At 44.2% G+C, this 53,912-nt stretch overlaps 1 protein-coding gene across 4 annotated transcripts; it reads right to left on the bottom strand.

Moving 5' to 3' along the window:
- Positions 1-5,884: 5,884 nt before the first annotated feature.
- Positions 5,885-50,186, bottom strand: AP3D1 (adaptor related protein complex 3 subunit delta 1). Of its 4 annotated transcripts, XM_075723890.1 has the most exons (32): positions 50,079-50,186; positions 36,075-36,170; positions 35,282-35,362; positions 34,404-34,484; positions 32,345-32,452; positions 31,293-31,422; positions 29,776-29,915; positions 29,425-29,498; positions 27,510-27,559; positions 25,673-25,722; positions 25,200-25,248; positions 24,290-24,435; positions 22,579-22,727; positions 22,256-22,486; positions 20,652-20,883; positions 20,019-20,164; positions 19,737-19,878; positions 18,723-18,794; positions 17,700-17,775; positions 16,679-16,878; positions 15,920-15,993; positions 13,328-13,532; positions 12,533-12,595; positions 11,806-11,904; positions 11,131-11,280; positions 10,948-10,995; positions 10,372-10,561; positions 9,161-9,249; positions 8,038-8,123; positions 7,475-7,596; positions 6,631-6,710; positions 5,885-6,252 (listed from the first exon to the last, which is right to left on the bottom strand). In XM_075723890.1, the coding sequence occupies exons 1-32, from the start codon at positions 50,172-50,174 to the stop codon at positions 6,157-6,159; spliced, it is 3,651 nt and encodes a 1,216-aa protein (XP_075580005.1). In that variant the 5' UTR covers positions 50,175-50,186; the 3' UTR covers positions 5,885-6,156. The 4 variants fall into 4 exon arrangements, 3 of the variants coding, with proteins under 3 accessions (XP_075580005.1, XP_075580006.1, XP_075580007.1); XM_075723891.1 differs by lacking the exons at positions 11,806-11,904; positions 12,533-12,595 and having other exon boundaries at positions 13,355-13,532; XR_012831781.1 differs by lacking the exons at positions 5,885-6,252; positions 6,631-6,710; positions 7,475-7,596 and adding an exon at positions 8,743-8,941 and having other exon boundaries at positions 8,095-8,123.
- Between the last annotated feature and the right edge of the window lie 3,726 nt (positions 50,187-53,912).

The raw sequence follows: 53,912 nt of genomic DNA on the forward strand, positions 1-53,912 counted from the left end.
CTGTTTGCCTTTGCTCTTTTCTTCATTTTAGTCTTTTATTTTCTTTTACTCTACTTTCTTTTACTCTATTCTACTTTTTTTTTACTCTTTTACTTTTATTATCTTTTAGTCTGTGTAATTAATTTTATTTTCTTTAACTCCTTTATTTTACTCTTATTTTCTTTTATTCTACTTTATTTTCTTTTCTGTAATTGATTTTCTTTTATGTAATGTCTTTATTTTCTTTTATTCTCATTCATGTAATTTCTTTCATTTTATTTGTTCTTTTCAGTTTTCTAGGGCTACGGAGGAGAGGCGGCCCAGGTGCCATGGCCCTAGCCCAGCTGAGGGGCCCTAGCCCGGCCGAGGGTCCATAGCCCAGCCCAGGGGCCCTAGCCCAGCCCAGGGGCCCTAGCCCAGCCGAGGGTCCATAGCCCAGCCCAGGGGCCCTAGCCCAGCTGAGGGTCCATAGCCCAGCCCAGGGGCCCTAGCCCAGCCGAGGGGCCATAGCCCAGCCCAGGGGCCCTAGCCCGGCCGAGGGTCCATAGCCCAGCCCAGGGGCCCTAGCCCAGCCCAGGGGCCCTAGCCCAGCTGAGGGGCCCTAGCCCAGCCCAGGGGCCCTAGCCCAGCCCAGGGGCCCTAGCCCAGCTGAGGGGCCCTAGCCCGGCCAAGGGTCCATAGCCCAGCCCAGGGGCCCTAGCCAGCCCAGGGGCCCTAGCCTGGCCAAGGGGCCCTAGCCCGGCCGAGGGTCCATAGCCCAGCCCAGGGGCCCTAGCCCAGCCGAGGGGCCCTAGCCCAGCCCAGGGGCCCTAGCCCAGCCGAGGGTCCATAGCCCAGCTGAGGGGCCCTAGCCCAGCTGAGGGGCCCTAGCCCAGCCCAGGGGCCCTAGCCCAGCTGAGGGGCCCTAGCCCAGCTGAGGGGCCCTAGCCCAGCCCAGGGGCCATAGCCCAGCCCAGGGGCCATAGCCCAGCTGAGGGTCCATAGCCCGGCCGAGGGTCCATAGCCCAGCTGAGGGTCCATAGCCCAGCCCAGGGGCCCTAGCCCAGCCCAGGGGCCCTAGCCCAGCTGAGGGGCCATATCCCGGCTGAGGGGCCCTAGCCCAGCCCAGGGGCCGTAGCCCAGCCAAGGGTCCATAGCCCAGCCCAGGGGCCCTAGCCCAGCCCAGGGGCCATAGCCCAGCCCAGGGGCCATAGCCCAGCTGAGGGTCCATAGCCCAGCTGAGGGCCCCTAGCCTGGCCAAGGGTCCATAGCCCAGCCCAGGGGCCCTAGCCCGGCCAAGGGTCCATAGCCCAGCCGAGGGGCCCTAGCCCAGCCCAGGGGCCCTAGCCCGGCTGAGGGTCCATAGCCCAGCCGAGGGGCCCTAGCCCAGCCCAGGGGCCCTAGCCCGGCCGCACACGCTGCTGGGCCCCACGCCGTTATTCATTTGTCCATTAACACCGGCGGAGCCCGGCCGCAGAGCGCCGCACGCCGTGGCAGAAACCACAGAGTCAGGGGAAGGTTTGCCTTTGTTAACGTGGTGGGGCAGAAGAGCATGACGAGGCGATCTGGAAAGGGCAGAAACGCTCAGAAAGCAGAAGCAAAAATTAAATTCAGGTGGGGAAAGCCCCGGGCCTGGTTTCATGGAGCAGTGGCTCCGGCGTGAGGCCAGGGAAGGCCCCGCTCCGGCCCCTCGGCCCCCGGGAGCGTTTCGAGAGCAGTGCTGCCCACGAAACGCCGCTTGCTCCGAGCACCCTTCCACCCCAGCTGCCTGCGGCCCGTCCTCCTCACCGCCCGCACCTCTGGCAATTTTGCCCTCTGGCAAGCCCGTAACGTTCTTATTTTTCTGCTTTCCAGCCCAGCAGCGCTCGCCTGGAGCCTATGGCGGGGGGAGCTGGAGAGGGGCTCTGGCACCAGGCAGAAGCGGCCGCGGTCCGGCCCGGAGAGGGGGACGCCGGCAGCCAGGCCAGGCTGGCGGTCGGATCCAGCTCCGAGCCTGGCCAGGGGTTCGGGGCAGTTTCAGCTGGCTTGGTTTGAGAGGGGTGTGCACATAGTTGAAGTTTAAAGTCATAAAAAGGAGAAGTAGCAGGAAACACAGCTGCTGGTTCAAAGGGAAATTTTCACAAACATCAGAAGGAGGGAAGTCCAATGCAGGTGGTAAGTCCCTGGGAAGCCTAAAAATCCCTGCCAAAAGCACAGCCGTTCCTCACACCCTGCAGAGCTCCCTCCCGTCTCCCTCGGCTCCTGCACTCGGAGCGTTTTTCCTAGGCTCCCGCCCCTCCGCTAGCACCCCAGGGAGCTCGGGGCGCTCCCTGCCAGGTGCCCCCATGACTGCCCCAAATTGGCAGTCCCGGACCCCCAGCTCATCCCCTCTCCTCCCGCAGTGCTCGCAGCCCAGCCCGGGGAGCACGCGGCAGCACCCGGGGGTGAAGGCTTCGGCTCCTTGATCCGGGCCTCCTGCTGCTCCTCTTCCCAGCAGCTTGGATGTTCTGCAGAGCAGCCGGTCCCACTCTGCTCCCAGGGGCCCGGCCGCTGCCCAAGGGAGGAGCGGGGCAGCGGCTCCAGCAGCGTCAGTGCCTCTCCAGAGAGCGCAGCTGCCCGCGGTCGGGCACCTCCACAGACCAGACACTGCTTCTGCCCGAGACTTGGCATGAAACGGTCACGAGCACAAGCCTCGGGGCTGGCGCTCTCCTCTCCCTGCAAGGACGGTGCAGAGTACCGTTTCTTTTATGCACTTGCTCATTACATACCGTGTGTAAAAGTACACTTAGGTAAGGACCGATTTTCTTTGTCCAGTTGCTCAGTGAATTTTGACACGACGTAAACGCAGGCAAGAGCCTGTCTCACTGTTCGAAGCCAAAGTGCACGGTGCTGGGTTGACCGTAAATCCTGCATTGTCCACTCAAGGTCCTGGAGCTCATTACATACTCGATGTTCGCTCCAAGTGCTTCCTCGGTTTGTTTTTTTTTTTTCCATGCATTTGGAAAGAGATGGGTGTTTGTTGTTTTCATCCTGTTTCAATCAGATTTGCACAGTCCCACGACACGGCAGAGCAAGCAGGCATCCTCCCCGCAGGCCGATATGGGATTGCGATACTGGACTCGCGCTGCACGTGGAAAACAAAATGACCGGGTCCTTCCTTCGCAGCAGGAGCTCACCTACCAATAATGGGGCCGGCGAGTTCGTGCAAACCGTGGGTTTGCCTCAGTGCAGAGCTGGCAGCTCCTGACTGTGCAGCCCCAGATATTTTCTGTCCTAAGAGATGATTTTCACAGGTTCTGGTCTTGCTAGGAACCACTGTGAGTATCAGCAAAACCAACATCTTGGTTCCTGTTGTGATGGTACCAGACCTTAATCCTGCTACTAACGCTACCATGTTTCCGTCACAAATTTTACTGGATGCCAGGCCGAGAGGAAGAGATGGAAGGGGCTGATTTCTGTCCTTCAGTTTCTAGGTATCTCATCAAGACCAGAGCTCTGAGTTTCGCAAGTGCTTAGATTTTAGCTGCAATTGCAATCAAAAAAAAAAACCCAACCCAACACCAACTTAATGCAGCTTTAACTGAGGTTGTCCGAATTACTTTTTTTTTTTCTCTCCCCTGTAATTTTTGTGTTAGTGACAACTGTTGCTTGCGATGCTGCCTTCCAAAGGAGTTAAAACCTGACAGCCTGACCAGTGCGTAGGAATCAAAGCTTTGGTGCCTGTAAAAATCGGGTCAGTTTAAAATACAAGAGATGAAGAACAGCATCATTCCAGCCTCCCTCACTACAGACTCCTTCTCTGCTCACGTACTGCACGCCTTCGAGCTGTTGCCGCTGACGGAGCGGGTACACGATGCGCACGGTAGGGACAGGGGACCGGCAGGACCACCCTTGCTGACGCACAGCAGTCCCCAGCCGATGAAACCCACCCGCCCCGCGGTGTTAGGAATGACTTCTTACCTCCTCCGGAGCTTTTGGAATGCCATGCCTCTTACCCCCCCCAAAGACACAAGCCTTCAGAGCTGGGGTACGTCCACGTCATGGTTTTGGGTCCATACAAACTGGACGGGTCTTATAAAAGGACTATTTACAAAGCCAAAAATTTAACTTTGTTTTGAAAGTTTATTGGATCATCTTGACACAAAATCATTACAGCAGCTTGTGGTATGTTGTTTTCTTTTTTTTTTTTTCTTTTTTTTTTAAGGGAATGTTGATAGCAAATTTGTGAATGTAACACATCATACAGTTTCAAAATTCTAGAATCACTGCACAGGATTCTGTAAGAGAAGACTCTACATGCTAAAGTGACAGTTTTCATCCATGAATTTAAAAAAAAAAAAAACAAAACAAACCACTAATTGAGGAACATTATCCTTTAAGACAATTTTAATATGTTCAGTTTCTAATACACAAACTGGCTAACCAAGGGAGGTTGACCAATACCAAAACCTACCACTTCACCAGCAGTGAAGCCGGCTGCAAACGAATTCCTGCAGCGCACAAGCGCGGTCAGAATACGAAGCTGGTCCTAGCAATAAAACCGCAGCAGAGCCTTTGCAAAAATGCCCTAATATGGGAAGAGCGTAAAGAGCACACAACGCTTAAAGCACAGGACGTTCACCCAAAGGAGAAGATCAACGCTTTATCCCGTTCCCTGCGCAGGGTTTTAGTTGAACTCTGCCGGGCGCTGCTGACGCCTGTGGGAGCGGCGGCCGTGCTGGAGAAGCGCAAACCAACCCCGCTCCTCCCCGGGGACCCTTTCGGGAACAGCAACCCACAGCTCTTGACCCGTGCCTCAAAGCAAAACCGTTCAAGCGTGTTCTCAGTTTGCTGGGTATGGAACAGCAACTAAAAGAACTTGGGCTGAAAAAAAAAACCCCAAAAATTGAAAGCAAGAGATTTTGGAGAAGGCCATCAATTAAGCGTCTCTGTAAAGGACACAGGGACATCCCCTTCCAGTCAGTGATTCCAAAAAGATTTCAATAGTGCCGATGGGCTTCACTTTGCAGACCCTCCCCTTCTTCCCTCTAAAGTCACCCTCTACAGAGACAGGTCTGCAGCTCCTCACCAACCCCTCCCTCCCGCCACACAGGCAGGGAGAGCTCTGCTGCAGGGAGCCAGGTACGCTTGCGCTGCTAAATCTGCATCCGCTGCTGCGAGGGCAGGGCCACGGGACGCTACGGGGACAACTGAGACAACACGACATCTCTGATTTCACAGCACAGAGGGAGGGAACGGGGCTGTATCTGCAAACTGTTCAGAGTACAAGGGATTACACGTGTGGGCATTTCTCTAACCTGGTAGTGGTCAACCTCAGCTGGTGAGCAAAATTATAAAAAAGCAGGAACAGACCCCTTTGGATTTCCAGTTTCTTGCTACACCCTAACTTTTCAGGAATGTGAAATTGAAGTGGACTCAGAAAACACATCAGCAGAGACTGCTCAAAGGGGAGAGGCATGATAGACTCCATTTGCGGGGGTGGTCAACAGGAGCAGAGAACCAAACAGTAACACTTCCAACCTGTGTTTCATGCATTCACTCTCTACTCTTTCAGCCGTCACTAAAAGAAGGTTAAGGCTCAAGGCAACTACTATAAACAGAAACTCAAACATCCCAGGTTCTCACAGGGCTCATTTGGATTAGCTCAAGGAGATGGAGGATGTTTATATGCTGATCACAATAGATCTTGAGATAATAATAATAATAAATCATATATTTAAAAAAAAAAAAAAAAAAGAGGCCTTCAGGTCCAGCACCAGCCTCTGCTAGAAATATACATCAACTACAGCAGCCCTGGAGACACACTCCATGGCTAAGGATCAAGTCAACCTTCCCTGGCAATAAGCACAAGCAACAGGCTCTGTGCTACTGTTGATAAAATTCTGCTTAGTCCACCATCCCACGCAGATGGCAAGGTTTATGGGATCATCGTGAGCTGCTGAATAAATAGCGCTGCCCCTCCCTCCCTCCCTCCTCCAGTCTTGTCACCAGGATCTCTTTGGGCTAGAAAGGGTTAACACCACAGTTTGTAAAAACTTTTGAAATAAAAAGGTAACATACAGCCTTAAAATGTCTAAACTGCAAACAATGGTGGAGTTAACTGAAAAGCACGTGCCCCAGGATAGTACATGCGTACGAGGGAGAAACTTAACACTTGGGTCTGCTCATCTTTACACATTAGGTGTGTTTCTTGTAGTTGGAATATTTTGTAAGGAATATTCAGCACTTGGACAATGTCTCTTTCATCTCATCCAACAAGTTGCTAAGCAGGGTGGAATCATTACATTTCCCATCTATGGATACAGAGTTCTCTCCCTTGGAAAGAAAAACAAAAGAAATCCGTTAGTTCCTCTTCTAAGCGGGGACAATTTTATTGCCAGCCAAGTTCAGGGATGGGAACCAGCCGGCGGAGCCTGCACAGGAACGAAGCAGGCTTAGCCGAGAGGTCAGCTCGGGGAAGCCACCAGTGCTGCTACTACCCACCAGGTACACGCCGGGCAACAGAAAGCCCACGGGGAGGTACAAGCGTGGTAGTAGCGCAGCGAAAACTGCTAGATGGGCCAGATGAATTAAATTGCCCATGGTGTCCCTGGATGATTTAGATGGGAATATTTCCCTCTTTCTGTTAAGACAAGAAAGGCTGCAGATTTAGCTTCTCTCAGGTCTTGTTTCAGAGTGTTACAATGCTCTCACCTTTTTTACCAGTAGGCAGACGTGATGGCCTTGGATAGAGCGACTGTACATTGATGCACACGAATCAACGCGTTCCACAACTATAAAGAAAGCAGGAGTTTTTCATTTAGTGGGACAACTTTTAATATAAGATTTGCTTCCTATGAAGAGGAACCACTGCTTTGCCTGGCCTCACAGAATAGAAGCTTCTACTGAGTGAGGGGAGGAGGAAGTCACGGTTAAGATGATGTACGTGCCTGGCTCCTCCTGGCTTCTATCTGGGATATTTCACAATAACGAGGTTAGTCATTTGTCTTTTAAGTAAGCTGCAAATGTTTTGTGGCAAAAATGCCGATTAGAATGTAGATCTCTTCCCCAGAAATACTTCCAGTGAGGCAACATCTAATGCATACACCAGAGCATGATGAAACAGCCATTTGTTTTGCTTCATCCAGTACTTGTTTTTTAATTAGTAAGTTCAAACTTGAATACCTCACACTCTCCCTTACTGAAACAAAGCACTGGGGAAAGAGGTAGGCTGCAGCACTGAAGATCAAATACACCCTCCAGAGAACACTTATAGCCCTAGCTATAAGCAAGCTGCTCCTGTGATATCTGCCACGTGCCTCGCTGGACTGGAGGAAAGCCACAGGGACAGAAGGAGAGTTCATTTTGAAGAACTCTGCATGCATTGCGGAAATCAATGCATTACAGAACTGGAAGAACACTCCTCTCCCAGATTTATTTAATCTGGGCATCACCTGCTTCTGTCATTGTCAAGGCCATGAGTGTTGTGCTTGCCAAGCACAGCAGAACTTTTAGAATATGGAATTTTGCAGAAGGTTCTGCATCGAAGAAGACTCACCTGAAAAATGATGATGAAAACAGATCTTTGCCAGTAGATGTTGGAAAGAAATGCTAATTCCATCTACTTTAATAGAACTCATGTGCAGATCTCCAGACTCTAGGAGCTTGGCAAAAGCATCACTGCAAAACAGGAAGGAAAGTAGACACTTGTACTAGAAATTAAAGTGAAATCTGCCACATTAGCCCCATGCAGACCTTGAGATATCTCAGGATGCAGAAGTCCAAGTACTACCAAGCTCTAGGAAAACGGTTTACAGCAAATATGGGAACCATACTCCGGACTCCACTGGAGTACCCTATGTCCTCAACCAGAGCTACTTCCACATGACCTCTGCCAGCGTACAGGACATATAGCTCCTTCTTCAGAATCACTTGAAATGAGTTGCTGGACATGTTTTAACAGTCAAACATTACACAAGATAACTGAATTGTAACCAAAGCAATCACAAGCAGCCAAAGTCAAAAGCATGCTGCGTATCTTGCAGAGATGGCCTGCAGCCAAAGCTCAGCTTCACATGGATGGCAAAAGCACCGATGTTGTGCTCCCTAAATGGCACTTACCTATAGCAAGGCGTCGTGATCAAGTATGAAGCGCAACTGAAGTGCAATTTGAAATCTAGTTTTTCATGGGTTGAACCTTCATCATTCTGCAACAGGTCAAAGGAAAGGAGATGAATGGGAGCCCCAAGGCAGCAAGAGGAGGCACCACCCCCACCTACCAAACAGGCACCAACGAAGACTTTAGGGCTCAGTTCCCTTCGATATACCTTGGCTGGGCCTGAAGGATCAGTCTGAGGACGACCATCACGCTACAACATCAGGCCACTTAGAGAAAAGATTTGGCCAGCTAGGTTGATACATACACCTACAGCAGACAAGGGACACAACTGGAGGGATCTGGCTGCATTTTTGATTGCTGAAATATATTGAGCAGACTGAATTTAAACTAACATTTGGAGATGTGGTTTTACAGTTCACTATTTCCCAAGCAAAATAATAAATTAGTATCTCCCAGATGCTTAGGTACTGAAAATAGGACTAGTATACTATTTTTAAGAAACCCTTAAAATAGAGATAGTGGCTGACTCAGAAGTCATTCTGAGTCTTCCATTCACTTCCTTCAAGCTGTTCATGCAGCGCCTTCATTAATAATCTTATTGAAATAAGATTAGAAACCCACATAGTCTTATACAGGTCGATACTTATTAAACAATGCCTTTAGCTAACCTCACTCTTGTTCTCGGTTTCCATCCTTATTAACTGTACCTAATTCTTATTACTGTTTTTCCAGCCTTGTACCAGGTAGCAGTGCCCAACTGATATTTGGACAACTGAGATCAGAAGAAACAGACTCTGGGTTGCATCTCTTGCTCGCTGGTTGACCTCCTCTCCCCAGCAGAGGCACCACTGCAGTGAATTTCTAGCTGACAATGTGGCATACGTTTCAGGCTGCATTGCTCACACACTGCCAGGAATGACAATTTAGGACATGCTTACGCAGTATTCGGGACATTCTTTGCACAAGATGTCATGTAAAAATAGTTCTCACATCACAGAATGGGTTGGTGCAGCAGAGATGAAATGATGCCTAAGAAAAGCTCTAAAGCAGTGCTTTCCACCCAAGTCAAGCTCCCTTACGCAGTTCCAAAGGAAGCAGAAGCACAGAGTTTAAAGCTGCACTTACTTTGACTATAAAGGACAGTGTTCCTTTTAACTTCTGAGCCATAACAATACTCTGAAGTGTAAACACAAACTGGGCTTCATTAGAGATTCCTAGCATGAAGAGAGGAGAGGGAGAAGTCAGGTCAGAAAATGGTTTCCATATCTAAGTAATGGTTAGAATAAACCGATCAGTAGCAGCCAAGCTTCACGTACTGACTATTTTTCAACCAAGTTTGAAGTTTTCCGTGTAGTTGGAAGAGAGTCATATGCACAATTCCTGTTGTGAATTACCAGTGTTACAGCACTTAGCTCTTGGGTCTCTGAAAAGCAGCAGTGATAGCTGGCATTTGGTAGAGGTTATTGAGTGGGTGCCTGGGCAAAGTATGTCACAGTGGCAATATATTTAAACTGCTTGTAAAACTGGAAAATATACAGCTTTCCAAGTAGTTTTCAGAACTAATTCTAATGTTTCTATGTTTTTCTTTTAATATACAAGTCTGTGTCAAAAACTGCCTTATACAGAATAACAAAAAAAATACCCCACTGCTTTTCATGGGGGATCAAAATGCCCCCTGAAGCCACTACATCCTAGAAGACTTCTGTGAGCCGTTTCAGTATTCAGATTAACTCTTTTGTCGAAGGAAGTGCAATTCAAAGTAGTTCAGCGATTCGACTGTATTGTTGTACTATGTATGAAGCCATTATCCTTCATCTCTGTGTCTAATACTTCTTAAGGGCTCAGCTCCTCATCCAAATAAGCACATACTTATCACAAATTTTCACTGCATATGGCCTCTGCCATTAAAACGGTGGAACAACAGCTCGAGAATAAAATCCAGAGCGGATTCTAATGGTTCACGAACCTATAACTTTGTTTCATTTTAAATCTCATAGCAAACTCCTCATGAATTTTGGATTCCTGTAGTTGGTGATGCTGGCATGTTCAAAGCTGTGCCAGCCTGCAGTCACCTGAAAAAGGAACTCAGGCATTCAGACTCCCAGCCCTATATTATAGGCTTTGCTCTTGCTGTACAGAACCACCTGCGTTTATAGCCATACTGTAGGAAGGCTTATCCTCTCCAGAGAACTGTGTGAAAGCCCAGTGAACACCCAGGCACAGGGACATGTCTTTCTGGAAAACAGCAAGTAGCAGGAAGTTCAAACAATTCTTTCCACAGGAGGGCAGTGCAGGACTAGACATACTCCAAGAACCCGGTGCGAAGCTGCGCATACCAGGGGGTAGCTGGAAGGGCACAGGTATCCCATCGTGTACTGATGATCCTTCTGGTCGGAGCATTTTAGTGTTGAGAGAGTCCAGGACATTTAGTTCCATGCTCTTAAGGAAGCTAGTGCTTTTGTTCTCAAAGATAACAGAGACAGTAACTTGGCTATCATTCTGGAGGTTTCCTTGAATATCATATGTCTGCAAATGAAAGAAAAAAAAAAATAATCACAGGAAGATTCAGAAACTTCAAATGGCAGAGCACCAGAACAGAACACAACATCAGAATAAAGCAAGCTTCAAAAAGAAGGCAATTTGGTACAGCTATAGAATAAAGAAAAGCACGCTGGTGATCAGCTGCACAGTACTGCTAAGTAGTGGGAAAATATAAACTTAAAAACTTGTTAAGTGGAACATCCAAAGGAATGGAAACGGAGCTTTGTTACGTATCTGCCTCCTGGGATTTAAATGGTTCTTCAGTTAAGTGTTGTCTACATCAAGTCGCTATACTATCCCCAGGGTATCCCCTCTTTTCTTAGAGAACACAAAAAGAGAAGACATCTGGATTTGAATGCCAAAAAACTCACCATTTTAATGTATGGATTTTCAGCAAGAAGGCGGTAACTGGACATAGGCTGAAAAACAAGAAAGAAATCACAGTTGCAATATAACTAATTTCTCTGAACAGAGCTGTCATTCTCCTTCCTCCCAAAACAGCTCAGCTCCTGCCTTTTCCCCAAGGCAAGCGCTGCCAGTGCACAGCTACTCACTGGTAGTGGTTCATCATCTAGTGTTCCATTCTGCACCGACTCTGTTGTCTCCTCCTCGCTGTGATGACTCTTCTTTTTGGATTTCTTTTTATCCTTTGATTTCTCTTCTTTCTCTTTCTTGTGCTTTTTCTTCTTATGCTTGGAGGATTTCTACCAAGAAGAACAAGAAACTACAACAAACCCTTAAAGAAACCCTATATTTCCAGCCATTACATCATGACCCCTCTACCAATCTTTCAACTCTAGGCTCTCCCTCTACGCAGCCTTCTGGATGACTGATCAAAGTTTCCCACTACTGCAGAAACCCGAAACAGAGCTCCCATTCCTTAAACCCCAGTCGTCATTCTGTGTTGGGTCCCAGTAAAGCCTGGCTCCCCACTCAGATGACAATGCCTTAACACAAAGCAGCCTGGGATCAGCAGAAGGCCAAACCTCTTCAACCGTTCAGAAGCTGAGCTTTAAAACTGCTACCTGACCCCTGGCTCACGGAACAACCAAACCTTTTACTATGAGGTGTTTAGAGCTCCTCAAGGACGTAACATTCCACTGCTGCCTATTCGCAGGTGGTCACTACACTGAACAGGATGCTGTTGGTAATTCCTGTGTGCTTCTTTCTAAGGAATATGAGACACTAGGAGAATATGGCTAAGGGTGTCAGCAACTTAAACCACTTACCTTTCCATCCTCCTCCTCCTCATCATCTCGCTCTTCCCTTTCTTCCTTCTTTACCTCTTGAGGTTCAGCCACAAGAGCAGCACCCACTTCAGGCTCACTCTGAGTAGATTAGCAGAAGGATTATGACACTAAGGGAACGCAGTTCAAACAACAGAATCCCACACCAAAAGAAATCTTAACAGTGACACCCCCCCCGCCCCTTATTTAAAAAATTACAGTAGACTAACATGGTATCAAGGCTTTCATTTTATGCCTCTAAAACCCAGCAAATATGATTACCTGAAGACAAGATACAAAAGATTTCCTCCAAGGAATCCATCCCCTTATACTCCCTGTCTCTTCCTCTAAAAATCTCCCATCAGAATTCATGAGGCTTTCTTTCAGACTGTCTCCCTCATGTCTATTAATATTGCTAGTGTCTAGCTCACACTAGGAAATAAAGCCATACACTAATAATACACTATTAAAACCCACCAATAATATTAAAATCCACCAAGTCTGTTAGCTGCATCTGTGTTTCTATCCATTGATCTGCACAGCAGAATAAGCTTGAAACCTCCTATTAGTGTCTGTAAGCTGGGGAGATAAAATGTCATTGCTTCATAGCAGCAAGTTGAGGAGATGAAGCCTATCTTTCCCTTCTCTCCTGCAGCATGACAAAGCACTCCTATCACAGCTAAGATGCAATCACACAAAAAAGTTTCCCGTGACATGGTAAGATGTCTACCTGTGGCTGGGTAGTGGAAGCAGGCGGTGGAGCAGTGGAGAGCCAGAAATCCAAGTCTTCTCCCTGAATTTCAAGAGAAAACAAAACCATTATGGTTTGTTTTGATACCATTCTTAAAAAAAAAAATTAAACCCTCAAGTTTTCATGGAAACGCACTGCTCCAGAATGCTCATACAGAGATGCTGCAATACATTTAGGAGCAAATAGTTCAAAAAGCTTAACTGCAGCCTTTGAGCGTACTTCCAAACCTGGACACAGGGACATAGCTGACAGTAACTGCAAATTACCGCACATTATCACAATACCCACAGGCATTGAAAGCACACTGGCTGCATCTTAGAGGAAACCTGCATCTCCACAGAGTGGTTAACAAGAAGGATACTTCCTTCAGAGTAACTGACAACTAATGTCAGGTTTTACAACTGAAAGATTCTGAGTATACAGGGGACAGGATGTAGAACAGAGGCGAGTTCCACATATTTTGCTACAGAGTTCCCCATTTTAAGAACAAAATATCAGTAAACTCAGCTTCCAAATTAGATCTGCAAAATCTGCTGTGTAGGTTGCAGTAAGCTGAATTCTGCTAACTTATGAGGCTAAGTAAATGTTATTTTTATTAACAGAAATCTTTAAATACCTGCTCTTATGGTTGTAAAAATTTAAGGAAATAAAGGTTGAAAATATTCAGCTGTTTGAATTGTCAAATGAGACTGTTCCTAAGCAACAAACAAAACACAGTAATAAATATGGCCCATAACAGCAGTTTCTAAAATAACACAAGTCTTGCAGAATTACCTTTTTTTCTTCTTCCTCCTCCACTACCTTTTTCTCTTTCTCTTTCTTTTTGCCTTTCTCCCTCTCTTTTTCTTTGTGTTTCTTTTCCTTCTTTTTGGGTTTCTTGCTCTTCTTCTCTGCTAGGGGAGCTTCTGAGTCTGGCGACTTCAGGGTCTCAACATTTCTGTGTCTCTGCACTGGCAGCTTCTCATTGTCTGCTAAGGGTCTTAAAAATAAAGAGAGCATTACCCTTTTGCATACGGTCTCCCTTAGCTCAGATTATCTGCTGGATGTCCAAGACAAGGTGTGCTTTGTTTTTGCAGAGTTGGGCCCCAAAATCTTAAATCAGCACACATTTCTGTACCTGAAGTTTATTTATGTAACTGCAGACACTGCCCTCGTGGATTAGAAGTTAATAGAAACAATCTGAAGGTGACCGAGAGCCAAGCTCTTGCTGACACCTGATCGCTCTTAGAAGTGGTAACTACTTGCAGGCTGAGTAACACCTACAGAAGAATACATACACATCGCGTTATGCTGCATTGCTGTGGAACCACTCTCAGAGAATGAGCAAAGACGTGAAATGGTACAAAGCATTTGCAACAGTATGGAAATCCAAGCAGTGGAACCACAGCATGGCTCAAACAGCCCTTGAAGGGCGTGGTTTTTGTTGTTATTGAGAATAGATCACTCCAATTGGAAATTATTTTAAGCAATAAATTGTTTCATTTTGGAAGTTTACGCTGTGAGTCTGTACTCTACCATTACATTTAAAAAGTTGTGTTTAATTTCAGATACCCATTTCCAAAAGCATGAGCAGTAGCTCAGATTTATACTGCATCCCAAATCCATTACTTGGGGAAAAAAGCACCACAGAAATTTCTCCTCTCTTGTCAAACACTGTCCAGAAATCAGTGAGAAGTTCACCAGTTGCCTCTTCTTCTATTTCTACAACTTTTACTTAACATGAATTAATGTTTGAGCAGCAAACACCAGTTCAGGAAGATTTCTAATGGTCTCACCTGCCTTAATTTTTTTGCTTCTATTGCATGAAGAACCAGACCCAATTAATTTTTTTTTTTTTCCTTTGAAACAGACACTGTAAGGGCAAGAGGGACCCCATCTGTTTGAACAGCAAACAGATCTCATCTTTAAGCTATTTCACATATACCTGTAGGGGAACAGGGATTAGTGCTGAAACTCAGTGCTGAAATAGACTCACGCAAATTTGAGGGTCAATGATTTCAATAGTTTCACTACCCTTCAAGTCTGTCCACTGAGATCAACCAACCTGACAAAGAAGGTCAACCACTTAGCAGTATATTCTTACCTGGAAGGCTTCCCTGAAACCAGACTGCATGTGAGCGTGACACAGACATAGCAGTGCAAGCACAGAAAGAAAGAGAGAGGACAGAGACATGAGAAAACGTGACAAGAGAGCACACCGACTCATATGAAATGGAAAGAAAATGGATGGAAACAATCGAAAAGTCCCAAGATGCCTCCTGGAGCACAGCATTCAGAAACTGCTCTGCTCAGTGTTTTCTATGCTGTTGAGGCTTGTCATGCAAATACGAGGTCTGCAGTCAGAAATTAATTTCCTTTTATACATTTGTCCCCTGCAGACTCAGAGGAACATGACCAGATCATGAAAAAAAGGAAGTTTTTCAGAAGCTGTTCTTTCAATTTTTAAAAACTCTACATCACTTTTTTTTGCAAGGTACTGAGGGGCCAAACCGCTACAGATTTGAGAACTGCAAAGAATAGCACAGACTTTAAAGTTATGTATCAGAGAGAGAGAGATACACACACTGCACAAGCATACATGTGCCTGCACAGTCTTCAAAACTTTACAGGAGGCATCCATGGACCATAAATCAGCAATTATTTTTAGCGTAGCAATTTTGTAAAACAGCAACTAAAAAAAAATCTCCATGTGCAATACTTAACAGCCCACTGCTAATTAGCACGTGGCATGCAGGGATTCAGAGTCTGCTGCACTGCAGCCTGGGGTGCCAGCGCTGTAAACAACTCCAGCAGCTGAACGGGCCCTTGACTCTGGTCAGTTATGGTATGCACTTCACTCAATCATATTAGAACAACATTTTTCAACAGCGGAACCACACTGAATATCCACAGGGCAATGGGGATGCTCCGAACTGGTTGTTACTGGTCAAACGATCACAACGCAGAGCGTACAGGCTTGCCGTGTGCACAGGGGTTCCGAGATGAACGCAGACGGATGCAGGTCACACTCGGTGCCAATGCAGGTTAGATCACAGGGATACTGGTACACCCAAAAGCTCAGACTAACTCTCTTGCATCTGAACCCAGCTACACTGCCTGTGCTTTCAGACTCCATGCAGTCACACAAAATGATTCCCCTGCCCCTCCCAAATCCTCGCTGCTTCAGCAGCTTAGCTTTTATCATCTGTGCTGCAGTGGGAACCAAGCCCAGACGACCATCTAAGGTTACATCCAAGGATGATGAGAGAGACTTAGTCTTTTTACCTAGTGGACTGTAGGTAGTGCCTTTGCCTGTTTAGCCCCAGACCTGCCCTCATGCATTCTGGTTAGCAATGAAGTAAATTCACCCACAAAACTGTCACTTACTTATCCAGATCTATATCAAGTGCCTTATATGGATCATTGGGATCTTTGTCATCTTCATCACTGGGCAGAGCATTCTGCAGGAGAGATAAAGAGACCATCCACTGAGGAACCAAACCACAAGCAATTTTGAAGCTAAAGCTTTACATCGCCCAAACCAGTTTTTTAAGGTTGTTGACCCTGGAACAGGCCAGCTTGCAGTCAGGCACAGTAAGTTAAAGGAACAATGCACTTTAATGCAACATCTAGTTACAAGATTAATTTAGAACAGAAAAGCATTCTTCATAAACGGCAGGATTTGAATTGCCGCTGTTTGGTTTTGATTAAAGGAAATTTTAGGAACAAATACAGATTACATCATTAGCATGTGCAATTAATTACAATCAGCTGCAAACCTGCTGACTAGACAGCAAGTTAATATCAAAGTGAAGCAGCAGAGCATAATAAATGAAGTGACTATTTGGACAGCGTTACTTTTATAGCAGAGATGCATACTGTTTGTTTTGTTGGTTGTTTGGTTTTTTTTTAAAACAGCTTCAGTGGCAATTTTTGTCTTTTTGTGCACAATCATTTCTTCCCCTGCAAAGAATAGCCTGGGACTGTTATCAATCAGTCATTTCTTAAACAGCTTTGCAAGAAATCAGAGCTCTTGAACTGCAACAATACAGACTGGCTGGCAATTCTTGAGGGAAAAAAAAAAATCTCTCAAGAGCAGCACACGGATAAACCCCACAACTCAGACCACCAACCAAAACAACTGACCTCTGGCATCTCTTCTGTTATGATATCGACATGGTGAGCTGGAGCAATATCCTCCTCACTCTCCGTGTGCAGAGAGTTATGGCGATGATGTTTACCTCTCTTCTCCTTTTTCTGTTTTTTCTTTTTCTTGTCTTTCTCCAGTTTCTGTTTATGTCTTCGCTCTTCTTCCAGTTTCACATACTGGTCAGACATCGGCATTCCTGTGGAGGAAGCCAAACTGGTTTCAGGCTACAGCCCACGTGGACGTTGATCACTGAACAGTATGTTAGGACTGAACCTTGCCTCTACCTTCTCAGAATGAGAAGCATCAACACATCTCTATGCTTCCATTTCATCTCACATACAGCCCCTCTAGCACCAGCCTTACTATCACACTCCATCTCTCCAGAAATAGGAGAGAGGCCTATCCTGCTCCCTGATTCCTGTCCACATTAACTGGATTACAAAGAGCATCTAAACGTCGGTATTTTAAGTAGAATTGGTGCCATTGCTGGCAACTTTCCATACTTTTGGAAAAAAAACTTTGTTATGTAAGCCTTAAATATTTGCACTTGGAACTCAGCACTTGCAATGTACTGCACTTTATCAACAGCTTTTCAGTGCTATATCAAACTAATCATTAGACATAAAACTACCTTTTGATTTTTGAAACAAGGTATTAAAACAGTATATCCACCATTAGACTCTGCTTAATGTCTCCTGATCACCTTCATCAGCCCTTTAAGACATTGCAAAAGTGACTGCTACCTACACAGAACAGTGGTTATTAGTTTACATGTTACAGACTTGGCTGCACCATGTACTTAATCACAGAATTACTTCAAATACTGTCTTGAGAGGAACTGCACTCGGACTGCAAAGTCCTATTTTCAAACACATGTAAGTTAAGGAGATATATTTAAGAATCTAATGAAAGTATGCTCCTTGCCCTTAAAAACCTAAGGAGGGATTCCTAAGAAGGAATTATTACTTCTGCTTAACTGAATTTCTGTAATTAATTTTAAAGACTAGCTGCACTTACCTGGAACTTTTAAGGGGACAGAAAGGTCAATCTGGACCACAGGTATATGTTCCACACCTGGAGTATCTTGGTATCTCTGGGAAAATGAAAATTTGCTACATTCTGAGCACTGCCAGATACAAATCTATATAAATAGACACATTTCAAAACATCAAGCAGTTTAATCCTTTAAGTGAACATTTTAAAGGATAGGAATGGAATAGCTCAGTACTAAATCCTGTGTGGTAGCAGAGTGTTATCTTAAAGGCAGCTGATAACTATTATAAAAGACCCTACTTTTAGCTACAGTTTTTTTAACCCTGCTACTGCCCTGAAGAAGGCTTGTTGCAACTCTGAAGAATTTCTGGTTTGTGTTTTATTGCTAATAACTTGCCACTTCAAAAGACAGATTTTGAGATCTGAATTGAGGAAAATGGGGAAGTCCTTAGGATATACAGGGAATAAAGCGGGTTCTTTCCCTGAAAAAGGTGCTAAGAACAGACCACAATGACCTTTTGATCCATAAACCACACCGCATGTTCAAGGTTCGCCCTCCCTTCATTGCTCTTAACGACATGCCTGGCAATCTGAACCCTTCCACCACCCAGAGGTGGGATAAACTACCTTCACAGGAATTTGTGACACAAGGGCACAGAGAAGTGTTCCTCTACAGCTTTTAGAGAGTCCTTGCTGAAATATGAACGCTGCACTTTCCATGACAAGTTAATCCAGATTGTTCCAAACTACTCTGTAATGGGAGCTGTGACAATCACCACTTCCTTATTTCTAAACTGGAGGTCCACCAGAGATTCACAGAAGGCTGGCTGCTCTTGTGATATTCGGTCATTTGTGAGTTTCTCAACACAAACAAGACTTACAAAAATAGTTGTAGGTAGCCACTCCAGTTGGCACACTATTAAGTGATCAGAATTGCAGTGGAAATAATCAGAATGTCCCAGAAGGAAGCTGCAGCTCTGACATTCAGCAAGCCTTCACACAATTACATGAGAGGCAAGCAAGAGATTTTAATTCAGACTCACTCACCTTCTGCGGGGAAGGAGAGCTTTTAATATAAAATGGGTTGTTTGCCTGTTCTTGTTTCCGGGCTTCTCGACGCTGAAAGCAAAAGAGTATTTGTAGTTAGAATGTTTGTTTATAAGCAAAGAGAGATAAAAGGCATCAAAATGCAAAATGCAATCTCCCTGAATTTTTGGAACAATGTGTAACTACTTGCAAAAAGACTACAGCATAGTAGCTTGAGTATGATAAACCAGTTTTGAGTTACAAGACGTACTAGAATGTAACTACAAGTGCTGTTACTACTGTAACTAATATTTCTTAGAACATCCTTTCTTTGCTTTTTAAGTCTGGACCAGAGAGAGTAACTTCTGAAGACCAGATTTGGATGGCAATTCAAATGTTTCTATTTTCATTTTTGCAAAGAGAGGAAGAAGTGAAGACTTATCAATAAAAAGTTTCCTGTCTGAAACCCAAAAGGTCAGAAGCGAGAAAGGTGGTTATCGCTACTGAGAACAGCCACATTACAGTAATTCATAGAAGCTGCTAAAGTCCATGAGCAAAGATGCTGCTGCTTTTCCTGCTGATATACAGCACACAGAGTAACAGAAGTACACCAATGGAAGAGGTGTGTAAAAAACCAAATAGTTGCAGAGCTCAGCACAAGTGTCCATCCTCAAGACCCTGTACTTCAAAGCGAATTGCACTAGACACCGCAGTTTACAGGTCAGATTTTTTACAAGAGCTCAAAACTCCTAACAAGGGCCAAGTTTTTATAATATCTTGCTTCCATTTGGACAAGATAGGCAAGCTAGACTTCTAGGAGAACTTTATATTGGATGTATTCCACAATGCCTAAAAAAATACCTGTATTCAAATACATGTATTTTGTTCACATAGAATCGTTAGATTTCCTGAGCTGCAGAGAGCAGAATGGCCCCCTGGCTACACGGAGAATCCACAACAGCTCCAACTGCTCTAGTACCACTTACAACATTACTAATGAATTATGTAGGGAAAAGCATTTTAACATTCACTCACTCTGGCCAGTTCCTCTTCATCTATTTCTGGCTGTCTATGTCTGGAATGCCTTTGTTCCTCATCATGAAAAATTGTTTTGGGCTTTTCATCTTCAGACTCACTGTCTGATGGAGGTTCATTGATCCAGGCATCAAGGTCCAAGCTGGTAAGAATTGCAGTAAACAAACAAATAGCGTGACTCAGTACCCCTGAGTATTTCAGTGTTTCTCCTCATATACTTAGCTTTACTATTTAAGAGTTTAAAAGTTTAAATAAGGCTTTGGGAGAGAGAAGAAACCTCACCCCTCTGGAACTGGTACTTTCTTCTGTGCTTTAGGAGCCACGGGGTTCAGCTCACCAGCAAACAGGGCTATTACTTCCTCAGCTACAGGTACTTCTTTTATTTGTAGCTTCTGAATATATTTTATTAATTGCAAGATGCAAGAAGCCTAAAAACAAATGCAGAAGTAATTTGAGAATTAACATTAACAAACTGAACCAAAAAAATCAACTGCAATGAATATCAGCAGAAGACAACTATTCTACTCCGTCAAGGGAATTAAGGGAAGCAGCATAACTGCAGATTTAGAGCAAATGTAAAAAAATCCATGTTAACCCTCTCTTCTACCTGGGTCCTTATGTGCTTGCATAATTTTAAAATTGAATTGTTTTGCATGAAATTCTTGCAAGCAGTCTTCAGAGGTGGCATCGAACTGGAATAAGAACTGGGCTCTGACATGGAATGTCACCACTCTTCCCAGTCCTCTAGTTCTAGAGCTTCTCTTTTACCAAGTTACAAAGTACAGAATAAACGTACCACTCCATTGATAACAATGGCTTATATGAAACATGCACGTCCGCAGAAAATGACATACGTGCTCCAAGACAAATGAGAGACTTTGTACGGTAAATTCTGAAGTAATTTTGTTCTCTTACCCTCTCCTGAACTTCTAGATCTGCACTCTGTACAAACTGAGGCAAACGCTCAATCATCAGCTGTGTAATTTCCTGAGCTGCTTCCTTTTCCCCAGATTGCTCTTTCTGCTGTAGGATGGATGCATAGAGCTTCACCATGTTCTGGACATAAACTGCCTGGATGTGGCCTGGTAGAGTTGTAACTTTAGGCCTCAACATTGCTTCTAAAGTTTGGTTTGCTTCCTCCAGGTGTCTATAAAGACAGAGTGGACAGATGAAAGACAGCAATTGAGAAATTTCAACATTTCATCAGTCTTCATGGAGAAGAATTTTTCAAAAACCTCAGTTGCAGTACAAAGTGCTGCAGAAAGACAGGACAGACTACAAACACATAATCATTTGCTCTCTGCGCATCTTCCCCTTCCAAATTACAGTAGTAACATGGCACAGAAGAATTTACAGCTTTTTCCTTTTACAGAGGGGAGGGACACCTCAGTTTCCACCTTTACGAGTTCAGAATTCGCTCCATTAACTAAGCATTGCACTTGTAAGTGCCAACTCCATTGACAGTCTGGATCTAGCAGCCCAACTACCTTCCTGCCATTCTGTGCTTCACCACTTGCATCAACGAGGTTGTATTTCCAATCATTTACTGAACAAAAATAAAATCTAGTAGGCAATGCTTAATACAAAGAACACAGATCGTAACAGTTGCTTTAATAAGTCTCATGGCCTTACTCAAAACTGTCTGCTCACAACTAAATGGAAGATGGACAAAAAAGTTGCTGGTCCATTACAAATGGAAAGCTAAAGTCCTTTCAAAGTAAAAATGTGATCAAATTGAAAAAGGAGAGTATGTTCTCTTGCTTCTTAATCTACAGTGTTCTTTGCAGAACTTTTTTAATTAACTGAAGATCTGAGCCATATCAGTGTTCCCTAAAAATACCACAACTACTATGTGAATTTAAACTGGAACCAGTGTTCAGAGTGAAAATTACAAGAAGAGACACCAAGCCAGATGATAAAAGGAGACTACAGCATCATGGCCTGTCCAGCTTACCAAAATGAAAGCTAGGTAAGCATGTGTAAGCACACACAACTGAGAGACAAAAACACCTATTTAAGCTAAAAGGCACTGTTGGCACAAGAACATTGAGAATTGCGCTACTGCGGGTACAGATAAGTTTTGAGCAAAAGAGATGATTTCTAATCCCCAGAAAGATCAGGTTCTGCAAAAACCTTTCAACAAGGGCAAAACAGGGAGGAGAGCAAAAACCAATTCAGTCAAACATGGGGACTGGATTTTGCCTGTGATGTAAGTGAGGTTAGACATTAACGGTTAAGGAGTTCCTTCAATGTATTAACATCTTACTGCTTATACCCACAATTATGCCTTCCTGCATGAGTGGGCAGGACTACAGAGATAAGAAAAAAGACCAGATATTCAAAATGAAGTATCCATCTTGGTAGAAACAGCTGAGGAGGCTTATGGGAGCGGTAAAGAATTTGTTAGCTTTAGGGTACGTATTCTGAACTATCCTTCTCTCAAAAATACTTTTCAGTGACCTGAATCTTTGCCTGAAAGAAGCCGCTCAAAGCACGTCAGGCTTTCTGTTTGCACTTACTCAGAGAACTCCCCACATATCCAAGCAGCAGCATAAAGCACCTCACAGATCCCATTTCTCTGGGTGTTGCTGGCTATGAGATGAGCATTGTCCAGAAGCATGGCCATTTGAGAAACTGCAAATTTACGAATAGCTTTAACTCTGATAGCTACATCTAACATCTGAGCTGCTATAAGATGCCCATGTCGCGTGCCTTCCAACCGGGTCAGCTCCACCAAGATGCTTATGTACCTACAAAAAGTGAAAGGGATGCAATTTTATCAGCAGACAATCATGCATTACCATTGCTGATGATCTCAAAGGTGACATATAAAAACACTGACCATTCAAAGTTTGTGATATATTGGTAATTGGACTGACTACAAATATCTATGATTTTGGTCAGCAGCTCATCCCGGTACGTCGTCCCTTCTGCTTTATCCACGTGAATCATCAGTTTCTTCACTATCTCCATCAAGTTCTTCTTCGATACCTGTTAAAGAGTTATTGAAGGGTTGAACCAAAACTAAGCCATTGCCCATACTGTCAAGTCCTTCTAATTCCATTAAAGCAGCTGCTAGCTCTTTGACAGACCTGTGTCACGTGTTAACGAGAAATCAGAACCAGCTCTCTAGGCCCCAGTTTCAGTCCCAATTGAAAAAGGAACCTGTTTATTTCTTATCAATGTTGTTATTAAAGCAGATCCAGCACAAGTATGCAAGACCACGCTGTGGGAGAGCTGAGAATAAGAATTACTAGCAGCAATACAGAAATCCAGGAGAAAATTAATCTTCTACTCTGCCAGGTAGAAAATTTCATGGTTTAAAACATTTTTGCTTCTAAACTAAACAAATTTAACAGTCATTAACATCCAATGGAATTCTAGCATTTCAAGACATAGCTGTATTAACTTGCTCTGGAAACTTATTTGTCCAAAGAAAGTGACCAAGATATTCAGTAAATATCACCAGTTATTGTGACTCACTGCTTCCAGCTATGAACTCTCAATAGAGACACGTTAAAGACACCACTAACAAAACACATATGTAATAGTATTTCTACAGTCATTCACTACACAGCACTCTTCCTCAGAGGCAGGGTTGAGCAAAATGGTAGACCTTCTCCGAGGTTATCTTTTGACTGCAGACATAACAAGCAGAATTTGAACTCCAAGAACTAAGAATGAACTCCAATTCTCTTTGCAACAACATCAAAACCACTGTCCTGATCAAACGTTAATGAAGTTATTCTCCTCTCATGAGGAGTACCAGACAAAAGGTGTCCTCCTTATTTTTCACTTTCTCCTCTAAAATAGGAAGCTATGAGACCTATCTATCACAACTCCTTTGTGAGGAGGCTCCTTTGTGGGGGGGCACAGACTCTTGAGTGAAAGGCACTTTGCTATATAAATCATAACCACAGCCCTTTCAGAAATCGGATGTTGTCACTACAAGGTTGCCCCTGTAGCCTACGCACATTTTATAAACTACCCTGTACAGCTGCAGAATGCATGCACAAAACTGGTGGCGTACAGGAGACCAAACAGAATGAGAGTCTGCACATGTCATTAAAAGGCATAATAAAACTTACAGTGAAGGGCAAATTTGATAAAGCAGCTTAAAGCTGCCTTCTCCTGTTGTTTCAGAGTGTTTCAGACCGCGTAACTTACATCAACCTGAGCTATGGTGTGCTGCAACGTGGACTGCAACACAGAACTGCACAGACCTATCCAAATATGCCTGTGGTCCACTTTAAACCTAGACTAAAGCCAGAAGGAGCAGCTAAGGCTTAGGCATTAGAAAAGCAGCCTTCTGGGTGACTTCCACAGTGCCCGAACTCAGAAACTCCTTCCAGTCTGAATCAAAGTTTTTTAAAGTCCTCTAATGCCGTGCCAGATCTTTTACTTGTCAGAAGCGCCAGAAAAGATATGGGCGTTATTACCACAAGACTACTGGGGAGAGGGGAAGAAAGTCACATGTTTTTCTTAAACATCAGCCTCCTAAAGGGTCACAGGGGCTGGAGAGGAAAGGAAATGAAATATATGTAGAAACATACCATGCCATATAGGAGATCTAAAGCTCTGAGTCGGATAGACTCATCTTTGTCATCCAAACATTGGAGAATGAGATCCTTGTGAGACTGAACTGATTTAGGATGCGTTTTCAGGATTTTGGACATAGCTAACAGTCCCAGGTATTTCACTGTGAAAGACAAAATAAAACTTCTTTCCAAATATAGAAACACTGTTTTGTGTTGAGCATGAAATCTTAATACCAAGTGCTTCTACCACCTTTAATACACTCAAAAAGCCACGATGAGGAAGAGAACTTTTGAGAAACAGTGTATCACAGATTACAGTCTTTGATTTCATAATCTCATATACAGGCAAGTAATTACATATATATTCTTCATTTCAGTCTTCTTATACCTCAAGTTTTATCACTGATTTATATAGAAACTATGGGTTTTGAGAACACGCATCCTAGGATGAACACAGCTTTAAAAGCACCAACAGGACTGATGTATGAAGTAGCAACCTTGTTCTCGACAGGAAAAATTCGTAAGGCAGGAAAAAGGTTTGCACAAAAAAAGGATTTCCCAGTGTTCTTTGCAGTCACTAAAATAAATTACACTATAGAAGACCCCTCTCTACTTTCCAAGCAGCAACTTTATAAAAAGGGAGAACCCAGAGCATGGAAAGAGAAGTGGTTTAGACTTACAAGACCACAAACAGTAGTAATAATGATCTCTTTTTTTTTTTTTCTTTTTTTTAAAAAGTTCATTATAGGAAGTGCTATCAAAAATTATCTCCACATTTAAAAACCCAGGAACTGTTTATGATGTACCAGGCACTACAATACTGAACAAGCTGTTTGGAGAAACAGCTCATTGCTCTAAGACTGCTGCAATTTATCCCCAGTGGCTGGCTGCTAGAAGCTTCCATGAAGACAAGCAACATACTTACAGTTCTGGTCAGAATCTTCTATCAATATCCTTAACTTCTGAACACAAAGCTGGAAAAAAGATCATGTCATGCTTATTACAAGCCTTAAAAGTCTTAATTAGAATAACTCTTCATAAAGTTTATTCAGTACACAAGGAAGCATTGTGACCAAGACCCAGGGCCTTTAGTAAGAGGGTCTTGTTGCATTAACAGATTTCAAAACAAAAGGAACCTCTGTATGATTGTATTGATAGTAGCAGCTGAATAAGAGAGTTAGGAAAGCTCTAAATGAGAAGAATCTGCATTTTAGAGCAAAGTAAATAAGAGACTTTATACAGGAAATGCTCCAGTCCGTAGGCTTCCACCTAAGTGAGAGCGCATGAGGGAGCTACTGCTTTAACTTTTGGCAGAGGAACACAATCCAATTTCTCCATGGCACTTGGTATTACACAGTAGAGCAGAACAAATAACCCCACCGAACCCCAATGCTGTACCTGGATGCTAGCGCTGTGATTAGGCATCCCAGAGGACAGAGAGATCAAAACTGCAATACACAAGCACAAATTTCAGTTAGTATTTCTGTTCTGAATGAATGCAACAACACAATACCTAAAGGTCAACAGCTAGCTCAGCTCACAAGGAAAGATGCCAGTTTATTTTATTGTTTGCCTGCCTGCTTGGACTTTTGGGGGGTCTGGGGGGAGAAGAGAAGGTTGTGAACAAACTCTAGTTTCATATACCTTAAGAGTAATAATAGCAGGGCAGGAGAAAAAGTGTAAAGGTAGGAATTGCTGGAACAGCCAGGTCAAAGCTGCTTTTCATTACACTTTGCTCTCATTAAGGTTTACTTTACTGATAGCGTGTAGCAGTCAAGGCTGTAAATATGTCATCAGCTACAATGTTTAAGTGTGCACTTCCCTAATGTAACAAGATGCAGCAATGGATGCTAGAGTTTAATGTAATTAGATTGGAGCTTTAATCAAGCCAGCAAGAGCCTCAAGGCACAAATCAGGTCCCATTGTTGATTATATTGGACATTTGTAAAGCCTGGCAGCACGCAACCCCACAGCAGAAAAGGTGGCGTTATCTTGTTAACTGCTGCTGCCACACAGCACGTCCATGGCAACACCAACTCTTACCGAGCCAGTCACACACACTGACCTTGGTGACTAAAAAGTATAGCGGCATCTTGCTCTCAATAATCCTGCTGAGCTACATTTCAGAGAAGGTGTGCTGGATGCTATCATTTCGGGTCATGCAAAGAGCTGGCAGGTCAAGGTGCTGCTCTAACACAGGCACACAGCTTCATATCTCATTTTCTGAATTTGAGTTTTACATGCTCAGTTGGTTAGAGCATGGTGCTAATAATGCCAAGTTCACAGGTTCAATCCCTGCTTACTGCAGTGGGGTTGGGCTCGATGATCTCTCAAGGTCCCTTCCAACCCAAAGCATTCTATGATTCTATGATTACTGTCCCCAAGGTGTCCTGGGTGCGTGAATTTCCCTTCAACCCACAAAATTATCCTATTGTACCTCAGCGAAGCACACCCTCATCCACAACAGAATTAACCTCCGTGTTATTTTTTCCCCCTATCATAATGTCATCTCACATTTCCCTGAAGGAATGAACGAATACGAAGTGAGTGACAGATCACTCTTTCCTCTTTGAACTGACCCAGTACAGCAAGTTCCTGCATCATTATCCAAACCGCCCACAAGAGACAGGCTTATGGCCAAACCGTGGCTGTCGATAACCCTCTACTTCCATGCTAGGCTAGGAAAAGTGCCAAGTCTGAGCTGGAATACTGTGTTATCCCTTTTTGCCTTTGTTTCTCTCTCCATCCCCATTCCGGAGTTCACATCCCTCCCCCAGAAATTGAAACTGTAAATCAATTATTCCAATTACCTCCTTTAAGGAATTATACCAAGTTTTTAAGCCGTGAAATTGTAGAATTAAAAAATAAGCCTGCTCCTTCATCACATAAGAAAACTTTGCCAATGTTTCCATGGGGTACCAGAGTTTTTTTAACTCTATTGCTGCTGGGATATTTTGTAGTTCTAGCAACACTTAGGAGCTTGCATATAAATAATCACTCATCATTTGTACTTCGTTTCAGCCTTTAGCAAATACGACATAGCTGTAGTAACTTAGCCTCATCGACTGACAACAAAGGATTTCAGTTACAGTTACACAGTAACACAACTCAAAAGTCTGCCAGGCAACTTATTTCAGTTATAAAATACATTAAGTTAAAAAAAGGTTTACAGATGGTGTTAATTGATGACAAAGTTCATAATGTTTTTTTCTAGGTTACAAATTTCAGTTCTCACCTGCTATTACTGTGTTCACACATTCATATAAGAGAGACATGGCTGAGGTGCTGAAACAGAAATCAAGTATTTTAAATAAGGAATAAACCCAGCACATTTTGAAGAGTTGTCAGCAATATCTTGGAGCTAGTTAACACCTTTAATTACACGAGAAATTGCCAGTATTCTGCTCCATATACCTTCAAACTAGATGAAATGATTCTCACTCAAAAACTGTTGGGGGAAGGGCTACGAATGTTTTAAAAAAAAAAATCTTCTCTGAGAAGCAGCAAGTAACAGCACTGTAACGCGAGGAACGAGGAAGGAAGCGGTTACTCAAAACCTCAGTACCAGTTACAAAGCACCGAAGCAATCTTGTCCAAAGATCAAATCAAATCCTCTGCCCAAGGTCAAAATTCACGGTAAGGCAGGCAGATGGAGAACCTCAAGTCTGTCTCGCTCCAAAGCGAATGAGCCATGCCCAAACAGCAGACTCTTCTGGCAGGTACACACTTGCTCATGCCTGGAAGCGAGCAACCCATTTTCAATGTCCGATTCCCCCCAAAACTTAAAATTCAAGACAACTTTTGCCAGTTGAACGCACATACGGTGCAATTCTGAGGATTTCAAAGGTACTTACAAATCCTGACCTACACAAGAGGGAAACACAGCAAAACCTCAGAAGTAACAAAGGAGCAGACTCCAGAAGCAAGGTCTGCAAAGGTAATGAGCAAACAACTCTGGGGGCAGCCGTCAGGAGCGACACGGCGAAGGTCACTCAGCACCCCGCATACGTGACTCTGTACGCTCTGAACCAGGACAGTCACTTTTTGCTCCCCGTGCACTTCGTGGTGTGTGGCAGGGTGGTTTGCCTTACGCGTAAGTGATATGAGATCCAAAATGACTGAATGGAGATCAAAGCGAACAGGATTAAGTCCTCACAAATAATAACATGAGTGACTAATGCGGGAGTTGGAGAGGAGGTAGAAGCAGGATTGAAGACGTACTGTTCATCTTCCTGCTTTTTCTGGTGAAGTACTTTTTCTGGTGAATTTGTATCTATCTCTCAGGGCTGCAAAACCCCTCTTTGATTATTTGGATGCAAGGCTGCTGGGTGGTCTGCTCTGAACCAGCCTTAAAGGTATACTAGGAAGATGGACAGAAATTGTTTGGCTAGAGCTGCTCTCATGGCTACACGGATACCCATTTAAAATTCGCTCACTCCCATCTATCTTCTTGCTCTGCCACATGAAGAGAAACAAACCTTTTAATTTATCAACTCATGCATAAGATCACACTTCTTTTTCATAACTGGGAAAATACATGTATTCCCTCCAAGACATCTACTTTCCGATTTCAGTTGAGAATTTGATCCAAAACAACATTACAAACCAGCTTTAACAAGGGACAAGGAAGTATCTTCAAATTTATCTAATCTATATTTTGGACATATATTAAGGGAACCTTTCCAAAACCGTCTGGGCTGACAAAGGCATGAGAGAGAACTTTAATATACTCCTTGTCATGCTGCTTTCGTGGGTAAAGGCACTCCCAAAAAAGTCAAGAACCAATGTGTGGAGGTGAACAAAAGAGGCAAATATACAGCTGAGCCCTTTTTAAGCCAAAGTTTTTATATATTCTGCATAGTCATCTCTGGCTTAAAACAAAGTGAAAGGAAAGCAAATTGCTCCAATTTTCACGCATGCTTTGGAGAAATTCACACTGACAGTCAGACACCCAAAGACTTTCCTTTAAGGTACTTTATCTCACTCAGGTTTTTCAGAAACGGTCCTGATGTGATCATCTTTTGATACATGAAGCCAATATATCGAGACTCAAGAAGAAGTTCAGAAATGCATCCACAGGCCTAGCTACTGACCTACCCAACGGGCACTTCACCAACCCCAAAAGACAAGGTGACATTTGTCATACATACCTATGGATGAGGTTGGTCAGAGGCTCAATCAGTTTCTTTCCAAGCCTAGGTTCTAATGGAGTAAGAGCACCAAACTATTAAAAAAGAAGTGCAGAGAAGAAAGTGATTTAATAGCTGCTTTTAAACAGTATAAAAACATGATTTAAATTGCAGCTCATTATATTTAAACCAAGCTACATTAAAATATTTTTTTCCTCTCTTTCGTTATGTTCGCAAACACTAGAAGATATTCCTGGTTTCTTTTTATTTGGATTTAATGGTAACTATACCTCCAAGCAAGAAATCTATTTTTGCACCCAAGGTAATTTAATGAGAACCCCAATCCTGTAAACATAGATCCAGAATACTTGCCAGTTTTATAATTTTAATGAGAACCCAATTATTGGTTGATGACGTCATCAACTTGAAAAAGAGTGGAGCAAGGGAAAGGTAGTTTTTGGGATTGCGTCGAGCCAGCTCACAAATAACATTTACTGCAGCAGACTGCACACCTGGGAAAAAGAAGTGGGAAAAGCAGAAATCTCATCAACGCCTTAATTGTGATTGAAGTTTCTGGTGCAGAACCCCCAGAACAAAAGCAGCTAAAGATCCAGATTTGTGCGTCCAAGAGGAATGGTTCAGCCTCATTACCAACCATGAGGTAGTGAACTAAACACAAGAATGCAAAAACAAACTGAGAAAGGATTTTATTTCATTTTGGCTATTTTCTAATGTATCAGCAAGCTGGGTATCTGCTTTGGGCCCAGTATTAGAAAGAACAGGACACTGCCAGCCTCCTTCCCACTTTACTGTGGATAGCTTGTCTGTGGGGCACAGACAGCATAGTGATCGATAATCCTACCCACCATCAAGTTTCCAAAGACTTTTGCTTCTTTAAAATGTATTATTTAGACATGTTTAAATACAACACAAAAATAATGAATCCTTAAACAGTCCGACTGGACAAGTTCATTCCCTTCTAATTGCTCAGCCTCTAAATTGATTGTTCTCAATTTGGAATCTTTTAATCTAGACAGTCTGGGTTTTCTAGTAGAGAGCAGTCCTTTTCTCCATAAAGCGTAATAGGTATTTTTTTCTTCTGTTTGCAGATGATGGGGGTGGTGTTTTGCTTTCTTTAAAAACATTGTCCCTGGAAGACGCATCTTACATGCCCTCACCAACTTAGTCCAGCACACGCAATTAAATTTCTCCTTCTAAACACACACGCAAATCAACTGGAGATCACAGAACTGCACTGCACACAGAATTCTTGAAACAAGCGTACGGCATTTTGGTGCAGTGAGGGAAGATCAGCACCTTCCGGGAAGACTGAGTGAAAGTGTGAATGTGATACAGAGCAGTTGCAAATTTCCTGTGCTGCAGCTGAATAGCACTGACGCAGTACTGAAGGGCCCAAACAGCAGTCTGGACTCAAAGTTTAAATTTGAAAAAAAATAGAAAAAAAATACATGAAGTGATGTGAAATTATTTTAAGTACATCCACGGCAAGCCAATAGCTGCAGCTTTGTAAAAGAGCACAGGAAACAACAACAAAAAAACCCAAACCCTGAAATCAACTGAAATATTTTCAATAGCCAAGTAAGCAACAAACCAGGAATCATTAAGTAGCTTTGTCCCATTAAGGTTTAATCCACTGATATAGTTTCAATAGCTTTGGGTTTGAAGAAAGAATTGGACATTTTCAAGAATATGTTTTTAATATGGCAACATCTGTCAAAACTTTCATATGCTCATCTACCTATTAAACAGGTGAATCAGTACCCAAAAGATGACTACAGCATTTTTCATGTATTCTTCTCTCTGCAAGCTCTAAAAGCATGCATACCTAGATGTTTTGGAGCAGAAGCAATTTGCTAAAATCCACTCACCGGGATCTGGATCTTCAAGTTTCTCTTTAAGGCGAGGAAATGCGGGACGGAGGGACTCTGGGTATTTCAAAAAAACTTTGTACATGATTAACACTGCCTTCTTCCTGATATAAGGCTTTGTATGAGACATCTGTTAATGAAACAAGTGCAATCAGGCTCTTGGCAAATTTGTGTTTCCAGAGTTCTTCTCAAGATCCTTATGTCCACAACCACTGTCTCAAAATTTCTTTCTGGGACACTCAACTACTTTTCAAAAACTAGGCTTTGAGGGGAGAGCAAAATACTGTCATTTATCACCAAAACTAACAGAAATATTCAAGGTAAGCCTCTGTCCTGGTTTCGGCTGGGATAGAGTTAATTTTCTTCCCAGTAGCAGGCACAGTGCTGCATTTTGGATTTAGTAGGAAAATAACGCTGATAACACGCTGATGGTTTAGTTGTTGCTCAGTACTGCTCATGCTAGTCAAGGACTTTTCAGCTTCCCATGCTGTGCCAGGGGCACAAGAAACTGGGAGGGGGCACAGCCAGAAGAGTTGATCCCAACTGCCCCAGGGGCCATTCCATACCATATGGCGTCATGGGCAGTATAGAAACTGGGGGGGTTGGCCGGGGAGCAGCGATCGCTGCTGGGAACTGGCTGGGTATCGGTCAGCGGGTGGTGAGCAATTGCACTGTGCATCACCTGCTTTGTATGTTGTTATTATTATTATTATATTGTTATTATTATCATTACTCTTTTACTTTATTTCAATTATTAAACTGTTCTTATCTCACCCCAGGAGTGTTTCTCACTCTTACTCCTCTGATGCTCTCCCCCATCCCACCGGGGTAGGGGCAGCGAGCGGCTGCGTGGTGCTGAGCTGCTGCTGGGGCTGAGCCACGACAGCCTCTTGCACTAACTAAGGTCTGTAAAGGTTCCCCAAAAAACCCCACAAGAGCAAAACATCTGTTTTCACATGTAACAGTTCTAAATTTAACAGATATTTACCAGATTCGAACAGTTTAACGTTCTTTAATTACAGGGAAAAGTTATTTCAATCTTATCAACTCACCAGTGTCATGATGTCATTTGCCAAGTCCCTGGCAAGATCTGGAGTAACAAAACAGGACAAGCCAGTCAGTGCAACTCCAGTATCATATTGGTTAGGGCTACTCAGATCCTAAAAAAGGAAAAACGGGCTCAAAAATTTAAGATCACACAGGACGTGGAAAAACAATTTTCTCAAACCAATTTCATTCACTCAACATATATAAGACAGAGCTTCATGGGAATATTTGTATCAACTATTAACACAAATGTCCTCCAACACCTGCTAAAATACAGCTAGCCTGGGGTTTAATAATGGGCATATCTAAACAATAGATAGGTGACTGCAACACAAAAGCAATTAGAGATATCATACCTTGGTGTTGTTTTAGGAATGGCAAATAATTTTTAAAAACTCATGACATGATCACAAACATGTTTAAAGTCCTAAAAACCTGGTATTAAATATGAACCCTGCTAAGCCAAAGCCCAACTGTCACCAAGTTGACTGGGAGCAGGCCCTCTTGTCGAGTGGTTAACCGTGTCCTAGCTTACTCCCTCTATTAGAGAAATGAGATTACTTTCCTCCAAAGCTGCTGTGACAGTACCGTAACTTTCAGTCCATAAAGACGTAACACAAGCTAGCATGTAGAATACATTTTATTGGTCAAGTTTCCTTGGACTTATTTGTAGTCAGCATCCTACATAGTCTTTCAGGTATTCCTAAGCTTCAGACTCTTAACAATACTAATATTCGTATCTGAGTATGTTCAAGTACAGATTATAAAACCAGACCTCATTGAATACAGAGCATCAGAGGATCAATCCTTAACTGCAATTAGGAAACAAAAATACCAGGTGAACTGCACAGAGCATTCCCACACGAACTACCGGAATTAACTGTCCAAATTGACAGGTACCCGGAGGCTGCTTTAGGAGAGCTAAACATAGCCAGGCCTTCCGAGTTCTGTGTCATTTGTATCTCACTGTAAAACCTTTTGCAGGTAGTCAGAAATTAGATTCTACTTCAAGATTAATCAAATCTGCTTCTTAAAGAAGCAACAAAACTTTGCAATTTATCCTGGCTTTAATGTATTTTGAGAACTGGTAATCCCTTAAAATACAAAATTGCTAGATCAATGAAACATGAAAAAGCATCTTTATTTACGCCTTTAAGTAAAAACTCAGGCACAAAAAGGAACGAATAGCCTCGTAAGTGACTGAAATTCAGTATACCAATCTCCATAATAAAGAGAATGGATGGATATTATTAAAAATATGCAATTGTCAGAGCAGAACAGTTTCGAAGATAAAGGGAAAAGCACTAGTTCTTTAGAAAAGATACTGGATAACGCTCCACTGATCTTTTTTAGGCAAGTAAAAGACATTTTACCTACTTAAATGGTAAAAATGTAGGCACATCTTGTACTGGAACGGTCAAGTTTTAAAGCAGTGATACTTTAAAAAATTAAACTTAAGAGCTTTAAAAAAAAAAAAATCTGTATTCTGAAGAATAGGAAGAACAGGAAAATAATCCTGCAACCCAGTAACTCTGAAAAAATCCAAGTCATAAAGCTCTATGAAAATGAATACAACACACTTTGGGACATTTAATACAGAACACAACTTCACATACACTCTTCACCAGTTTTATACACAATTATACTAAACAAGCCAAAAGCCTGATCTGTCATTACCAGAAAAAACTAGGCCCTCGCAGACAGAAATTTTGTGGAGCCAGGTGACTGTTCATTTTACTTCAGGAATGGGGACATTTTTCTTACCCATTACATTCTTATAAGGGCTGCCTAAGAGACTAGCAACATTAACAAAGGTTATTGTCACCATTCACTGTGATGAATAAAGAGAGCTGCTACGAGACAGCACGAGGGAAGCCTACGGACAGCTCCGGAGTATTTCATTAATCCTTCGGCTTGTGGAATGAGAGTAGACTGTAAACTAAGTAAACAGAGTTCTACTTAAACACCTTTAGATTCTTAAAAGACAAATACTTCATACAGATTTGAAGATACAAGTAGGGAGGCAGTGCAAGAAAAAATTAAGAACTGAAGTCAAAAGTTTACCTTTCGGATCTGATTAGTAGTCAACATAATTACATCAGTCCCTTCATGAAAGCACTGAGAGGCAGCTAGGTAACCAATTCTCTGTAAAAAGGCAAGGAGAAAAAAAAATTAAAAGTAAGTTCAGACAATGTTTAGATGAACAACAACTGGTAGCTTCATGAGCAATATTAAAAAGATGAACAATTAAGACAGGAGGTTTGCATAACAGAAAAGGCATGACAGGGTTCTCTATTCTTTCCTGATATAAACCCCCTTTTCTAATCTCGGACAAGTAACTCCTCCAGGGACAATACATCTATCTTAAGGATATTAAACTAGCTTCACCTCCTCTACTTTGTTAGAGCATACAAGTTCAACGATCATGAAGATGTAGAAATAAAGTAGGACTGTCAGTAGGAGAAATGGACAATGCTACATACATTTTGTCTGTGTTACATTTAGTACAAAGCAAGAGTAACACTCCTTGAATCCTGACTTTCAGGTGCTAAAGCCCAATGGAAACTATTCCTTACAAGGTAACATTCTGCCCCATTTGGTGAAAAAGGTCTGCAACACAGAGCATGAACAAGACCTTTCAAGAAAAATTATAAAGCTAAATACGGCTGCTACTAGGGATCTTAGGTGGTCATCTAAAAAAAAAAAAAAAAAAAACACACCTCTGTTTTTTCACAAAAGGTATTTGACAGCTATTGTCAAACATTTGGCAGAAAAAGCCTATACTAGCAGGTCAAGTATTGTCCGTATACTAGAAACAAATATGGTCTACTTCCTTTCCATATTGAAGAAAGCAAACCAGAAGATGATGTACCAATGCATTCATTAAAATACAGTAATGAAACAGCTTGTCTAGTACAGTTGTAGTTACACAGAGAACTCACTTTGAATGTAAACTTCGATGCACTCATGACTTCAATAATATTGAAAGCAGCCCAACTGATGTCATAACCCAGCATCTGCAACTGTGAGCAGAGAAGACAAGATAACTTCTGAAATAAGAAACTCAAGAAAATAGGTAAAGATACCTCAGAAAATTTAAGATGTAACAAGAGTCCAAAAATAACACTTTAAGACATCTCAAGTTTATGAGTAATGTTACATTCTATGTCACTTGCAGTAAGCGAAAGAAGTCTTGAATTTCCACCAGAAGCAAGTTTTAAATAGTTTGCATTAATTCCAGGTACTACATATGCAGTTATATATATAAGCATCATTGTGAGGGTTTTTTTTCCTGGATTTTTTTTTAAATAAAAACCAGAACAGAAATAATTCTTCAAAAATAATTCTTTAACAGTATTTCCCTCCTCTCCTCCTCGACAAAGGACTGTGAGAGAAACAAACACCAATTTCAAGTGCTCATGCAACTGTGTGATAAGAAAGAATCCAGCTGAAAACAACTTTTTAAATTGGATTAGTTTTAAATCAGATTAGCTTCCTCACCTATCTCAATAAAAGAAAACTGTACCGATACCAGTGCCAGCACAATGAACAGAACGGGAATACGCAGACTGACGTCAGACACACTGGGGCATTTTCACCTGCAGCCTGCACTTACAACAGGCTCAGAAACTGCAGCCTAAGAAAAGCAGGCATTCAGACCGAAGACTAGCTCCTAGTCAGCAAAAAAGAAAAAAATAAAGATGCAATTACATCGTATCCCAGCAAGGCACTTACATATGTAAGTTTGCAGACTGCGTTTGCTTTCACTGCAATGTTATCCTGCTTCAGCTCCTGCTTGATCTCATCAATGCACTGGGAGATGTATTTTGCCTGAGGAAAGCAAACAAACAAAGAATTTGTCCTCATTTACCAGTTTTGTAGATCTCCAGCACGTCAGTGGGGAGAACCAGCAGAACTCATCATTTGCAAGCACCAAACCTCACACACACACGCTATTTAGGTAAGCACTTAATTCTGATGGACTACTCATTAACAAAAAACATCGCAATTCTATTACAAAACTAGAAGTAGTACACCGAGATGTTTCTTCGGTGGTTTCCCTTCTCCTCCCTCTCCCTCACAATTACACTGTTCAGTCCAGAGCTGTAGTTTCAAAGATTTGTGAAAAAAGTCGTCCGATGGCGATCGTGTACCTAGGGGTCTGAACCAAACCCGCGCTCCGCCGTTCCTAGAGCACGCACTCGTCACCTCCATGGAAGCCAGAGATCACCCATTCATCACGTGACTAGAAAAAACTGTGTCAAACGCTATTAATAGCCCACAAACTTAGAGGTGACTGATGAAAATACTACGAGTAACTCTACTTTTGGGCACGGCACGTCCGGGCGGCACTGCAGACGCGCGCCCCAGGAGCCTTCCCGCGCGAAGGGACGCGGCGCAAGCCTCGCGCAGGGCACGGGTACCGCCGGCTGTAGCCCTCGCCGTCCACCCCAGCCACGGCAAGGCTGCCTCCCTCCCCCGTTCACCTCTTAGGTGCGCAATTTTGCCATTTACACACCTTGATAAGCAACAGTTATTTGTATGAATTTCTCGGTAATTCAGATGTCAAAATGTTTGCATTTAAATATCGGTCCTTTATTTCTTTCCAAACAATCACGTCTGTGCTTGTGGGAGGGATGTGGCAAATGCATGATTTACAAATAACTGTACAGATTTTACTTAGCTTAGTTCAGTCGGAGATTCTTTCAGTTCACAATTAATTACGATTTAAGTACTGAAGGTGTCTGCTACAGAAATCATGAAAATTTAAAAGCAGAGAAATAATCTCTCTTTAGAAAGCCACACACGCACTAGTGCATTTCACATTCAATATAAATAAATCAACTGCCAGAGGAACCAGGTCAAAAACAGATTACCCAGTTCCACAGTAAAATCCTGCCTGCATACCATTACCTTCCACCAAAAAGATATTTTCAACATCGACATCTACTGGCCTGCCTTTAATTAACATTTCTCCCCTTTACACTAAATTTTCTTTATTATCCCAACCATTCATTGGTCTTTTACAATGTCCTAGAGTGATACTCATGCATCAAGTCATAGAAGTTTGCTGCTAGAAGCAGAGAATGTTATTTTTAATTAATAGCAGGTGACAATAAAAAGAAATTGTACAAGGTCTGTAGTGCAAAGAGACACTGCAGTGATCCAGGTGAGGAAAGGTAGCAACTGAATTTTAATGCAGGGACTTCATACTCCAAGCAGCAGTCACCTAACAACAATTTACACTGCTATCATTTAGTCTAGCGATACCAGAATTAGAATCCACCATCAGGATGCATGGTGAATACAGATAATTCGGAGGAGCAGCAGCTTCACTGGCTGAACAGCTTCTACAGAAGCAGGATAATTATTTGGCTTTTCTCTCAAACCTTGCACTTCCAGAGGGATAAAAGCCAGCTCCTCCACGGCATGGGTAAGCTCAGATGGAACCACAGTTGTTATTTTGAGACTTTTGGTAAAAGTCTTTGTTGCCCTTCATGGAGCTCCTGTCTGACCCTTTCCTGCAGCCTGCTGAGGTCCCTCAAACAGCAGCCCTGCTCTCCAGCATAACGTAACTCAGAAGGTCTGACAGAAGAAAGCCGGTAAATGAATTTACTTGAAGAAATTGAAGATGTTCCTAAATGCCTGCATTTGGGGTAGAAATACTATCTTTGCAATGGGAATTTTCATGTTAAGGGTGGGAGTGCTACACACCAACCAACCCTTTCCTCTACAGATACCCATCTGTCCTCCTGGATATGGGCGAGTGGATCACATCTGCCAAAACTGGGGATGGCATTGCCCCCAAATGCTTAACAGTGTAGTGTCCAGGTGACTTCTCCCACGAAGCAGAAGATTTGGGATTCTAAACTTGTCACCTGAGAGCGATTCAGGTCCAGACAGCTGCCACGGGAAGTTTAAACTCTTCATTTGAAACTAAAAAAACCCTTCAGATAGTAGAAAATACACACTTGATCAGAGATGCTGAAATGACGACTTATACAACAATGCAACTGATCTACAAATACACTGTACCTAACCTTGAATATTTTATGCACACATAAGAGTGCGCTGGAACAGCGTCACAGAACCCTTCGCACGTGTCTCTCACTGCCGCATCTTGGCCAGCAAGGTCAGCGCTGTTCTCAGTGCAGAATACTAACACGCAGGTTCTCAGTCTCTATGTCCGTAACCAGAAAGCATTATTGTCATTTCCCATAGCATCTATCCCAAAACTATTTAAACATTAGCTTAAGTTTCCTGAAAAACTCTTAGGAGTTGAACGCAAACCGCTGTGTGACCAGGAGGAGGAAAGCTCAATGACGCACAGCCCGGATACAGGCTCCCGAGCCGCCAGCCACACTCGACGCCCCGCAACCGCCAGGCAAAGCCCTGTCTGCCAGTCAGCCTAATATAACGAGCAACTTCCTTTAAAGCGGGTGGAAAGGTACATTACAGAACTCGGAATTGGACCTGAAACTAAAATAAGGGGTTTTGAAAAGCAGAAAGAAGTCCTTCTAAAATAGCCGTACTTCAAATCCTAAAACCCTACAAGGAATGAAAGACCCTATATATAGAAAGCTTGAAAGGATCAGCGGGTATTAACTTTTCGTTAATCTCTGTGGAGTGGCACTGTCATGAATGAGCAATATGAAGAAAACTAATCTATTTAGTCTCCCACTTACATCTGAAACCTAACCACCACAGCCTAGCCAGATTCCCTACCATATTCAACACCTGCATAAATACGAAGGAAACAAGCATGCACGCACGGATCTCTAGCGAAGCTCCTCCCGGTCCCTGGCTACGGGAACCGCTGCCGTCTGCAACGCGCCGGGCAGGGCTGCACCAAAGCATCCTCATGCTGAGCGCTGCCCTCAGGCCCCACGCCGCAGCCCGCAAGCTGCTCAATTCAGAGAGCCGAGCTAGGCAGCGAAAGGGAGAACTGCCACTTGATGCAATGAAGGAAAAATGGTAATCGCTCAGCAAGGCCTGAATGTTTGCAGGAAAAACAACCCCAACATTTACATCCAGGACAAAATCTGGATACTTTTCCCAGCATTGACTCACTGATAAGTTTTTGCATAAATCCTTCTAATATAGCAATTTCCTAGTGTGGTAATTAAAAATAAGCACTTCCCAGGATGTAACTGGCTCAGTTTTTCCTAAAATGCTTTTGAGATGCCGTGAAGAAAGAAATGCGAAAGGAAAATATTTCAGAATTCATTTATGCCCAGAGTACTGAATATAATATCAATATATTTCTTAACTATTAATTCCTTACTAATTCTGCGACAGTCTTATCTGAAGTCTTCCCAGGATGCTACTCAATTGCTCACACATTTTGGCCGGTCAACTGAGGAGCACTTCTAAGTCACAATATTTATAGACCTTTGGACATTCCCAGCCAGACTGCTTTGAGCAAGCAAGGCAATTATAAGGAAGCCTTTCACTCCCCGTGTAGTCGAGAACAAGCAGGGCCATTAAGCGAAAGAACACGCTCAGAAGGATGGCAATCCAGGCAAAGCTGCAAGTCTGCAGTCAAAAGCTGAAGGGCATATGATAACACCGGGAAAAGAGCTGAGAGGAGCTCTTTTATTCTTGCTAGGCTGCCAAGTGGGAAAGGAGCCTTTCCCAACTCAGTGGAAAAGGCTCCTTAATGAAACACTACGGCAACCGCTGCGGTGATTGTTTTCTCTTGCATATCCCTCAGAAGGGGGAAGATGACACAAACGCACTCAGAGCAGCGCAGCTAAAACCCAAGTAAAGCGCGCAGATGTTAGCAGTAATTACTCAACAAAGCTGCGAATCCAGCGAAGTCGTAACTGCCATTTCTTAATGTATTCCACCAAACAGATGCAGTAAGCGTTTTATATCCATTAACAAAATACACACGCTAATTTTTAAAACAAGCCCAAATTCCTCAAGAATTCCAAGACCTCACCCAGAAAATATGTGCATTTAAACTAGCACGAGTGGCTAAAATAAGAATGAAAGTATCAAGAATCAAAGACACAATCCCTTTGAAACAGAGGGAGGGAAGAAGGGAAAAGTGGGTCATGGAAAGAAGCCAAAATGTCAGTTTATAGGATTTTTTTTTCATTTCCCAAGCCATGTTTTTTGAATTAACTTTGAGAAACACTAAAACTTTATTCCAAGAGCCGGCCAAGACAGAACTTGGGGTTTGCTGACAATTTCAGAGAGGTTCACAAAAAACTAAGATTTTTTCCAAGCAGTGTGTGAATGAAGTTGAAAAAAATCACTAACCTAACTGAACAACAGTTACATTCCTAGGAAATATCACTCACTCTGCTGTACTTTTGTCAGCTGATGAGAAGACACTAACGATCAGAATGGATATCACTACAGAACCTTTACGTTAACTTTAAGACTGTTGGAAATGAATAGCTTTCATGATTAAAGCAGCTGTACTCTTATCTCAACCATATGCCATCTTCTGAAACCAAGAGACAGCAAACTCATACTCTTACTGCTTCGGGTTACAGTCCAGCAAACCCAAGGCAGCAGAATCCTCCACTGAAGTCCTTGTCAGGATCCAGACTCAATCCACCGGATCTGCTGCAGCTGATTTGAGATTCAAACCTGTCACTTACTGCAACAGCAAACTGCCTTCCACCCAGATGAAACAGCAAACCGCCAGTGAACACCAGTCCCTATTTCTCCTTCACTTTCAGGGTTAAATACAGTGTTTTAAGGAAAGGATGATTAACAGTGGAAGCCACAAGGAGCAAGATACGATCTGATGTCAATGTGCAACTATACCATTCTAAAACAGAAAAAGTTTGGAGTAAGTCGAACATAAAAATAAATAACTGAAATAAACACAAAATGACATTTCTTTTGTTTTAAGCACTGTAAGAGTTCTCTTTTTTGGTAGCACTTTGAGATGTACGCTTGCTATTAACTCCATGAAATCACGCTGAGCGCAAGCACATGACGATCTCACATGAGAGGAAGATGCTCACTGCTCTAACTTCCAGAAAACCAGCAACAACTGCCCCTCCTTTTTTCTTTTTATATTCTTAAGATATACTACCTGTGGGATGCAAGCCATGTGACATGACCACAATGCTTAACACAAAAGGCAGTTACACCACAGACACCTTGCGGAGGCGAAGCAACTGCTGAATTTGTTTTTCAGGCAGAAGATCCTGTTACAAGCAGAGCACAGCTGCCACCTCCTAACTTAGAAAGAAGGCTGGAAAGAAATACGTAGCACTTGCCAGGCTTCTATTAAAACCCCAAAAGCTGTACTTCACGTCAAACACCACTCAACTAGTCAAACAGAATTTATACACCTATAATTGACTACAGTACCTGAAACACAAGCACTGTACCATGACAGCACAGAGTAAATCAACTCAAGTAACAGACAAGAACATAAAAAAAAAAGCTAAAACATGCTGCTTTCCACTCACTTGGACACAGCACTAGAGGTAAGCATATTAGATGTTAACTTCTGTCATACATAACTAAAAATATTATTTAAATACTGTAGAAAGAACTATTTGAGATAAGTACAGGATCCTTTGTTAAGACTACTCCATGGCTGGATAGAAAGAGAATCCAAGGCATATGCTATCTCACAACTAACTTCACTAAAACCGTAAACCAAGCAAATTAGATAAGCATGTAACAGAATATGAGCAATAACTGAGAAACTGCACAGCATTCATTTAACCAGGTTTGCAGCAACCAAAATAAAATGGTGCAGAGGGTGGTCAGATGCGACAAAAAGCTGAGAAAACACGTTACAACTTGAAAGGCATTTTGAAAAAGTCAAACTTATCTTTCACTCAGCTGTTGATAAACAGTATTGCTATACACGTTTGGACATGTCTTAGTTTGCCTTTGCTACTCAGCTTTCCAGGGATTTATTCACTCCTGTTGTAGGTAGCCTTAAGATCCTAGACTGATGTATTGTTCTCATCAGTGATAAACACTGGAGGCATGAAGGTGAACCTTTGCCGTTTCATTTGCGGCAGTCTTCTCCTATATTATTTATTAGAAACATGATGCATTATCCACTACTCCCTTGTCTATTACAACCGAAGTGAGACAGCAAGGCTCCTTGGCCAAACGACACTGATGGACGAATGCAAAAAGTCAATTTATACTTTTTTCTTTTCTTAATGTTTACTGAAGTTATACCTACCAACTGAAATTTGGCATGATGCATCCGTCTATCCTAAATTGATTCATAAATGAATAAAACCCTTTGAACCTTATTTTAAAAATTCAGAGAGATGCTAAGCAAGTAGTATACACCCACCAGTTTCAGAGCAGATGCTAAACAACCCCAAACCACCACCGCGCCATAAGGCACTGCAGAAAAACACACGCGATCTTCCGAACAGGTACGGAACACAGAAGGATTGGCGTTCAGAAAAGAAACAGATGTAGAGTTACAGCCGCTTGTCCAAAGCGACTCCGAGCGAGGCCCCGGCCAGCGCATGCACCCCGAGGGTGCCGCTGCCCCGGACGCGCCGGGCACTGCGGCACCAGCAGCATCTCCCTGAGCGCCAGGCTGCTCTGGCAGCCTCCCATGGAGAGCGCCTTTTCGGTGGTTTACCCAAAGATAATTGAAGTATTTCATGCAAAAGAGCACCCATGCAGGGAGCTGGAGCACAGCTACGCAAGCCTGGACCACCTCCCCGGGCGGGCCAGCGGGAGACGCCGACAATTAAGTGGGTATTAGATAGCAAAACCCAAAACAGTCCCACATAAATCCGTAAGCATGTATCATCAGCAAGGCTCTAGAGATGTCCCTTAACGTATCTCCAGTCTGATCAGTCCCTGAACATAAATACGTCTCCAGTCTGATCACAGTATTTGTTAATTTAATTGCACGGCAATTAAACAATCCTCAGGGGCCTGTGCTGTCTAAATCACACCTGAGCAGACAACTTTTAAGACCAGAGAGATGCATCAGATAAAAATGCTTATCCCTGCAAACACAAGATGTACTCAAAACTTTTACATTACCATGCAAAAAGTTGTTCCAAGTACTTTTACAATAGATTTTTCAGTTTGCTAGTTCCAGACATATTTCTGTGCATAGCTGCAGGCTTTGAGAAAGGTAGGCTTCGTTACAAGCACGCGTTTTGTTGTACGTATAGGAAATAGTCACTTCCTCCTAAGGAGCTAAAGTAGCTAATGTTTCCAAGACTCAGCTGACTGGAATTAGTTCAAAGGGAAACATCACAAAAAAAAAAGATGCTTAATGATGTATTGATAAACATGTAACACTGAAAATATTACAAAGATGTAACACTGATTTGTGCAAAGCTATGAGCACATCTCAGTTATGGAAAGGTAAGAAGGACAATGAAGAAAAAGATGGTTTGCGCCCAACACTGACTTCCTAAATGCAGTACAGTACAAATATTTGTGTAATTAAAGTAAATTTGTTCACCTGCTCCCTGTTGTACAATCATACCACTCGCTCTACACAAACTTACATTCCTCAAGGCTGAAGCTTAGTCACACCAGATAGCTGGAAGTGATATATTTTATGCAGCCTGAATTTGCCGTGAAGATTGAGCCCACCAGAAGAAACTTTCAACATCCCCACATTGATGCCTACTTCCCTTTATACACCTTTTCACATACGAATCTCTCAGGGAAAGCTAACAGGTTTGAACATCTAGGTCATAAAATAAACAGCAATAAAAAGGAAACGGCTAATACAAAAACCAGCGCTCAACTATGTGGTCTACAAACTCCATTTCATCAGCCTGCTGACCGGTGACCGAGGAGGCAAGCTGGTATGAACCAAACATTTTTTCATGCCCAGTTACACTGACTCGTAAGTATTATCAGTTGCTTTGAACGTATGCTTCTTATTTAAAAAAGCACTCAACTGCCTTTATAAGCCACTAACACTACCACTAACCATGTTCTTTTCTGCACCTTTTACCTCACTCAAGTATCTGTACTTCCTGCCACCTGGTTTTAAGCAGACTCCCCTTTAGATTACGAAGCACTTCTATTTTTCAGCATCAACGATCAGGTTGTTTTAATAACCTAAGGAACACAAATGCTTCTTTGTAACTGGTCCCATGACTCTGTCTTTCTGATGCATGTTGTTTAATGCTTCCCTTGCTGCTCTTCATACCAGGAACGGGACACGCTACCAAAGGACACTTCTAAGTGAAAAACCTGAAGGTACTCTTTGTACACCAGATATATTCACTAACCCACATCACAGAGGACAAGGTTTTTTGGTCACTTTGGTGGACACCGATGACATTAAAGGAAATCACAAAAGGCCCCATCTTCCACACTCAGCACTGGGACAAAGAGAGCTGCATCAAAAAGCATCAAATAAACGACTCTCTGAAGATGACCACAGTAGAGAAATGTAGTTATAATCTTTATTCTACTTTGATTTTTCTGGCCGCTTCCACTGGCCTCGCGAAAGGTGCAGCGTATCGGCCTCTCTATTTCTTAGGACGAGGTACCAGAAAGCTCTTCCTCTCCCCTGGACCTGCCTAGGCAGAATTTTTACTTAAATGTTTGAAAAAGCGATCTATCTGGAGAGTTTCAAACCCTCAGAAGAGACAGCTACAAAAGGATCTGGACTGGGAACAAAGGTATTAGCCCGACTTATGCCACAGTCAATTAAGTAATATTTAACACAGGAGAAAGCAAGAGGCTAATGAAAGGCAGCACTAATGCAAAGCCTCAGCTGCTCTCTGCTTGTAATCACACAAGAAAAAGCCCACGTCTTGCCCTGTGTTCCATGGCTCCAGGCCCTTCATCTTCCATGACACAGCAGGTAAGGCAAGGACACTTACGCTGGGCCTCACTACCTTGGAGGCCACTACCAGCCTGCTTTTACACCAATTGCTGTGAGGTCCTTATCCAGCCCTCTTTTGTGTATTGTTTCTATTTCCGACTTTGTCTTTTCCAGTGATTCACATGCTCAAAGAATTAACAATAGCAATTCTAGATCCACTTGAAAGTGGGTGGAATAATGAGCTCCCTTCAAAGATCCTAACACACATATGACAAGCAGTAACTGATCGAGCATCAGTGACTGAAAGAGCTGTCTGTCATCAATGAACTGCACGCTGCCTATCAGTGGGGCTGTTTTTTCAGTATTGGGCACCAACAAGCTTTTTAACATTCCTCAAAATTCCTCTGTTATGTTCCATCCCTTATCCTTTACCAGCAGATACTAACGCTGCAATAGTGGCTAGAGGCCAAGCTGTCAGAAGACCACAGCATTAGATGGTTTTCAGCCTCGTTGATGACAGGCTGCACCCAAATGACTTTTGTGACGTTAAAAGATTCCTCAAAACTCCTTAACACCACCATTTCACCTGAAAACGTGTCAGAAAAGTAGCTGGAAGCGTGCAGTCGGGCACAGCAGCTCTGTATTTAGGGGAAAAGGTTTTTTTAACAACACAAGTCCACTGTCCTTAGGTAAGAGTCACTAAGAAGTGAGAACACACTGCTGGTTTGGTAAGCCTGGCCTTTCCGAGCAGCGAAATACATTTCACAGCATGGACACTCAACACCCCTCTCTTTTAGCATTATATTATCAACTGAAATTCATTTTTAATTTTTCCAACCAGAAACACCAATTGCTCCTTTCGCTCCTCCAACTTGCTTTCGTACAAAATAACTTCTTAAAAGCAAACTAGCAATGAGATACTTATCACCGAACACTACATACAAGAAAATGTGAATTTTTTAATACACTTTTTCCTGAAAGTACCAATCACCAAAAACCTGAAGTCTTAAGCCTAGCACACAAGCAGCAGATTGTCTGAAAGAAGAGGGAGGCAATTTTCTCAAGTTATGAGAGAAGCGCGCAGACGTTTTGTGCAGGACTTTTTTTTAACCCCTTCTCCCTCCTTAAGTGTCCTCCAGTAAATCAAAGACACTTGAAACACAGAAGGCTATGGTCTGAACAGGACAAAGCACAACTCATTTAACATCTCTGTTTCTGTTACTTTATCATTTCAGTTTTATAAAAGGGTCTCTCACCATAGCATCTGACAGTAGCTTCCTCGTTGAGAACAACAAACTTCTTAACTGCAAACGCAAAACACTGTGCAAGAGCGAAATAGCATCAAAGGATTATCCCTTCCTTTATTTCACATTCAGGAGAACATCCCTAAACCGAAATAATTTCTCAGTCTAGAATATCTTGGAAAAAAACTCCATTACACTTTCAACAGACTATCGTACAAGCCATTCCCCTCTTGAGCACGCTGTGTAGCACATCCATAAAAAGTAGGCACAAAGTGGGAGAAGTTATTCCGTAGGGTACAAACCCACCTAGTAACAGGTGAAAGACTCACCGCTTTCATTATCAAAAGGATTCATTTTCCAAATGAAAGAGAGAGAATGAGATATTAGAAGTGAAAGTCAGGGGAGAACAGAATAGGATCGAGTCTTTCTTGCAGCTTTGGCTTTCCCTCAAACTTTGAACTGGCACTGGGAAACACGACAGGGATTAAAGCGTCTGCACAGACTGTTGAAAAGTAAACACGACACGTCAAACTAGGAAAAGACCTAATGCTGTTATGCTACCTCATTCCTTCCACACTAGCGTTTGCTTCACAGAATGATGATGCAGCTCCAATTTTCCCCAGAAGGTTGGAAAATGGACAGAGTTATGTCTGCACAGAAAAGTGACTGTGTTAACTAACTGCTATCCATTACCTCTCATCCTTACAGAAGGCCATCACTTCAGTTTCAGTGTTTTAAACTCAAAATAAATGGGTCAGCTTTGGATACAGACCAGAAACTAAAATGAAAATGGCCTCTGATAGGTAATTAAGCATTCTGCAGCAAGGATGCGAGCTAAAGTGCCAGGCAGCCTCCAGTACCCTCTCAGTTCCTCTAATGAGCCGAGGAGGACACTTAAAATTTATTGGTTAAGAGCTCGTGGCGCTCCATTTACTTCACAACAAGCCTTGGGGTACGTGCTTAAGAGTCCCAGCAATACAGGATGAACATATAACCATCAAGCAAGAATGCAGTAGGTTTGCTGAAAAGCTGTATTGAGCAGCCCATGTCTGAACTGAGGTGACAACCACTTGGCACATCCTGCACTACAAACACATCCTCGATGCGTCAGTGAAATCCCAGATACGCTCGCTTGTGATGGTACCCGCGGAGGAACTGGAAAGGAATAAATCTTACTATATCCTATCTACCAGGAGAGACTGGCCAGAAAGATGAGGGGAAAAAAGTCATAGCAGAATTCCCATATGATTAAATTCCTAAAGACAAGAACCAACAGACGCAACAGAAATTAACCTTCTGAAAAAAGCAGAACTAAATCAGAAGTCAAAGCAATAATCATGCCTTCAACTCTTTCCATGTCATTTTTATTTAACAATCACAGTACCTCCTTTCTAGAGACATCTCTTTCATAGAGTAATTCTTGTTGAGCTGAGATCAACAGCTAGTATCCTTGCCACCAAAGGCATGCTGCTGTTCGTTTTAAACAAATTTGCTCTTCTGAATAAGACAAAGTATGTGTCTTAAGCTTAGACGCTTATCTTGAGACACAGAAATGTTGGTTTAACAACTACATCCAGCACTGAAGCAACACTTAGTAGATACAATGAACAATGGAAGCACTGTAGGAAAAGGAGGAATAATTTTTGCAGCTACTTCCTCTAAAATACTATTCTGATTTTGTAACATCACTTGAAAACTAGAAAATATCCATGACCATTGCTTGGGAAGCACTGAATATTGATTAATATCTTAATAACGGCACAGAAGGTTTAGAGCACTCTTCAGCTACCTGATCTAGAAAGAGGAACAGTCCTGTGCTGTTCGCAGCCACTCTATGTAATTAAGCAAAATCTTTGAAGGATTCGAAAACAGTCTATGCTACAGAAGACACACATTTCATCAGTGCAATGCCTACTGATCAGCTGAACACATCCTGAAGTTTGGGTTTTCATTTTTGCTGTGCACATGAGGATATGAAAAGGAACTATCCCTACAGTTACCTATTTTAAAATAATCTCACAACTCGTATTTCAAACTAAAGCGCTACCATCATTTAAAATACTATCATGCTACAGGCCAACTATTGTAATTGACATCAGCCTCTTACTCGCAGTACGAGAACACATTTGCTTTGACCTCACTGATTCCTAGAGAGCGTGTATACCTGTCTAACAACTTCCTTCAAACATACAGAGCCTTACAAAATTGTCTGAGGAGTATTTTTTCCAAAGGAGATCAAAGCCAATGCATTTTAACTATTTCTTGCTGCAGACTAAGAACAAACTCAGTATGGCTTACGATGCACAGGAACTTGTTAATCCCAACTGTAACAGCACTTGTGCTCTTTATGAAGTCCTGGAAAAGGAGCTATTTGTCACAAAAGTATTTCAGAAATGAGAACAGTAGATTCAATCCTCCTCAAAGAGGACTGGTGCCACAAAGGCCTGGACCAGCCTGGACCTTCATCAGGGGGATCCTCAGAGGTCCGACAGTTGATGAAACATTTTCTGTCCTATGCGCAAAAGAATAAAGCATATTTACTAAAAGCAGCATAACATACAAACTGGGCCTAAGCATGCTATAGGGAAGTGCTCCACAGAAATACTCTTCACCTTTGCCAGCTTTGAGTGTAACACATTAAGTGTCCGCATAAACATGCCATTTCCACTTCTCCATGTAGTTGCCCAGATTTTGTTCAGTCCAACAGCACCAGTAATAAAGATCATAATTTTCCAAATTAAGTATTTTGTTTAGTTACATGTTTACAACTTTTCCAGATACTTTTCATAGCTGATACCATTTGGATATTGTACTCATGTGAAGAGACACTATAGTCTACAAATACTCTTAGCCTATCACTAACTCCACAGCAACTCACCGATATTCCAGCAAAGCGTAACTGTTAGACCATAAGAAAGCTTCTAAGGCCATGACTACTTACTTGAAGACGAACATAAATTATATCCTTTGTGTCCGTTACTTCCCAATTAACATGTGACACTTCAGTGTGGAAAGTCTCACATAACATGTTCTTGATGACTAATTATTTCACCTATACCAGTTTTCTGATCACATGGCTCTAACACAAAAGAGAATAACAGGCCAACACATCTGCTTTCTGCCTACAAAACCTTTGAAACACGGAAAATACATTTTTGTCAGAAGATATACAACACGAATAATCTGAAAGCTGAATTATGACTGAACTCAGCTTTCCTACGTATCAGCTTCACGATGAGGAATGTATAGTTGACTACAGTACTTGACTGTAGTGCAACAGGAAGGAATTCCTCTATTTTATATCTATCTATCTATATCAGGGATCTCAACACCACAATAACACACTAAATGGGAAAGCGAGTCCCAAGCGTGACCCTCCCTTATCCTCCTTTTCAACTCGCTGCTCCCCTCACGCTTTCTTGCTCTCCCAGACTTTCCCTTCTGGCCTACACCCCAGCGTCATCTTCCTCATTTTGATTCCTGCTTCCACCTTCCCCAGAACAACATCCCCTTTTCCAGGGTGGCCGAGACACCCGGCTGCTTCTGGGCCTGGCGCAGCGTCCCCTGCGGGGAGCGGGCTGGGGGCAGGCTCCCACCCTCCCTGCCCCCCCGGGGGAGCAGGACCCGACCGGGAAGCGGCGGCCAGCCAGCACGGAGGGCCGAGGCGCGGCAGCCCCGGCCGCAGCCAAGGGGAGCCGGCAGCCCCTCCGCGGGGGGGCCGGGCGCGCTCACCTCGTCCTCCTTGTGGTTGCGGATTCCGCGCACCAGGTCCTGCAGGTTCTTGTCAAACATGCGGTCGATGCTGCCCTTCACCATCTTCAGCGCCATGGCGGCGGCGGGGCCGGGCCGCGGGGCCTGCGCTCGGAGCTGAGGGGCCGGGCCCAGCCGGGGGAGCCGCCGCGGCTCCTGCTACCGCTAGAGCCGGGTGAGACCAGCGGGCCCGGGCCGCTCACATCCCGGGCGGGGCGGCGGGGCGGGGGGCGCGGACGGTGCTGGCCCCCGGCGCGGCGCGGCACAGGGCGGGGGCAGGCAGGGGCGGCCCCGGCGGCCGCAAGCGCCAGCTCCGGGCTGCGCTCGGCCTCCCAGCGCCCGACAAAATGGCGGCCGGTCAGCTGAGGGCTCGGCCCCGCCCCCGCCCGCCCGGCCACGCCCCCGCCCCGCCCCCGCCGCGCCCGCCCGCCTCCCCGCTCTCCGGCCACGCCCACTCCGCGCTAGGTCGCGCCCACCCCGCCAGCGACCGCCGCGTCACGGCTGCGGCTAACCCCGCCCCCGCCACGCCCCCCGCCACGCCCCCTCCTGGCCCCGCCCCCGCGGGGCGCTCCCGCAGCAAGCACGTGGCGGCGGGGACGCGCGCGGGGCCGGGGGTCGCTGCGCGGGGCGGGCCGGGCCCGGGGGGCGGCTGGCGGGGCTGCGGCCGCTGCCCCCTGCCCGCGGGTGTCTCCGGCCGAATTGTGGCCGTGCCCCTCGTGGGGACGCAGCTCCGGCGGCCGGGCAGCGGCTGCCGCCACCCCACGGGGAGCGAGCGCCGACCGCCGCGGCCGCTCAGCCACCGACGCCCGTGGGGGCCTAGGCAGCGTCATGAAGGCCGTCACCCATTTCCCCGGGTGCTGAGTGCCAGCGTGCGAGAGCTGCTCCGGGGGACGGGGACGGGGACGGTGATGGGTGACAGTGACGGGGACGGTGATGGGTGATGGTGGACGGGTGATGGTGACGGGTGACGGTGACGGGTGATGGGGACGGGTGATGGGGACGGTGATGGGTGACGGGGACGGGTGACGGGGACGGGTGATGGGGACGGGTGATGGGGACGGTGATGGGTGATGGTGATGGGTGACGGTGACGGGTGACGGTGATGGGTGATGGGGATGGGTGATGGGGACGGGTGACGGTGACAGGTGACAGGTGACAGTGACGGTGACGGGTGACGGTGACAGGTGGCAGTGATGGTGACGGGTGACGGTGACGGCCAGGCGGACAGCCCGGTGGGTAGCGCCACGCGTGCGCGCACAGAGCGGGCAGCGGTTCAGCTCTCCTACGGCCGCGGCTCGTCCTCTACCCACGCGCTGAACGTCCCTGTACGCCTGCCTGCCCAGGGGTGACGTGTCCCACTGCGGGTGCCTGGTGCTGTGGGACAGGAGAGGGAAAAGAAAATGTAGAGGAGCCACTTTCCCACCCCACCTTCATCTCCAGAGCAGGATTCCAGCATCTGGGAAAGGAGAGGAATAAACGGAAAGCAGCTTGCAGATGAAAAGGAGACGTGACCTCGCCGAGATCTGCTCAGGCTTTTGAGCCGCTTTGTGACAGGGGGAAGAAACAGGATTTCTGTGTGCTTCCAGTGTTTTTCCCCTTTGTTCTCTGTCTTCCGATTCTGACTTGCGGCTTGTTTTTGTTGGACCCTGGCAGAAGAACGGGGCCCATGGGTTTGTTTTTGTTTTATTCAGAAATAGCTATGGACATCAGCTCCTACGCATTAGATTTCCCTTTTTAAGGGAAAAAGTCAAAGGGGAAGAGTTACGTCTGTAGGAGTCCTCAGGGTATGGCGAACACCCACGTACCTCGGATGAGGCGGCGGCTTGAGAAGGGGCAGCTGTGCCCACCCGTGCCCCACAGCCGTCCCCCTGCCTCTGCCGGCGTGCCAGTGCCGCTCCCCACGGGGCTCCGCCAAAAACCTTGCAAAAAGCCCTGGGTTTAGCCCAGACCGTCTCAGCGGCTCATCTGGAGCCCAGGCCCACACCTGTGTCGGGGTTCAGCCCCAGCAGCAGCTCAGCACCACGCAGCCGCTCGCTCCCCCTGCCCCGGTGGGATGGGGGAGAGAATCGGAGGAGTGAGAGTGAGAAACACTCCTGGGGTGAGATAAGAACAGTTTAATAATTGAAATAAAGTAAAATGGTAATGATAATAATAACAGTATAATAATGATAATAACAATAATAATATCCAAAGCAAGTGATGCACAGTGCAATTGCTCACCACCCGCCGACCGATGCCCAGCCAGTTCCCAGCAGCGATTGCTGCTCCCCGGCCGACCCCCCCAGTTTCTATACTGCCCATGACGCCGTATGGTATGGAATGGCCCCTGGGGCAGTTGGGATCAACTCTCCTGGCTGTGCCCCCTCCCAGCTCCTTGTGCCCCTGGCACAGCATGGGAAGCTGAAAAGTCCTTGACTGGCATAAGCAGTGCTGAGCAACAACTAAACCATCAGCGTGTTATCAGCGTTATTCTCCCACTAAATCCAAAACACAGCACTGTGCCTGCTACTGGGAAGAAAATTAACTCTATCCCAGCCGAAACCAGGACAACCTGTCACACCATCACACCATTGCACCGTCACACCGTCACTCCGTTGCACCGTCACACCGTCACTCTGTCGCACCGTCACACTGTCTCACCGTCACACCATCACTCCGTCGCACCGTCACTCCATCACTCCGTCGCACCGTCACTCCATCACTCCGTCGCACCGTCACTCTGTCGCACCGTCACTCCGTCGCACCGTCACACCGTCGCACCATCGCACCGTCACACCATCGCTCTGTCACACTGTCGCACCATCGCTCTGTCACAGTGTCGCACCATCGCTCTGTCACACCGTCACACCATCGCTCTGTCACACCATCACACCATTGCACCGTCACACTGTCGCACCATCGCACCGTCACACCATCGCACCGTCGCACCGTCGCACCATCGCACCTGCAGGACCGGGCCAGGTGTGGAAGCCCAGGCTTAGGGCCGCAACGCCGCAACAAACCTCCCCCGCCCGCCTCACGAAGCCCGTGCTGCAGCGAGGGCCCGGGCCGGGGAGCAGCAGCCCCCGAGAGCAGGGTGCCAGCGCCCGAGCACGTGGGGAAACGCTCCTACGGATGAATTTAGGATTTGATCCCTCCAGACTGAGTTTCCAAAGATTTCTCCTCCTGGGGTGGCCTGACTTGGTTCAGCCTTAAGAATTTGGGGCAGTAATGACTTTTTTACTCTCCTTCCTCCAAACCCTGGAGGGTTTGAAATTCCTTTGCAATCACCCTTAAGTAAGAGCATGGCTCTAACCCTAATCATTGCTATAGGTAATATCTAAAGCCCTTAAAATTCCCAACTTCTTGTCTCTTATGGCTTTTGCAGCTTGGAATTTTTTTTTTTTTTTTTTAAATAAATAACGCCACCTCCTGTTTTTGCTGTTGTAATTTCGCAGGCGGCTTTCTCAGGGAAGGAACTTTCCCACTCGCAGCTGCGTCTCCTCCTGCAGCTGGCAGCGAGCATCCCTAAGGAATGCTGTGCCACAGGAGAGCTCTCGCAATCGGCCACCGAGTCCCAGCATCTGTCAGTGGGAAAACCCAAGCCTGGCCATCGCATCCCTGATGGAGCTGGACCTGAGCTGCTCAGTTCAGGGCCTGATCCTGCTTTTTCCCCAAAGGCAACACTTCTGTGAGTTTTCTCGCCGTCTTGCGGGGCTCCCCTGTCCCGGCGCTCCGAGCGCTCCATGGGTTTCGCTGCCCAGACTCCGTCCCAACAAGGTTTAACGAGGTTTGGCTTGCGTTACATTAATTGCTATTTCTATGTAAACTGATGTG

This window comes from Pelecanus crispus, chromosome 20 (assembly GCF_030463565.1).
Source record: "Pelecanus crispus isolate bPelCri1 chromosome 20, bPelCri1.pri, whole genome shotgun sequence".
NCBI lineage: Eukaryota > Metazoa > Chordata > Aves > Pelecaniformes > Pelecanidae > Pelecanus > Pelecanus crispus.

Bases quoted from the DNA above. Each gene is read 5' to 3' on its own strand.
- AP3D1 (XM_075723890.1), bottom strand. From the start codon at position 50,174: ATGGCGCTGAAGATGGTGAAGGGCAGCATCGACCGCATGTTTGACAAG. The intron at 35,363-36,074 runs GTAAGTGCCTTG...CTCTGCTCACAG, and splicing joins CAGTCTGCAAACTTACATAT to TTGCAGATGCTGGGTTATGA. The intron at 27,560-29,424 runs GTATGTATGACA...TTTCTGTTTCAG, and splicing joins CTGACCAACCTCATCCATAG to CACCTCAGCCATGTCTCTCT.